Raw genomic sequence first — 72,089 nt, 5'->3', positions numbered from 1 at the left:
CTGTTTTTGAGGGGTTAGGAGTCCATGAGTGCTGGTCAGTCTTTAAGAATCACCTTTTAGAAGGACAGGAGCAGGCAATTCCACTGTGTCGTAAGTCAAGCAAGCGGGGCAGAAGACCAGCTTGGCTGAACAGGGAACACCTTGTGGAGCTCAAGAGGAAAAAGAAACTGTATGATCTCTGGAAGTGAGGTGAGGCATTGCAGGAAGAGTACAGAGCTGTGGTTCCTTTATGCAGGGAGAAGACACAAAAGGCCAAAGCTCAATTAGAGTTGAAAAAGGCCAGTGTTGCTTCAGATAACAAGGGCTTTTTTAAGTATGTATGTTGATAGCAAGAGGTGGTCTAAAGAAAACATTGGACCTATACTTGTTGAAGATGATCATCTGACTAATAGAGATGAAGGAAAAGCGAAGGCATTCAATGTGTTTTTTGCCTCAGTCTTTAACAATACTGATAGACCTTGGGCTGCCCGGTCCCCTGAGTCAGAGGACCACGAGTGTGGGAACAGTGACTTTCCATTTGTGGACACTGAAATTGTAAGGGACCAGCTGTATCAGCTGAATGTTCACAAGTCCATGGGCCCTGATGGGATTCATCCCGGAGTTCTGAAGAAGCTAGCGGATGTTATGGCAGGACCCCTTTTGATCATCTCCCAAAGGTCTTGGGAGTCTGGGGAGGTCCCTGCTGACTGGAAGCTAGCCAATGTTATTCCAATCTACAAAAAGGATGTGAGGGAAGACCCAGGGAACTGCAGACCTGTTAGTCTAACCTCATTTCTTGGAAAAATTATGAAGATTATATTGGATACTACTGGAAGTCATTTAAAGAATAATGCAAGCATCAGGCACATTCCATATGGGTTCACAAAAGGAAAGTCCTGTTTAACTAATTTGATATCCTTCTGTGGCAAGGTCACTCACTTAGTGGATGAAGGGAAGGCAGTGGATGCAGTTTTTCTGGATTTTAGTAAGGGTTTTGATACTGTCCCTCATAGCATCCTTCTGGGCAAGTTGTCCAACTGTGGGATGAGTGGGTTCACAGTGCGCAGGGTGAAGAACTGGCTGAACGGCAGGGCTCAAAGGGTTGTAGTGAATGGGGCTACATCTGGCTGGCAACTGGTCACCAGTGGTGTTCCTCAGGGTTCAGTTCTAGGGCCAGTTCTGTTCAATACATTTATCAACTATTTGGATGCAGGAGTTGAATGCACCATTAGCAAGTTTGCTGATGATACTAAACTGGGAGGTGCTGTTGACTCTCTTGAGGGACAAGAGGCCTTGCAGAAGGGTCTAGATAGATTGGAGGATTGGGCTATGATTAATGGGATGAAATTTAACAAGTCCAAATGCTGGACTCTGTACCTAGGACACAGTAATGCCAGACACAAGTATAAATTGGGAGAGGAGTGGCTGGAGAGCAGCCCTGCAGAAAGGGATCTGGGGCTGCTGGTCAACAGCAGGCTCAATAGGAGTCAGCAGTGTGCCCTGGCAACCAAGAGGGCAAACCACATCCTGGGGTGCATCAAACACACCATAATCAACCAGTCAAAAGAGGTGATTATCCTGCCGTATTCAGCGTTGGTACAGCCTCACCTTGAGTATATTGTGTGCAGTTCTGGGCCCCACCATTTAAGAAGGATGTGAAGGTCCTTGAATGCATCCAGAGGAGGGCAGTGAAGCTGGTGACAGGGCTGGAAGGCATGTCCTGTGAGGAGCAGCTAAGGACTTTGGGCTTGTCTGGCTTGAGAAAAGGAGGTTGAGGGGCGACCTCATTGCTCTCTACAGCTTCCTGAGGAGGGGAAGTGGAGAGGGAGGTGCTGATCTCTACTCCCTGGGATCCAGTGACAGGATGCATGTGAAAGGTTCAAAGCTGTGCCAGGGGAAGTTTAGACTGGACATTAGGAAGCCTTTGTTTACCAAGAGAGTGGTCAAACACTGGAACAGGCTTCCTAGAGAGGTGGTCGATGCCCCAAGGCTGTCAGTGTTTAAGAGGCATTTGGACAATGCCCTTAATAACATGCTTTAACTTTTGGTCAGCCCTGAATTGGTCAGGCAGTTGGACTAGATGACTGTTGTAGGTCCCTTCCAACTGAAATAGTCTATTCTATTCTATTTTATTCTATATTTTTGTCCCCAGTCCAAATACGAACCAGGGAGCTTTTGTGCAGAGCTGATAAAACTTGTTAAAGATGCAATTTGCTCCTGATTCCCAAGCAGAATGCACATCCTGTCCATCTCTCTTGCATTGCATCAAATAAGAATGACTTATAGGTGAGCCAGACAAGTCAGGAGTTGGACTCAATGATCCTCATGGGTCCCTTCCAACTCTGGATATTCTTTGATTCTAAGTTCATTAATCCAACAGAAAACTGGTTTTAATTTATTACTTTCTAAACAGGTCAAACTAACTCTTTAGACAGCGTGCCCTTCAGATAGTTGCAAGGGTGGCAATAAAAGTTAGCAAACAACATCAGGTGAAAGGCAGTAAATTGCCCCTTTCAGTAGCAGATCACAGCTAGAATAAATTGCCTATAACATTAAACTGCTCTCAAAATATGCTTTCCAACCTAAAATTGAATTCTTCTGTCACTGTGGGATTCTAACATCATACTTGCAGGTATGTTTTACACCTGAGTAAAGTTATCAGTCCCACCAACCACCAGGATACATTCAGAAAATGTCTGAACATATTGCTGTCCTTATCTGATCTTTGTGGTGAGCTTCCTCATTTCTTTTGTCAAACTCAAAATGCAGTATTATTATCTCAGTCTTCGCAGTATGAGGATATAAGCAAGACTGACATAGATAGGGAAGAACACACAAGTTTGGGTGTTGAGTATTTCTTCGGATGTGAAACAGAGTAACAAAGCAGACTCTTTAGCATAGCTTTTCAACAAAGTAGATAATCAATTTTGATAGTAATATGTATTAATGCAAGAAGTCAGTGAAAATTTGATATGATTTCCCACTAAAATATTTTGTCTTTCAAAATCAACAAAACTATAAATTTAACAAAAAAATAAATCTTCAAGGTTGTTATCCGTAAATCCCTTATCAATGTTATTTACAGTCTTTCAATGAATCAAACATGAGCGCTGTCTACAGCAAAAACAGGCAGGAAATCCAAAAGCAAAGACTGCATATTGAACTTATTGCTACCCTTCATACATGTGTCTATCTCATTGCAAAATGACTGTTATGACATGGAAAAATCTATAATACAGAAGATGGGGAATGTAAAATGGAACTTCAAATTTAGAAAATGCTACCAAAAGTTCTTAGATTACAGGATGAAACTGTCTTTCACTAGCTTCCAAACTGATGGCTGTGTCCCACTAGTCAAAATAACCCTCTGGAGACACCTTTGCTGTTTCATCTCATGGAGCAGACATACATTCCAATATTGAGACTGGGATTCAATCTTACTATGCACTTGACAGAACAAGACCTCTTTTTAATTGGACAGATCCTAACTGGCAGATATGAGATTGATGAAGATAAAAACACAAAGGTGGTGAACAGGGTTATGAAAAATAAGTATACCTGGCGTGTGTGTTTCAGTTTTTATTCACCATATGTCTCTTCTCATTTCAATTCATCCTATATCACTCATGTGAGCCCAACAGAATGGAATCAGACATTGGTCTCCAGAGTCCTGCCTGACAGAGAAAACAGTCAACAAGGGGAACCAAATGCCTTTGAGCCCCTCTAACTCATGTCAGCCTACACAGACTGCCTGTATATTTCACTACTGCTTTAATCCTCAGTGTATTTTGGGAAGTAATTCCTTAACTCTGGCTTCTGGCTTATTCATTTCAGTTTTTTTTCTTACAGAATTCTAACTGGAAATGGATAAGGCACTGTGTTTTCTTCTTAGCACAAACATGGAAGTGCTTCTGGATCTTCTCATATGGAAACAGTCTACCTGCCACCTAGAAAAAAAGTTAATCACTCTCCTAGAATCTCTAGAGCACTGACCTTTTGTGTTAATGTCTTATTTGGACAACTACAAAAAATTAGAGATTTGTTTATTTATTTATTTACATTTGCTTCTTATTATATTTTGCCATTGAAAGGCAAAGAGGTTCTCCTTTTCTTTTCCTGAAAGGAAGCCTTGTGTTCTCCTATGATCCAAGCATGTTGCATATGAAATACATAACAGACCCTTCACATAGATATGAGGTCTATCTAAGCCTACATAACCATGCATTCACAAAAGGTTTATGATCTTTAAACTTCGGAGCTATGGATTTTGGCTTTCTCAGGTTAAGCTTTAAATGCTGACAGTACATGAATTTTGGAGCATGTGTTTTCACATGAGACATACAAAGCTTGTGCTTCAAATGGTCAGTGAGCCTACAAAGACCTGAAGACTGTATGCACTAATCACTGAGGATACCATTGTGTGATGCTGAGGAAAGCCCAGAAAACAAATTCTGAAGATGTACTGATCTCCCTGAAAAATTTGTTGATATGCAGTTGTCCAAATTTTAAAAATCACGAAGACAGGTAAAGCATACTAAGGTGCCTTCCTATAGTCAAAATATTCACTCTTGACTGGAGTAAAGAGCATAGAAGATAATATGCCCACAGGAGCTGTCACATACAGGCAAGCTACTCATTGGATAGTCACATTGTTCTGTCTCTGTCTCCCAGATTTCAGCAAAGTACTCAGTTTTCTTCTCATGGTTGCTGTATTGAGCACTAATTCTGGATACTGCCTAGCTGCCCACTAAATAATCATCTTCCATCTCCCAAAGGTACACTGCACTGTCATCCTACAGCTGCTTGTTTGTTCATTAGGCAGATCTATCTGTTAACCAGATACTACGTGCAAGGCTGCATGTCCTGGTTTTGGCTCGGACAGAGTTAATTTTCTTCTTAATAGCTGGTATAGTGCCATGTTTTGGTTTTAGTGTGAGAACACTGTTGATAACATCCTAATGTTTCAGTTGTTGCTAAGTAGTGCTTATCTTAAGTTAAGGATTTTTCAGTTTCCCATGCTCTGCCAGCAAGCAGGTGTGCAAGAAGCTGGGAGGGAGCTTAACCAGGGCAGCTGACCCGAACTAGCCAAAGGGATATTCCATACCATGGAACGTCATGCCCAGTATATAAACAGGGGGGAGCTGGCTGGGAGGGGCAGATCGCTGCTGGGGCATCAGTCAGTGGGTAGTGAGCAATTGCATTGTGCATCACTTGTCTTTTCTTAGGTGTTATTTTTTTTTTTGTTGTTGTTATATTTCTTTTCATTACAATTATTATTATATTAGTAGTAGTAGTAGTAGTAGTGTATTTTATTTTACTTTAGTTATTAAACTGTTCTTATCTCAACCCATGAGTTTTACCTTTTTTTTTTCCCCCTCCTCCCCACCCCACTGGGTGGGGGCAGGGGGAAGTGGCTGTGTGGTGCTTAATTGCTGGCTGGGGTTAAACCATGACACTGCAGCACACATGGTAGTAGAATCCCAAATAAAAAGAATAGAAATGCTTACACGTTTTTCTTCCATGTTGTTATAAAGAACACACTTCCTGAAAATTTTGTTGTGAATATTTCTTGGCTGGTAGGACTGAGTCCTGGAACTCTATAAAGAAGTCTTCTCATTTATGAGTTGTGAAGTCTGTAGCATGAACCAAGAGTAGGAATATGATTTCCATCTAAAACAGTAGTGTAATTGGAGAATTCTTCCTTTGCTGCAGCAGGAACAATCCCACAGTGGATAGCATAAGGCAGCAGTTCAAAAAACATAGTGAATGTACCTACCATGGTTGATCACATGCTTTAAGATAAATTTCCCTCAAGTAGAAATAATAATTTGAGAAGTAGCATGCTTTGACAGTTATCTCAGATGCAATTGCATCAGAGCAGTTACACTGCAGCTTTTGCTTCAATGCACCTCAGTTTTAGACAAACCAATTTGTGTAGACATGCCCCAAGAAGTAACCATACGGTAAGTTTGTGAGACTACATGAACTACATAGTGGAAGTCTCAAAAATTCAGGCCATTCTTCAAGTGACAGCTGTGTCTTCATTTTTAATAGCCATCATTACCTGCATCATCAAATACTCCAGGCTTCAGGTGCTTCTGCCTGGTTCTATGCTGTTCTTTGACTTTATTTGTACACATAGAGACAGCCAAGTGTAAAGGAAGCTGAGGGACAAACAGGTATTTAATTTAGATTAAGGAAGTTAAATAAATGTTAGTTTCTTGTTATTGATGTTAGTGGCTTTGAAATAATGATCTTTGTTACACACAGTGCTTTTTTTTTTTTTAATATCTATTACATGGACTTTAAACATTGGTGCCTAAAGGGCAATAGAGTTTCTCAGTGAGAAATTGTTAATTTAGAAGTGTTTGCTGACAGTAATTGCTCAACATCTGACCTTGTGCTTAAAGGAAAGCTGTACGAACATTATGCTCGACTTTCAGCAGCGAAGACATGCCTTCCTAGCACCCCCCTTTTATTGAAACAAAAAATAAAAAGTAATAAAAAAAATGCCTGATGTCTAAATCAACCACATCCAGTGTGCCCAGTAGTTCTGGAAGAGATTTTACACACATTATTTAAAATGCAACATTCAGTTCCCTGGCTGGCAACATCTCTTTTCAAATTCCTAGTGGGTTCGTATGACTCTGTGACATATAAAAGCACAAAGAATATGACAAGAAATCAAGGGCTTTTATACTTTGACCTTGAGAAGAGTTACAGTGTTATCCAAAGCTTTGGAAACTGTAGTTGTTACAGTTTACTCTATTTTTGGAGGAGTAAGTTGCAGAATTTAAAAGGAAATTTTTAGCTATTTTAGCTTACCAAACAGGAAAATGTGGTTAACCCCAAAAGTATGATAGGAGCACTCATGATAAGCTTATGGGAGGGATCCCTGAAGATATATTTCAATAAATGGGAGAACAAACAGCTTTTCCTTTGAATTTTCAGGTATCCAACATTTTTGGTATCTCTAAGGTTTGAAAAAAAGAGTATATCTTTTCAAAGGTAAAGTAATCCTAAATCTCAGAGTATCTACCGGTGTGATTGTCAGTATGAACCAAGAGAAAAAAAAGAGTTCTCCCACCTTAAGACTAATTACTTGATTTATGCTTTTTTTTTTCCTTGTGTGTTTTTATTTTCCTTTTTCCCCAAGCACTGGTGATTAGTCATGCTTAGAAACAATATATATGGATCTGACCTGATTGCTCTTTCCATCTTCATCAGATTGCTGTTTTGAGGTAAAAAAGGAAGTTGTTAATCCCCAGCTCAGATTGCCAGTTGGTTCTTTGCCCTCTTCTGTAGCACAGAATGTGTACATATCCTAAGATCACCTCGGAGTTTTTGTTAATAGGTTCCATTCTGAGAGTTTAGGGCACTTGTGATGCTCATAAAGTTTCTGCTCTCTTCCTGTAGCATAGTGTAGATTTGGCTTCTGGTGCTTTACTGTAGGTCTTTAAGTTGTCTCCAGGGTACAGGAAAGTTTCTTTGTGCACCAAGAAAAGTGGCATGGTCTATCCTGGATATTGTGGAGAACTTTCTTGAAAAAATTCTTGTTTCCTGGTTACTTGTAATGAAATAGATTGGATTTCATTATTCAGGAGACTCCCTTGGAGCCCTTTCTTCCCAAATTCCTAGTTCCTAAACGTAAAATAGAGCAGTCTACTACTGCTAATGCAGAACAAAACAGTGAGAACCAAAATGAACACAAAAATTGAGAACACACAGAGAAACAGAGACTAGATAGAGAAAAGTGATCTTAGGTTTGTGAATGTTAGATCTGTCAGCGATTTATAAATTCAGTAGTGTTATTTATGAAGGAGACCAAAGCAAATCAAAATAGCTGTCACCTAAAGAAAAATATCTCAGAAACTAGGAAAAGATCTTTAATTAGAGAGTTGCATTTTTTTCTATTTTATTTATTGTTGATATCATAAAATGTTTCATTTAAGATATGCAAATAAGCTTGTGGAATAGAACTGTTGATATGAAAAAGCTATCTTTGCTAGATACCAATAATCTCTTAGGTAGTTCATAGACAATTGCTTAGAAAACTGAATGATATATATGAATGTTCTCATATATATCATGCATGGTCAAAAATTCTTTATCAGTTGAGGCCAAAAAAATTATTGCTGTCTCTTGCTTTGAAGAGATGCTGTGAAATATCAGTAGCACCAGATTAATGGGGCTTGCAGACTATCTTATTACCACATCACATTTCTTTTTTAACTAAGACTCCTACCACTTCTTGTAAATTTCAGGTATAATTCTATATGCAACTTCCTGAACAATATTTTTAACAGCCTGCAGCAAAAATGCATCTAAATGTCTTCAGAAATTAGCATTTCAAAAAAGAGGAATAATGATTTTGTATAGAACATGGGATATTATTAATATTTTTTAAAATCTGATTTAGACACCAACATTCAAATTGTGCGCACATATGACTAGTACAAGTTCAATAATATAGGCTTATACAGACCTTTTTCCCAGGACAAATTGTGTTTGTAGTAGATAAAAGGCTGATGGAAAAATGAAATTTCATAGTTCTCTGAGGGTTGAACCATTGATTTTGACAACAAAACACTTCTTAGGCATCTTTTCATACGGACAATATCAAAAGATATATTTACATATGAATCTTAGTATTGTGTAAAACCCTATCCTTGGTCCTCTTTAAAAAAACAATGGAATATCTCATAGATAAAAACATATAATCATAAATAACAATAATGATGTTCCATGTTTTTAAACAGCGTCTGACAGAGATTATGGCTGGTGTTCTACAGGTCTTTGTATTTCTTCCACTTACCCAGTTCAGGATTCAGGTCTAGAAAAAGTGTAGAAAATTTCACTCTTTGTGTTGTCTGATGATTTCCTGTTATTAATGGATGAAAGCAAGAGTGAAGTGAAATGACAAACAAGTTCATTCACTTGGATGTCAGCCATCTTTAATGATGATGATGGTGGTGGTAGGATGCAATCTCAGAGGTGCCATCCCAGAGGCTGAAGATGCTGCTGCTTCCCCTCATTTGTGAGGCGGAAAAGACTGAAGCTGGGTACAGATTAGTTTGTAGAAATACTATAGTTGGCAATACTGCAGGGCAAAGCTAGGGTGCAAGGATGTTGTTCCAGTTGTAAGGGGTAACTGACTTCTTAAGAGGTCACAAGATAAAATGCAGCATTCTCTGGCAATAACTGGTTAGTGGTTTTTGAAGACCAAGTTAAAGCATTCTGGAAAATTAGTTTATGAAGAAGGGATATAAAAAATCCCTTTCTTGTCCTCTTAAACTCTTTTTCCTATTTGAAAGTTTATCTTTCGTACTAAAGGCTCAATATACTTCTTGGCTCTGATTTGGGTATGTTCAGAATCAGTACTCAAGAACATTACTTCAGTGACTTTCCTGAGTACCAAGAAAGTCAAAGGAAAGAATATGGAAATAACAATAAGAAATGCCCTGCTCACAGCAAATGAACACTGTTAAGGCATGAAAAGGAGAATGCTGTTTAAACTGGAAGAGTTTCTACTGTTTTAGCCTGATATGTTCATGGTTCATTAGTTCATATCAGAACAGATACTAAATTCATGAAATCATACATTGTTTACTTACACCTCATCTTCACTGTGTGAATATTTAGCTACCTAGTTCACTCTTGAGTCTTGGTCCTTCACTTGGCTATCTTGTACAATGCTATGTCTCATCCTCTTTTGGTACAAGCCAATGAGTTTCCTTCAAAACAAGTCTTCAGGATGCTTCTGGAGATGGTTCAGACCTGAGGGTTCTTCTAGTAAACAGTGTCCACCAGACTGTATAAGGTCTTTCCCCTGCACAGGTCTTTAGTTCTAACCCAGCAGCTGAAGTACCACTCTCTCTTTTTACCTCATGCCATAGGCAGGCAGAATATTACCCTGTCCTATGAGTCACTCTGGTGGGCTGTAACACAGCCTTCTGCTTATTTCAGATACTGTACACGTACACATGCATTCACAGATTATTTCTTAAGGCAACAGGAGGACGATATCAGACCCAGGAGAAACCTATAATCAAGTGCTGTGTACTGTGACCAATCTGCCATAGAAAAGACTCTCTGATGAGTTTGAACATCATTACTTTTTAACACAGGAAACACTTTCTATAGAAAATGTTGTGTATATAACTCATATGGCATATTGTCTTCTATTATCCCTCAGTAAATTTTCATATCCAACTTTCATAGAGGTCTTAAACATAATTCAATTCCTACAAATCTTTTTAAAATAAATGATCAAGTAGAGTTGTAGTAAAAACTCAACTAGTGGGAAAATTTTCATTTGAGGTCATTGCCTCTTAGACTCCTGAAAATGTGCAGAACAAGCAAGGAGACATTAAGATTCTCTTAAATTAGCGTATTTCCTGATCACAAATTGTTAGATAGACAGTTGTTGTATTGGGATGGACTATGTGAAAACCTTATTTTTCTGGATCTCATTTTAATCAGGAACAGGTTTAGGTGACCATTTGGTCTTTCTTTATTTGCATATAATACTTGTTGAACGCAGTGGTTGATTACAACTGCACTTGATGATGAAATTGAGGAGTCAAAACATATTAAGTGGTGAGGTAAAAGGGAGAGCCAAAGTCTAACTATCCTTTGAAGTGAGAGGTATGATTCCTTTATCTGGGAATGATGGTGATGCAGGTAATAATGGCAAAGAAAGACAATCTAGTTGAGTGTGATTTTTTTTTTAATTTTCAAATACAAAATCTTTCCAAGCTGAAATTCAGTCTCTATCTGTATATTCAAAAAATGCATACTTCGATAACTACTGATGGCAAATTTTTTAACTATTCATTTTTTTGTGAAAGCTTGTGGACTTTCAAAACTAAAACTGCTTAGAAAAAAGACTGTTTGATGGACTTCCAGAAATTAATCCTTTTTTTGAGTTATAGAATGTTACATTATCAAAGTTAAACACTCATTTCTTTAACCCTGAATCCTGTCAATAACAGTTTTGAATAAGTTATTAAAAAGTATTAAAAATGATCAAAGTTTAAATGAATTGTTTCATCTAATACATTTTGGAATTAGTTTAATTCAAGGTACAATACCTCTTGAAGTTTAATTTTATCATTTCACTTCAGGACTGAAGCATTTTTAGAAATCTTAAAAATTTTCCCAGGTTAGGACAGCAATTGTTTTTTCAATCTAGACATACCCTAAATAACAGATAGCAAGAAGTTAAAGAAAGGTACAAACAAGGTGAGTAGATTTCAAAAAGCTTATAAAATCAAATACACCTCCACAATGTGTTAAAATAATTATTTTGAGAAAAGACCTTCAGAAAGCCAAATCTCTTTGTGGATACTATATGAACAGAAAAAGTGACATATGTTATATCAGTATGGCATACAAATGTACATAACCTGTATAGTTCAGTCAGCTCTTCTCTTCTAGAGAAGATAGGTAGGATTTGAGGGCACCTATAAAAAAGACTCAGCAATTTAGGGACTGGGAAATTCAAGATACGAAAGCAGGTTTTATAGCTTTACTATAGCCCTATCGATTTGAGTGGAGCTGTGGCTGCCTAAAGTGACTGTATTTGTCCTTAGAACTGCAAAAGGAAGTGAGGAAATGCTTAAGGACTTGAGAACTGGAACACAAACTGTGCCTTCATTTGGTGTCAGAGAGTTATGAATGAATTCTCTATGAAACACAGATTTGCTACAACTCTTTAGTGATAGCAAACCACTCTTTAGTGGTTAATTAGACATTTGCTACAAGATTTATGCAATAGACTCATTTCTCTTCCACATGCAATTTTTAACCTTTTTTTCTCCTTGAAAGACAATATCATTTTTGGACTGCTCATTTCATTGTCAATATTCATTGACAACCTATAAGTGAAATCTAAAAGAACGTTTTACAACTGCTGATATCAATTACTTTGCTATTAACCCATTTGTTAGAAGAAAGGTTTCATGCTATTATTTGAAGACAATGAATAGGACTTATCTGTTCAGTTGAGCTAGAGAGGCTTTTACTCCATTTATGATGACAAATGGTGAAAAAAAGACAGTTCTGGAAGAAATTAGTTTCATTCTGAAGCAGTATTCAATTGGTTATATGAATTCTTAGGTTAGAGTATAACATTATTAGTAATAGGGTTAATGTTAATGACATGCTTTTCCTGAGCCAGCATAAGTCAAATTCAATATTTACTGATAATCCTTGCCACTTTCTGAATTACTTAATTACACTGAAATACATATATTGTACTTTAGAAAAGCATTTGTTTACAATGCTGCTTTAACCAAAGCAAACATATAAATACAAGTATATTGCATAAAATAATTAAAATATAAATAACATATTAATTATAAAATTATTTTATATAGAATTGAATCTATTCACAACCAGAGCTCAATACGAGGATTTAATAAGCTCCCTTTAGTCCTTACTCTTAGAACATAGTACAATAATTTCTGTTAAAACCAGCCATCCCTGTTGTAGGACTGGAACACTGGTCAATTCAAGGACATTACTTTTTCTCCAAATTTTCCCAGTGCTGTTTTTTTCCCCCAGATAAAACAAGCTATGGCACAGACCGTCTTGAGAACTGACGTTAATAATAAGAAAGGAATAGCAGCCAGCTGTCACACTATATTACATCAGATTCTCGCCTCTACTCCCTCTGGGAAATGTTCTGAATCGTAATTAGTACATAATTAGTTTGTGTTTTTAATTAAATAACAGCCAGGTAGCCAAGTATCACAAAGAAAAGTGTTTTTGTACTTGACCTTTAAAAAACAAAAAATGGAGAACAGTGATCAAATTGGCCTTGTGTCTGTTAAATGAAAGTCACCAATTGCTTTGGAAACATACACCACCTTTTTCAGGCTCATTCAATGTGGAATCCATCCACATCTTTCAGAAAGTTGCAATTTTAAAAACTGATCACTTCCTCTCAAGAACTGTCAGTAACTTCATCAAAAAAATAGAAGCAGATGGTAAGTATTTAAGAATGTTATTTTTTCCAAGCATAAAAGGAAAATACAAGATTTTACTACTATTGTGAAAAGTTAAAACAATAACTGGAGACAACGGAGAATTGCATTAGGTGTCCAAAAGAGTCTAGGGACATTATAATGAGTTTATTCCACACTGTAGTCAATATATAAGTGGTCTCCTGCCATTTTAATTATATATGAAAAAATAAAAGGATTATATGCTCTTAATGTAAAGTCTAACTTCATTAAGAACTCTTAAATTGAATATATAATGTTCAAGAAATAGGAATTTGAGGAAGACATTGCATATCTGGAACATTCTGAATTTAAAGTGAACAGTGAATTATCACCTTTTTTTCTAGATTCATGACCTTTTTTAATCTCAAAACCTATAATAGGAAATAAAATAGTTTAATATACAGCTAAATATTTTAGTGTTTTCCCAAGAGACTTATTAATTTTCAATGTTACAAAAATACCAGTAGGTGTCTCTATTGCTCTATTATTTCCAGAGGTTAAAAACCAAAAGCCTAAACCCAAACCAAAACCAACAAAAAATCCAACAACAACAAAAAAACCCCAAAACAAAACCAAAAAAACCGCCCCACAGCAACCACCACCACTGCCCTTCATCACCACGACATAACCCACAGCATTTCATGTCTGGAAAGGAAACGCGAAGCTGACAGTGAAAAGCAGTTGATACTATGGCTCTTCTCTTCTATCCTACTTGTTTTCCTACAGGAAGTAACGAGATTACTTAATGTTATGTCACTTTCATTACACTATTATTACCACTGCTATCTGGATTATAAAATATGAGGTATTTCAGTTGGGCTCGTTTTCCTGGAATTTGGCATTCCTTATCTTGTTGTCTAAGCAGAAGTTTGGATCTCATTAAGGCTTGTGTACCGAAGCCACATCTGGCGACAGCTCTTCTCGTGGTCACACTCATCTCCCAGCCCTCCTTCTATTTTGGCTTCCACATAGTGAGTGGCCAGCAATTAAAATTTTCACATTTAAAGATTAAGGTTTGGTAAAGTTCTCCGAACATCTAGAGGGCTTATGACTTAGGAGTACTTATAACTACAGAATCTTTACATTACCTCTATGGAAAGACTTACTTTGTGTTAGTGCCAGAAAATAAGGAGTTGCTGGAATGATGAGGGCACAGCTGTTGTGAAGAACTTCCATTTGAGAAATGGACAAGAAATGATTCTCAGTGCCACCATACTGTCAAGAAATGGATTCCCACTTTCAAGGCTACTTAACGTCTGTTTTTTACCACTGATGATTAAAAACATTGAACACTGATTAAAAAAAATGAAAAAAGAACCTAATAAATAAATATAAGGTGAATAAAATGGAACTCAGTTACTTTGTTAAACTCTAACACCTACATTAGACGTTATAATCCGTTCTTTTTTTCTGGATTTGTTCGAAGATTTTGGAGGGACTGACAAAATCTCCATCAAAGTGAACTAGTCTACAATATATTGATCTATAAATTTTAAAAATGACATTAATTACACTAGAAAGAATTTAAATTTGCTAATTTGTACTGTAGTACTCAGAATTTTTGTTTTCCTTCCAGCTCTGAAAGAATGAGAACTAAAAAAGGATTGAAGTTATTAACCTTATCAAAATCCTCCAAGTCTTAACAATATTCAATATATAAAATATAAATATAATATGTATTAATATGAAATAATACTAATTGAAAAACAATGCATGAAGGCATTTCTGAAAAGCTATGTATAGCCTTCCAAAGAGAGTATACGATGCAAATAAAAACTCTAGTTGCAACTCTGTCTTCCCAATTCCATAGTGCTTCTTATATTGAAATAAAAATATTTGCTGACTTATTATCTGATCCAAGCTAGTATCGTCAAAAGGGCAATGGATAACTGGAGAACCTTTTCCTCAGAAACAGAAACAGCAAAAAAAAGAAATTCCTGTGTTTACATCTGTATTTGAACTTAAAGTATCTCAAGTGGTATAGTAATGTCAAAAAGACTTGAATCAAGATTAATTAAACTGGCAGCAAGATAATGGTGGCAACAAAATTTTCTTCGCTTTCAAACAAACATAACAGTGCTTACAAAGTGTCTTTTCATTTTGAAAGCTAGAATAGACAGTCTATGTTTGCAAGGAATGGGCAATACTGCAGCAGGCGAGCTGAGCTGAAAACAGCAGCAAAATCCACACTTGAGCTATTCTTTGGTCTTGGAGTTATTTGGAGAAGTGGTGTACAATGTTCAATGTGTTTGCATGTGTTTCTGTGTCATATTTTTGCACTTCACCAACCACTTTTTATGACCTGCTGCTCAGAAAATATATAACCGACTTGCTGCTTCTATTTCTGAAAATTTCTCTCCTCACAAGATGGAGTGGAATGGTGAGGGAAGAATTATCACTCATTTTCTCAGATGTCTACCACAAAAATATTTTTTCCCCCTCTCAAGTAATTATCTAATTTTGTTTCATTTCTCTATTACTCAGGCATATAAGCATACTTGAAAGTTCTAATGTAGCTGGCCAGGGCAAAATAATGCAGTTTTTCTACATCCTTTCTCACCTTCTTTTAGACCAGCTACCTTCCCCGAAAGCCTAAAATACTATTAGGAACTACAGGGGAAGGAAAAAAAAAAAAAGAAAATAGAAAAAAAGAAGATATGTGAAAGAACTTATATTGGGTAAAAAAGGTTAAGTATCCCTTGATGCAGCATGAAACTTCAAGAGGCAGTTTAAAAATAATCCCCCAAACCTATTGAGACTCAGGGCTCAGGGCAGCACTATACCTTTACCTTCCCTTTATTTTGTACATCTGCTATTGTCTACCTAGAAATACTCTGCTTGGATAAAAAGCAGAAGGACCCCAGAAGGTATTTGTGGTGTAATATTACATTCCTACTTTTCTGTGAGAAAACAGGGATATTATATTTATTAGTTAAATATATGGGTGTTTTTAAATAATTGTATTGGTGTTTGGGAATACCTTTGAACTCAAAGGGCACTTTGAGGTGGGAAGTATTTCAGAATAAGGTCTGTACATAGTTACTGTCTCCAACACTACATCACTGATATGGCACAGTGAAAGAAAAAAGTCAATCAATCAGAGGTGATAAAAGACAAAGAGTATAAAGAATAAAATATACCTTAATCTCCCTCTCACAAGAAATCACATTCTGAATTAATTTAAATACTTATTTTAGTGAAAAAATGTCTTATTCTTGTCTTCTCTTATTTGTGAATCCATTTAGATACTCCCTTTTTTTGTTCCTTTTTTTTTTTTTGTAACTAGAGAGAAAAGGAATAGAAAGATTTTCAGAAAGAAACACACACATACGAAAGCCTTAAAGACAACTATGTTAGTCCGTATGCCAAATATCTAAGTTTTAGCAAATGACTTACATGATGTGCAGATGACTTAAATGATGTGTGGATAGAGCACACCATAAAGAAGCAAACAAAGCACAAAACACGAAAGGAAGAAAGAAGATCCAGGGCCAGGTAATCACACAGCTCTAGGAGCAAGGGCAGTGGGGCATTAAAGTTCACTCAGCCTTTTTAATTCATAACACAGTTATCAAAGAATGTGATAGTCAGTGACATTTCTCCACAGTGTCAAGTACTTTGTGCTGCCACCAGAAAGGCAGCTCCTGCAATTTGAGCTCTCAGGTTCTCGTTTGGTGAACTTGTGATTTTCAGTTGCAGCTAGCATAGGTGGTATTTGATTCTGACCGACTCTGTAACAATACAATAATATTTTCATACTTTTGGCATATTCATAGATCCTGTTAAGAATAAATAGTACACATAAGAACGTTTGTCATAATAAAAAGGGATACTCTTTGGATTTAAAACCCGCAATAGTTTCTTAGATACTCAGAATCACATACAAGCTTCTAATGAACCTATATTATAATTAACTGGGATTATCTCTGGCTCTTGAATTATACGGTAACACGTCTCATCTTAAAGATTGAGTTAGGTTCTGAGACAGCATGGAAATAAAAAGGCCCAGAAATCATCATCTTAAATTACCACTAATTTAAGGATATAGACTTATTGTTTCTTTTGTTGCTTAGTCCAAGAAATAAAAATCTAATTTTTTCAAATAAAATTTATCTTAATTATCACTTTCTGTGAAAATATTTTTACTAGAATTATACACAAGAATCTTATTTCCATAATGAGTGGGAATATAATATGTTGTGAAGCAGCTGAACATAAATCTTTCCTAACATTTTGAAGAGTTTCAGGCAGGATGTCTTTTTGCTTCTCACATTTTATTAAAAACGGTAGTTAAAACATGCAACCACTCAAATAAACATTCAAACCTACGGAGCCCTGTGAAACTATAGAGTGCACAGTCACAAGTCCATAAATTTCTATGCTTAGTTATTTATAAAAGTCCCATGGCTGTATTAAATATACAGGAGTTCCAGCATTTAACTGCTTTATAGCCATTTAAGTATTCTAGCATGGGAAATATGTATCCTGTCCTTCAAATACGCATATGTGAGTGTAAGAACGTATACAACTACACTTGGAAATTATTTCCACAGCTGAATAGGCACTGTATTTACTTTTCCTTAAAAGGACATTGTTTATGTATATATACACATCTACACACACACACACAGAGGAAAAAGTGACTTTAGTAGTTAACTTTGCAGTTAATATTCAATATTAAATGGAATATCTTTTTATATAGCACATTCACCAGCTGGAATGTACAAGCTTCTCTCTCCATGTCTTGCATTTTTTTCCTACATTGGTTAAAAAAAAAAGATTGCTTAAAATGCAATTACTAAACTTGAAGTACTGGTTTTGTTCCTTCTGAACACTCACCTTTGCTAAAATAAAGAAAACAAACCAAAACATCTGATTTCTGTCTCTCTTCAACTGCTAATGGAATTTATTTCCCAACTTTATGAAGTATTTTAGTATTAATTTTCCCAAGTTTCACAGATTTTGTGTTATGAATGCTGAACTAATAGGGTGGGGGGAGGAAAAGATTTGCATTTGTGATGAATGGCATAATTACACCTCTCTTTTTGTTCACAATTTGCTGCATAAGTATTATACATTCCTGCAAAGGACAGGGACTGGTCAGCAGAGACAAGATGTCTGTGTGCTTTGCCTTCACTGCTGCTGGCTATGATTTCACAGGAACCTTTGCAGAGCTCATTCCTCCCCCTGGAAAGGCCCTGTAGCCTGCAGGGTTGTAGTGTCAGAACAGGTCTAGGCAGCAAGGAGGGGGTCAGCTCCGTGGGTGCAGATTGGTATATCTCTAAGGAAAAAACAAGGGAATTAATTGCAGAAGGAAGTAAATACCAAAAAAAGTAAAGTCAAAATACAGAGGATATGGGAACAAGATGACCTTTTGAAGACTCTTAAGATGATTGTGTGGACTAAATTCAATAAAGAGAGGCACTAAAACCTGCTAAACTAAAAAGCAAGATAGAAAGTAAGGGTTTTCCCTGCAGTTACTTTGGGTGACTAAATGTATCATTGCTATATCTAAAAAGAATTTCTACTGTGACCTTTACCCAGATGGAAACATTTCTACTAGATCTCAGTAATACATATAATATTTAGATTTAGAAAAGGTAGATCATGAGAGATCAAATTTAGCCTAACAATAGCCTGGAAATATTCTAGAGGAATTCATGGAGGCAGAGAGCTGACTGAAACCACTGTTATGTGTGTTTCAGTGTGTGACCACTCCACTGCAAGACTGTTTAACTCTTGCTATTCTGAGGTAAAGAGGCAGGATTAGACTAGTAGATCTTCCTGCAAACCAGTAGATATTTTAATCTTCTAAATACTATATAGCTCTAGTAACAATTACTGCTCAGCAGCCCTTCTTCTAAAACATCAGCTTTCCCTCTGAAGCTCAAAATATTGTTTTGAAAAGACATGATGTGCTGGGATTAAACACATGACAAGAATAATTGATTTTTAAGAGGCTGAATGCATGAAGGGAGCTAGCTTCCATGAAGCTGCGCTTTTGGAGCATCCTCAGCTTTTCACGGCCCCAGAAGTGCTGCTCTTTCAGAGGTGCCTCTACAGAACTACTTACTGCTAGTCTGAAGTGCTGGCCTCCAGACTGATGACAAAAATTGCAGGTTGTTGCACAATTAGAGAGCTGATCCTATCCTTAACTTAATCACTGACTTGTGTTTTCTTTCCAAAACCAACAATCAGCTGTTTCTCAGAAGGAGAAGGTGAAAGGGATGCACAGGGACATACAGAAGTCTTCCATAATGTTAAATGGGATGGACAACTTAAGCAACAGAGATAACTGATTCTGTTAGAAATCCTAGACAAAAATGTTTCTTGCCATGTGTGGGTATGTAAGATTGGGTGTGAATGAGCTGTCTGCCTTTAACGTGGCTAGCCGTTTCACATGAAATTGCATTATGTGATATGGTATTAGGAAGCACTAGGTCTCGTATCCCAACCCTGAGTGTTAATATTTCATGGTTGTATATTTAGATCTACAAAACAGTTACAAAACCCCTACATCCACATTAGCCATAACAGTTTAAATGATACGCACTGTGAAATATGACTTTGATTTTCACTATTTTAAAAAAAAAAGTTGGGCAAGTTTAATATATAAAAGTTATCATGAGATAAAGATGTTTGCAAAATACACAGTATCAGAAACATTTAAAATTTATTTAATTCCAGTACAACCTACTCTTTGTACTTCATGTGATTCAAGATGCTTAATTCTCCTCCCTATGTAATTCTTTTAAACATGAGGCTCTCAAGGTTTTTTTATTTTCCATAACAATTTTGGAAAGATGAATTGCATTGAGGGGCTTGTATTGGGCCCAGACTCTTGTGTCTGCTGGTGGTGTAGATTAGCAATGGTTAAGTAGTCTTCATGAAGGAGTTGACAGGTTACATTAAAATGTTGTTGTCCTGCAATTTGATTACACTTCTAATTTGTAGAGAGCAGATGAGCAAATCAAAGAAACATTTTGTACAGCTGGAAACTCTGATAGCGACTAAAATTGAGAAGCCAAAGGACAAATAAACAGACTCTAAAACAGATTCATCCAAAGCCTGCATTTTTGTTGGACTAGTGGTATAAAGAAGTCTTCATTGATTTATGTGCAGCCTGTTTTGTGACTCTTGCCTGCCAAGACCACTGTACAGCAAAGATTAAATCCAGTGTCCTGAAATGCGGGTGCTGGCAATATTGCTCTGCTATGGCTCTTTGGCTTTCAGATCTAGAATATAGCTTGACTCAAGCAAGAACTTTACAAATTCCTACTCTTCAGCACATCCTCAACTCCATGTTCCATCAGCAGCATATGCTTATACATGTTTCTGATTCACGGTCGGGAGGAACCTACAACCACTTTAAGTTCCTTAAGTCTGGTCTAAAATAAGAAAAAGAGAGAGAAAGAGAGGAAGTAGTCTCATTCATTGTTCTGATGTTGAAAAGTTTGGCACGCTCATTTATACTGAGAAAAACAAGATATTTTATTGTCATTATACAAGAAGAAAATAGCAAATGCATGTTTTGGGGTTTCTTGTATAGTAAAAATCACTGCTGGTAAAGTTCTTATTTAAAAATTGGATCACAGTTTGAAAAAAATCAGATTCCTTTGCTTTTAAAAACATCATTGAACTTACTAGAAAACGTGAAGGACAGCTGGCTTTACTTAACTGTATTGACCTATTAATCTTATTTGTTCATCTAATGACTAATTACAAGAATGGAAATACAAGAATGGGAAGGATCTTCTTGGTTTTGGAGTCCAAATCCAGCTCATAGAGGACAATTTCAATTCTGCTGCAGATCTGCTGCAGATCAGGATATTATTTCTTTAGGAATTTAAATCTTGCAATTTCTAGGCTGAATATCTTCACACCAATGTATATAAATTTAAAATTTCTCCAACTTATTTCTTCAGGCTAAATATATGTTATTCCTCTCTTACTGCTTATCTTGATAAATTTAGAGAAGGAAATCACATCTATTCTCAGTGCCTGTTTTGCCAGACCAGACAGTCCAGGCTCTTTTAGTGTCCACTGCTAAAGTAAGGAATGTGTTCCACTTCTCAACCTACTAGTCCATCTCTGTATCTGCTCCTCTTCGAATACTCTTTCTGCAGTGCACATGATCATAACTACACACTGTATGAATGCTTTCTAGTTTCTAGTAGCAGTGCCACAAAAGATACACCTCAGTATTTAATTTTCCTTTTTCTTTTCACCTTTCGAATCACAGTGACGAGTGGGCTTTTTCTCTTATCTATTTTTTAGATTTGTTTCATCTTCCTCTGCTTTGTAATAGCTCTTGTTATTAAGTCCTATGGCATAGCCTTGCCCTTGGTACTACTAAGTTTTTGTACAGTTCAGCACTTCTTTTTGCTGTAACCCTTATATTTTTTTTTTTTAATCTTCCTGTCAAATATTTTGATCAACCTCTATATTTATAATACCTCCTTTCATTTGGAAGCTTTCTTAGCCAAAAATTCTATTTTTTTGTGGCAAAGTGAACAATGAAAATATTGCGTAAGTACTTACCCATTGCATTAGCAATTTCCTTCCAGCACAGTATCATTGACATTTCTGATATCATACCTACTTTGTCTTCTTTTTTTCAGTTTCTCATCCAGTTTGTAGTAATCATCTTGTGCTATCATTGCTTAAAAAATAATGTAGTGTGAAAGTAAAATATTTCTGAAAAACAGACAAGCCAAATAGCTGATCTATCTAGAATAAGAAAGGTGTATCAATTCTATCTGTAAGCAAGTCTTTGCTCTTCAGTAAAATTAATAGGTTCATTAGTATGTCTCAATGACTTATAACATCCTGACTTAACAATAATATAAAATCTTATCAAATCTTTTATCTGGCCATTAGATTACTTGAATAACTCTATGAAGACAGGAACTTCTAATTGCTTTTTTACTTGATCAATCACTTTCAAAATGTCGTGGTCTAACCCCAGCCAGCCACTAAGCACCACGCAGCTGCTCGCTCACTCCCCCCTCCCAGTGGGATGGGGAGGAGAATCAAAAAAAAGAAGTAAAACTCATGGTTTGAGATAAGAATGGTTTAATAACTAAAGTAAAATAAAATATAATAATAATAATAAAAAAATATAATAATAATAATAGTAATGAAAATGAATATAACAAAAAAAAGAGAGAGAAATAACACTCAAGAAAAGACAAGTGATGCACAATGCAATTGCTCACCACCCACTGACCGATGCCCAAGCAGCGATCCGCACCTCCCAGCCAGCTCCCCCCTGTTTATATACTGGGCATGACGTTCCATGGTATGGAATACCCCTTTGGCTAGTTCAGCTCAGCTGCCCCGGCTCTGCTCCCTCCCAGCTTCTTGCACACCTGCTTGCTGGCAGAGCATGGGAAACTGAAAAACTCTTAACTTAAGAGAAGCGCTACTTAGCAACAACTAAAACATCAGCGTGTTATCAACATTATTCTCACACTAAATCCAAAACACGGCACTGTACCAGCTACTAAGAAGAAAATTAACTCTATCCCAGCCAAAACCATGACACAAAGTTAAAAGTCTCTTTGCATTTCATATTTTCCTGAGGGTTTTTCCCCCCTCTTCTAGTTTTTTTAAAGATCACAACCATAACTGTGTGTCTCTTGACTGTTCTGGGTTACTTTTTCTCAAGAGAGGAATCATGGCATTTTTACAATATAAATTGCTACCTTCCTGTACATGAGGCATTTCTAGCAACTTTCACTTTTTGATAACCAGGACTTTGGTTTTTTTAATGAAATAGCTAGCCATTTTTCAGACAGAAGCTTGAATCTTCAGACACTCATGAGCAATAAAGGAACATTCCTTTTGTAGCACAATATACACACATTTTTCAAAAAATTCAAAATACTCAACTTTACTGTACTAACAGATACTGTGAATTATGCTCCTCAAAGGACAGTGTACCACAAAATCCCTTCAGGATGCCAACAGATGAATTAAAAAAATTTAAAAAATCTGTATGTTATGTAGTTTAGTTTATAATAATTAGATGTTTTGTTTCTCAGATATTCTTTTATAGTATTTTGGGGTGGAATTTACCAGCAGATATCAACATCCCAAGCAGTATCTTTACGTTGTCTTTCTACATATGACAAAGAAATAAGCACTTCTGAGTTACAATTCTTGTATTTTAGGTTTATAAAACACTTTTCCCCATTAATTATTAAGAGAATCTTGGGTTGTTTAATTTGATTTTTGAGATATAAGTTTTGGGGTAAATCACCTTTTTTCCCATTTGCTATTTTTTCTTGGAGAGGAAAAACTAGTGTGTTAGTTGTTCCTTTATGTGTTTATTCTGATTTTTTGTTGTTGTTTTTAAAATAAGTCTGAAATGACATAGCTTAAATATTAAAAATGTTTATGAATTCCAGAGGAAATGTGAGGGGTTTCAGCATTTTCTTGGAGGAATATTATGGACTGATCAACCTGATAGCATGAATATCATTAGAAATAATAAATTATAATAATGTTTTATCTCATATTTCATCTATCCATAATAGGCTAGAAAAGTTTAAAACATACACACAGAACTCTATGAAAACATTTTTGGTTTTTTTTTTTTTTTTTAATTTCCATTTACAGAGAATGATACAATGAAATCCAGTCTTAAATTTAATCATTAGTCTCATCTTGATTCACTGGTGTCTGCTGATCACTTAAAGCCTAGGAGATAATTTTAGAAGTTATGTTTCCCATTTGCTTTTTCATTCCTTTTCCCTCCAGAACATTTCTTTCTAACTTTCTTCAACACAAATTTTATCAGTAGTAAGAAACAAGGTGGGAGGAAAGGGAAGAAATAATATTTCCATTCTCCCAAACTTCATGGAAAAATATACCTGGAAAATTGCCTATGTGTTTACTTCCAAAAATTTGGAATGGAAGTGGATTAATTAATTTACATGGAAGTGATTAATTAATTTTATCATTATAAGAAGAAGGCAGGAAAACAACAATAAAGTTCATCCAGAAAAATGTAATGTTTAAGAAAAAGAAAGAAAATGGAAAAAAAGATAAGCAAGACAACAGAGACAGAAGGGGACATCCTGCTAATATGCAAGATTATTCTACAAATAACAAAGCTATTTTCTTTTCTATTCACAAGCCGTTTTGGCAGTTTCCTGTCAGACAACATCACATTAACCGTTTTTATCATAGCAAAGGAAAATGACAAAGTTGTTATAGCACTCAGAAGAGGTGGTATCTTGCAAGGACAATATCCTGCTTGTATTTGTCTGTGCAGGAGAGAAATATATTAAAAGTCCTTCTAGTACATGGAAAACAATCAAATCTGAAGCTCCACTGAAAGATGAAAGAACTTCTGGGCAGAACTCTTCCCCCTCTCCCATGAAAAAAATCCACAAATCACTGAAAAGAGAAAACAAATGAACCCTGGACTTCCTGGGTCAGTGTATAAATAAGACATAATCAATGGTCTTAAGATATTAAAACTCCCAACAAAGTGCTGTCATGTCATATTTTTCAGTGCTTAAGCTAGACTAGAGTTGTCAGTTAGGACTTTGGACTGGAAAGGATGATGTATCTTGAGCCTATGGTTACTCATTACTGTAAACTTCCTAGTGTTAAAACTTGCAGTTTGAATCCAGTTCATATCTCTTTTTAGAAGCTTATATATGTGTTGCTTTTGATCCCTCAGTCAATTATTTAAGAAACTATGCTTTTTTTTTTAATTATTTTTTTAGAGGAAGTTTCCAACTGGTACCTATGCATTTCACATTGTCACAGAAGTAGGATAAGATAATAACAGGAACTAGTCTCTGAGGTCTTCCTCACAGTCTTCTGAACACTGAATTAGTCTCTTGTGCTCAGTTCTGAAGCGATATCTGAACACCTGCAAGCTCCATCAAAGCAATATACTTCTGCAGATCTCAGTTTTCTTTCCCCCTAGCTCTATTGATCATCAAAATAATGTTATTTCTGTTAATTACCTAGACTTGTCAATAAAATCTATGTGACATTGGAGCAGCAAGAGCATAAAAGTTTAGCAGGTGGTTTGGAATTTACTAGAGAAGTACTTGGAATAATTCTATAAATTATTAGGAAAGGATTCTCTGCAAGACTTTAAGAAACAGTAGAGTCAAAGCGGGCTTAAAACAGAAACGATCAAAACAAGAAATATCACAAGAGGCTGTAAGGATGACATTTAAATGATTATCTTGCTAGGAGAAGCTAAAAAGTCATAGATCATTGTCTCGGTGTTCAGACTTCGCTTACAAAAATATCAGCAGAAGGTGAAATTCAAGAGGAGGTACATACTGCAGTAAAGTTTTATTTCTTCCAGAAAGTGCATTGGAAGTCTGTGCCATGCATTGAATCCTTTGCTGACAGAAGTGTTTTGTCACATAAAACTTTAGAACAGAATTCTGCTAGAATTTTATTATTTTCTGACAAGAAAATAATATAAATACTTATATATTATGTTGGTTAAAAATTTTAATTGTTGGTTATATTTCTGATAGCATAATTCATAGTAGACATTTTTCATAATAAAGAGTTCATTTTTTAAAATGAGCTCTTTAAATCCCAGTACAGTATTTCTTTCTGGAAAAGTTTTAAGAATTCTTAAAGTCATTTGTGTGTCTCTTGTTTGCTCCAAGTCAACTGAAAGATTTTGTTAACAGCAGAACAAATCAAATGCAACTAGAAGAATTATCTAGTATAATTAGAGAGAAATTTAATTAAGAACTCTTGTGATCAAGTTGATAATTAATATTATGACAGGTGCAATTTTAAGTACCTTCCTTTGGTGACTAACTTCGGAAAATATTTATAGTATATCGGTGTTTCAGACGTTGATAACAGTAATGAATCCTATGTGTATGCTTTTCTTGTCTATTAATTTCTTAATAAGTTGCTTTTATTAGATGTATGCTACTGTCTTTTTTTGGAAACGTCTATTTAGAGCTGATGGAATTCAATGAAATACTCAAGGTATTTCATATTTTCCCCTAATATTTTGGAGAATGCTCTGTGATAGTTAGATTATGTCAAGAGAAATTATTTGACAATACCCTAATTAACAAAATGCAAGTGACATATATTAAATAAAGCTCTGAAGAAATACTACTGAATATTTTAACACTATTCTATAAGGCTTGTGTTTTCCTAAATATCTTCTTTCTGTGGGCTGCATTAGTATTCTCTTTTCTTTGTCTTTTCTGTAATTTAGCTTCTTTTCCTCAAAACTGGAATTTAACTTTTTTTTTTTGTAATATTTATTTCATGGTTTAAAAAAATAATATTTAGAATATTGTGTATCAATCAGCTCATAAGACATCCATTAAGTGCATGTGAAGCATGCATGTGAAGTTAATCCTGCAAATGCTTACCTGCAGCACTACTTTTTTACCTTTTGTAATGCAAGTTAGCTGACCAGAGTAAGCGAAGATGTCACTGACTGTATTTTACAGACAGTGCTGTTTCAAGGTCAAGGCAGTCAGCTGAAGCTAGTTATACGTTGCTCAAGGACAATGACAACTGCTGAGAACCTTTATGTGCAGGCTGAGATGAAGTCTCTCTGATATGGTCTGTGAAGTACATAAAGGCACAAGTTTGCCTTTAAATTTGACTGAAAGCAAATGCTCATGTATCAAAGGCATGTACCAATAAGTAACTACTACTTGTCCGTTTCAGCAACACCTTACAGTGTAATCAGTATTTGCTGTGTGTTTGCCTGTGTGCTCAGTGACTGGGCATGCTGTTTTCTGGAACCTCTTTGGATGGGAGTGCATTTACTGCTGTTACACTTGTGTAGATGTATGCAAGGTAGCCTATGTAGTGCGTGCGCTGCTAGAGCTTTGCAGGTAAGATTTGTGCTGCTGTAGCTGTGCCAGCTGTTGAGTCTGAGGTATAAACTTGTGAGCTGCCACCATAGGATTAACCATTATAGTTGGGCAACTGATGAAGAAATCTGCAAGTAGTTGAAGAAATTGAGGGTTTTAAAAAAACAACCAACCAAACAAAAAAACCTCACATTAAAAATAAACCCTCTAATTTTTCAAATAACAATAGAGTTATTTTTTGGAACAAATTGGAAAGGTAGACTGAAAATCTAAAGGTCCAAAAGAGGCTGCAGTTTATGAAACTCTTATCCTACATATATTAGTAACTCTATTCTAATGGGAGAGACCTCAAAAATTGTATACAGTGGGTTTTTTTTTGGGGGGGGGGAATTCTTTACAAGAATTAGTTGTGATATCAATTATGTATTACAAAAGATTTTAGGAAGCAAACGTAACCATTTCATGTCCGGCGACTGGAATTTTAGTTAAGAATAAGTTGTATGAAGGAAAAAAAAAAGAGCCTTCACAGCTTAAAACACCATGACCTGTGCTCAGAAAAATGCTAAACAAAGCACTTTTTCATGTGTCCAAAATGAAAAAACTGAGCAGTTGACTAGCTATCTCAGTTTCCAGAAACTACGTATTTGTCACATTTACCAGTCAGAACACTGTGGTTTGCGAGGTGTAATGTTCAGCCTGAGTTTGCTCTTTGCAAGTTTCCTTCAGATCATCAGGAATGAACTAATATCGACCATGGACAAATAAAACTTTTATTGTAGCAGAACCTTCCTATGTTCCCCTCAAATTAATGCTCAAACTGAAAGGCATGTGAAAATTACAGGATGTATCTTGAAAAAATTTTGCTGTCAAAACAGGGAATGTTTTTATTTCTATGTTATCTATGATGTGTCTACCAGGCTTTGGGTGCTATCTCATAAGTATAATAATCCATTTACAATTTCATGCTGTGACTACCTGATAGCAGTGTTAGTTGGCAGATGACTATCAGGGTTTGTACTTGCAACACACTCCCTTGTACTTTGCAAACACTAACATTTCAAGAGCTGCAACATTACTTAATTATGTTTATGATAAGCAGAGCAGGTAGAAATTGCTGACACCTTCCATCCTAAGACATTTCTTCAGCTGATTGGAACTCTGCCGCATTTCAGACCAGAGTTTCTATGAGATATGCATTTTCCTGGACACAAATTTAATTTTATTTTCATAATTTCAGCAAAAGCTGTTCAATCAGATTGAGTTTGGGGTATATGTTCCCATATAAAAGAAACATTAAAAGATTTTTGAAGGATTCTTTGGGTACACACTTGAAATAGGTGTGTGCATATAAGGGTGTGTTTCAGAGAAACTGTTTAGTAGAGGAAAAGTGGTTTTGCCAATGCAAAATCCAATGATATTTGACCAGGTTATGGTCATCTAAATAATTCAGTTATGCAGTTCTTTTATCTGAATATTTATAGGTAGCTCATTTATCCTTGGTGTGCTCCATTCTTGGTGCAGCAGATCAGCAGATCAGCTGTCTTCTGAACAACTGCTTCTGCCTGGTGTGGAACATTACACATAAGCTGGGAGCATGGAGAGCGCATCTGTGTTCACAGCACCCTGCCTTGCTCAGGCCATGCAGCTGGAGGTAGAGGGAGTGCTCAAGTGGAGCACAGAGGGATAAAGACTATGATTATGTATACTCAGTTTTGAGCTGAGGTGAAGGCCTTTTCACATTTCTGAGTGCAGGACTGTGTAACCTTCATGTTCTTTAAATGTGGTTTTGTCACTTTTCATGATCTCAGCCAATATTGATGAGTGACGGATTTCTAAATATGCAGATTTTCAAAGTCACAGCAAAGCTTTTTGGATGTCAAGTTAAAAGTTAATGAAAACATAATTTTGCCTTTCCACCAAACTCTGCATTTAAAAGCAAGAAATTAGGAAGCTTATGTTAACATCACAAGAACATAATTTTCAAAATGTTAAATGAATATATATATAGATACTTCTGCCTTGCTTATTAAAGAGTTGAGCATTCTTATAGACTCCACTGATTTCAGAAACACTGCACCTTTTAAACAAACCAACGTTTTTGTTGCCTTGATGAGAGAAAGTAGGAGTCAGATCATTTACTAAGGCAGGTACCTGCAACTTATGGGTTATAAAGTAGAGTTTCAGAAGCAAATAGATGTGTGGCTTCCTTGACCGGGGTGATACTGAGCATGCATTTCAGCCCATGCTGGAGTATTGTCTACACTGCTGTGGTAAGATACTCTTGAGGGCTGTTCACCCTGAAGACCATTAGGATGATCTAAGGTTTCCCAATTGTTACCAAAGTGCCGTGGAGATTTATCACCCAAACCCTTTTCTTCATGCCTCCCAGAACTCTCCTAGCATTTTGCTATGCCCAGCTTGCTTGTTTTAATTTCTTCCTGATTCCACATTTTCTGCCATACTGAAAGTTAGATCTGGTACATGTGTGTTTACAGACACATAAAATATTAATATTCCCTGTGCATTTATGCCTATCACATAAGCTTTATATCATATAGCTAAAAGGAAAAGGTGTAGCATTGGTCTCAGCTGACATGTGTTTATAATGCCTGCAAGAAGCATTCTAATCCTTACCTACAGCCGTGATATTCACATCAAGTAGGATCTCCTCTTGGGCCTTGCCATACATGACTCAGATTTACACTTGCAACAGTGCATGAGAATTTAGGCCATCCCCTTACATACCTGCTGTTCCTAAATTGCCTGCATGTGCCAGTGACACTACCTGCTCCTCAGTGTGTGATGACAACTATGATTGACAAAGGATGGAGGAAATGACCTAGAAATCTATACAGTACAGATCTAAGCTCTCAGCCTCTTCCAGTTCTCCCTGAGACCCTAATTTGTTCTGTTCCAGATTACTGACACAGTGCAGAACAAGCAACACATAGTGTACAGGCTTCATCTGCTTGAGTGCCTTCACTTGAAGTGCAGAGAGTGCATCCTGCACTCCAAGGACTAAGGGCATTGTCACTTTCTGACTCTGTTCTTTGTTATCTTTTTCTTATCTGTTATTAATTGGGGTCTTTATTCTGTCCCCCCTGCAGGAGCTTACCAAGCTCCTTGGGCTGAGGATAGGTAGGAAACACTATCAAGGACAAATGAAAGAACTGCAAGAAATTATACATGCATGCATGAGTACTTTACTCAAAGAGGCTATAGAAGAGTTTAACTTTGGTACAAAGATGAAAGGAACAGCAGTCTTAAGCTATATTCCACCATCTTATTCATATATTCATATTCATATATAAAAGCCAGTCAATATTAATAACTATGTACACATGAAACAATCTTGCACACTCCAGTTTCTAAACTACACAATAAAAACAATCAATTAAAGCAAAATGGACTTTAAGTCTATCTGGAGATAAAACAGAAGAGATCTGGGACGTTTCACTGTCAAAAACAGTGTCTCGTTTTTATATCCTCCACAATCTTGTTAGTCATTGCAATGTTCTCTTCACTTACCAGGATTCTGGCAGAAACGATTAATTACTCATATGCTTTCTCTGGTCAAGGTCATCTTTAAGAGCCTTTTTGATCTTCTGTTCAAGTGGGACACAGATATTAATCTGTGGAATATCAGAAACTGGTCTGTATGCACAGATTTTTGACTTGTGCTTGGTAGCCTCAGTTGGCATTTTGAGCCCCAGTGCAAAGCTGAAGGATGTAACTAGAAAATAAGAAATTATTCAATCTCATTTTCAGATAAAGAAAGATTTCAGCAGTAGATAGAACACAAAATAATATTCAGAATCCTGAGAAAGGAAAGGGCTTTTATAATCATCTATTGCTGAGAAAGGGGAAAAAATAACCCAAATCCAAATATTTTCCACAGTGGGAAAATCCTTCCTTGACTTTTGTCAGCTCCTTATTGGGTCCTTATTTCTGTAAAAGAGCTTGTAACAAATACCAGAATTTATACTTTGCAGAAATAAAGATATGTCTTCCTAGGTAGTGTCTCCTGCTACTAAAGCAACATCATTAGATAAAATGTTGCTTGATAATAAAAATGAAGACTGATTTTCCTTTTCTCTCCACAAATACCTGCAAGTAATATCTGCTCTATAATGAAATTTTTTCTGATTTCTCTTTTACCAACAACTCCTGAAGCATCAAATCAGGGTAATACTCTGCCGTAGGTTTAGGGGCTCTAGGATTGTAGTTCTATGTCAGGTCTTATTCTAATCACTAGCTACATGAAAATGCTGATCAGTCATCATCTCTTGTAATATCAAACAGAATTCTTATGTGAGTCAATAGGATCCTCTTTTCCTCATTTACTGAGAGAATAATATTCACTATAAAGAATGAGCCTTTCCTAATCAGACCACTCACTTTTCTCACTCATCACAGGTGATGCTATTAGCATTTACCACTTGAAGGTAAGTGATAAAGACACTGTTTCAACCAGGAAAATGTTGAGGCAAAGTAAACCTTGAAAGCAGAATGACTTTGAACTAACTTTTTTATAATCATCAGTGAGTTCTTAGTCTCTGAAATATGCATACGGATTACTAGTTTTAAATATGCTACAGCCTGGTTTGTTGACTCTATCAAATGTAGACCCTCATCTGTCATTTAACAACCATCTGGTGTCTGTTGGCAAAGGGACACTTCATCATCTGTAGAATATTGCTCATGTGAGGTCTCTAGTCCTAAAGCAAATCTTGAGATACTCATATATTCAACATGATCAGATCTTTTTTTTTTGCTCTTGCAGATCTCAGTTTTGTGGATTATTATTCATATACAAAGTGTCATTTTCAAGCAGAAACATATTTAACTGTCCTTCAGACCCTGAGGCTTAAAATTAGATACTTATGTCCACATTTACATACCCAACAAGAAGCCTGTTCAGGATTTTAAGAACCAATCAGTATATGCCACTCCCACTGACTCCAGCCCAAGTTTTCAGGTGCTCAGCTGTCCTCACTGTGCTCATTAAGTCAGGTTGGTGTTCAATGAGGTCATATATAATGTTAAGTGCAAATTGAAGATTGTAATTTTAAACAGCTGTTTTTGAAGCTATTGGCTATACTAATTTTCCCTAGACTAACAGACTTTGACAAGTGCCTTCCTAATTTTCCAACTGTTGCTTTGGTTTTATACTGCTGTCTAATAGAATATCCCTAAGCCATCAGATTTAGTGGAAAAGAAATGATAGCCTCCCAAAATTTGATTTGGCACCAAAAGTTGAAATTATATGCAAGTACAATAGGAAAATTATGCAGAGTTTCTGCCAAGTGTAGACTACTGTACAAACATTTTGAAATAATACCAGTGTTAGAATAAAGAATAGATTCTTATAGCAGATTCTTTTTAAATGTTTGGATACAATCATTGAATATTTGCGGTTGTTTTTTTTTTTTTATTTCCATTCTAGGGCCTTTGGTTGAGAGTTGCTAGGATATTAAAACACAACCACAGTCTATTTTCTCCAGTGTAATTTCCTTGGTGAACCTTGGGCAACTTGGCTGATTTTTCAGTGGTTCTTACTGTGCTCAAAGATGACAACGTAAGTGCTTGCAGGCAGACTAAAGAACTTATTAACCACAAATTTTGTCATGCAGAATTTCCTGGCTTTGGGAATATGCAAAAATATGTCTTAGGCACATTTGATACCTATTATTCGTCACATTCAATGTTCTTCTGAAAAATGAATTATTCTGTTAGCTATTCAATGCCTGCAGTTTTTTTGTCTTTAGTTTAGATATATAGCATAATCAGAACTCAGTTGTCACTAATAAGCTGATGAGTGTTTGTATGTGGGTTGTAACTAATAATGTGCCTACCCTGCAGTCAAAAGGACTTGTGTATGGGTGGTGCTGTCATTATTGTATCTATAGCAGTAGAAGGCACAGTATGTACTAGCTGCCCAAATTGATTTAGCAGCTTCTGCTGAGTTTAGCTACAGTGCTGTGAGTAGTTAAATGAAATAGTTCAATTGTAGCTTATGTATTTCTGCCACTTCAATGTACTTCTGTACTAAAAGTTACAGAAGTAACTGCTTACTGCACCGAAAATTACTAATTTTCAATGCTTAAACTCTCTTCGTGTGGAATAGAGAGAAGACATGTAATTTTAAACAGCTGGCAAACCTTTCAGTTCTCCTCAGCTCTTTTGCTTTATTTTCCTGTTTAAAATTCTCAGACTGCCTCATCCTGGATAACTGGGAATATTTCTTAGAAATTACTTTTTCTGTCCTTATCTATTTGAAGATATATATTTAGTAATGTGTTTAGTGCTAAGGTAGAATATGCCAAAGAAATCATTGTGTTTTTCCAAAGTTATTACATGAATATTCATGAAGAAGGAAACTATTTCAGCATTTTATCCTAACCTCTGGCCTTGTGTATGGCCTGCTTGCTTTTGGATTAACCAAATACTGAATAAGAAATGAACAAGGAAGTTCTTGTTAAATAATATCATCTGGTATTAAGTGTTCAGAGGTTGGAACATTATTTGCTAAAATGAAGTTTTGGGTGAACCTAATTAGGAACACAGTGCAGGAGTGGACTTGAGGTCAAGCTCAAAGCCAGACTCGCCAGCTTTCCTCATTGCTTATTTAAGGCTGGTGCAACCTACGTTTAGCTCTGGTACAAGCTAGCTGAACTGCTTTGGATGTGAAGGGAAACCTCAGACAATGAGGCAAACTCAGACACTGTGACGGATGCACTCAACCCCCCTTAACCAAACCAGCAGCAGTTTGGTACAGGCTCCAAAGGAGGTAAAGGCCTGAGCCGTAGCCGGACCAAGAACTCCTCTAGGAAACCCACGAAGGAGCAGACTGACACAGTGAAAGCTGTGGGTACAAAGAGTCTTGTGCATACCTCTCCCATTGTATGCAATTTGACTACAACCACTTTATCCCATAAATATGACAGCCTAAGTGAGCCTTCTTTGAGCTCTCTCTGCGAGGCAGCGTGGCTGCATGGCAGTGATCTCCAGCAACGAGATCTTTTACCAATGACAGATCGTTGGATGAGCCCAATTTGAGTTCTCCCTGGATGGCAACTGGACTGCACGCCAGGCAACTCTCCCCTTGAGCAGGGACGCCTCTCAATGTTAAGAGATATTAGTCATTTAGGTTAAATAAGTAAGTTTTAAATAGAATGAATCACTTAGAGTTATAACGTTGTGTGATTTAGCACACTGTTTGCTTAGCTTCACTTACTTAGCATGACTAGCTGGATTTGCTGAAGTCTTAGGCCACAAGCTGTAAACTTTCACTTAGTTTTACTGAACATGTACCTACTTAGTCAAAACAGGGGCCTCCGGAGCCAGTGTAAATCAGAAGGAGGCTTCAAGGCTACAACCATCAACAGCACCTGCAACTCGACAAGATAACGAATGGCCTGTCTGGAGCCAGTGAAGGAAACCAATAAGGAGGCAGAAGATCTCAGACCAGACTCACTATTGGACCAAAGGGCTCATGGAAGGCATGTGAAGAGAGTGTGAAGAGTGCGTGAAGGGTGGGTGAATAGTCTGTAAGGGTATAATTGCCCAGGGATTTCTTTGTTCAGGGTCCCCCTTCGTCCATTGGTGCCTCTCTGGGGGCACCCAGCTGGAGCTGATCCTGCTGCTGTAGCACTCAAATTATTTGTTTTTATAAGACTCAATGCATGAGAGTCTGTTTCAGGAAACTGAGGGCTTGAACTTCAGAGCGAACTAACATCGGATGCCTGGACGGATCAGTAAGTGAGTAACAACATGCTAAACTTTGAAATCCTAACTGAGTGATATAAAGGATTGATTGTGCATATATAATCTTTTAGACATAAACCGTTGACCAAGTCTGAGACTAACTCTGGATCCAGCCGCACCTAGATTCCTCTCTGAGATGGAGTTTAGAAAGCAAGGGGGTCTATTCTGAACCTTGTGACTCAACGGGAGGGTCTCCCTTACCTTTTTTGTGTCTCTCTTCTCTGTGTGAATCATTCTAAATTGATTCTAACTCAATTTTCCTTTGTATGTTTCTCCCATGTAGTAAGTAATAGAGTGAACATTACCACTGAACCCTGTTAAGTTGTACTTTTACACATTCTTTAAGGATCCTAAATCACTCATCCATGACAGATATGGATAAAGGCAAACTCAAATTTTTTAAGAGTGCAGGTATCCACTCTTGTGAAATGTAGATGTCTCCTGGCATTGTACACCAGGCTGTCCCATCTATTTTTTTTGTTTGTTTGTTTCTTTGTTTATAACAATACTAGGTGACCATCTCTGGGCTGAGAAGATGATTTAGTGTTGTTCCTGAAAGGACCCTTGGGGCAATTTCTAAGGGTGACAATTCCAGACATAAAGTCAAATAGGATTATAGACAACCTGAATCCATTTTGTATGGACAATTGTGGCTTGGTCTCAGGATTTAAATCCCTTATGATCTGAGTGATTTTCCTGAACAATAGCAATGTGAAGGCATAATTTTACCTGGAATTTTGGAGAGACTAAATTAATCCTTCTCCTATTGTCATTGGTAGGTCATTCTTCTCATAGGCTTTATGAGTTTATAGTATTCTGTACAATATACTATAATACACCCAAGTAACGTGCAGACAGTAGGAATTGTACTGATCTGTCTGAATTATCATGCTCTGCATTACAGAACAAAGGAAATCTCATTTAGGCATCAAGTCTGAGAATATTCAGTCATATTATTCAAATAAATCTTGTGGCAGAATGAACTACTTTCTAATAATCTATTCACTTCCTTTACATCTGGATGTTGCAAATGGCCAGTGAGCTAGCATTCCCACCGAAAATCATTCCAGCCTACTACAGTCTCCACTCCTTGCTCAGATGTATAATGTCTGTTCTTTATATATTTAAGGACAAAGGTCTGTGTAGCTTCAGTTCTGGTTCTGATGAAATTGATTTCTGGGTCATTACATTTCTGACTTCCTCCATAGTCCTGGCTAGTCTGAATAGTAAATAAAGGATAACTTTAGTAACATCAGCTGTCTAATCCTGTCAGCTGTACTAAGGAGTCAACTTTTCCTTCAAGGTACATGGATACTGCTCTAGCATGCCTGAAGAACATCACAATGACTGATAAATGACTTGATGACTTTGTAATTACTCTGTAAACTTGGGAAAAGGAGCTTGTTTTCTTCTTTATTATGAAATAAGAAAGCAAACTTAGCTTCCAAAGTCTAAGTATAGCACCGTTAGGATGACTGATAAGAATGGCTGCCATACTTGTGTGTATATGTGAACTTGTACGTATGTATACAAAACTGAAACAAACCTGTATTTAGAATTTGGATGAGGATGGGATAAAACAAGTGAGACAGTCTGTTGGAGATGGGACGGTAAAGTGTGGATGCAAGACTCAGTGCTCAGTTTATGGGCAGCTAAGCATTCCCTGTGCCATGCCAGTCAGTACAGCTGATATAATTCCAAAAACTTTTTACTTTTCTTCATGCTGTCCCCTCCAACCCTACCGGCTGGGATTCATTGTCAGTGCTGTATCTTTGAAGAGATGCCACAAGAAAATCTATGAAGATGTTGCATAGAGGCCTATATTGTTCAGTCATCATAAATACATGACAGGTGACTATGATTTAGTTAGTCTGAATAACTTTTTTTCCTGATTTCTAATGAACAGAGGTTGTAAGAAATAGTAAAGCATAACTTCACCATGTTTTTAAAAGAATATGAAACAAAACCACAGATACTCAAGAAGACCTGAACTGGGAAACAGGATTCTTTTGAGATACGAAACAAGCGGAAAGCCTCTCAGAGTGACTGGGATTCAGGCCCTGTTGAGGTTTGACCATCATGAGCAGTTAAGGTCCAGAGAGATGGGGTTCAGTTTTTCTCTGTTCCCTCCTCCTTTCTGTTTGTGCTGCTCCTGTGCCACTTGCACTTTTCAAGTGTGAATTTAGCACTCCACCATACTGTGCATTATGAGGTTTCTCAAACCACGCTTTACATCTTTTTTATTGTTTGACCTGACCTAGTCTTTGTAGCTCATTTGCTTCTGGCTCACCAGGGATCTATGAGATAAAATACTTCAAGTCCTTGAGGTACTTTGCTGTGGTGAAGAGGTGGTGTCTCCACATCCATTCTGTTTCCCGTGCTCTCTGACCTCCCCATCTCTGCATCTTCCAGCCTACTGCCTGTGCCTGGTATTTGGGGATACTTTAAGTTACTACTTAAATGGCACCATTTTCCTTTTATTCTCTCTTTTTCATTTGAATCTCATTTGATCGCTTGTAAAATTTAACATTTTCCTCCTATTGTAATTGTTGTTATGCTATTGTACCTTGTTATATTTGTTACACTTTTTTCCCTGATTTCATTTACGTTCTTGGCAAGTCTGTTGTAGGATAATGCTTACCCGCTTTTTTTTTTTCTCCAGAGATTATTGAACAGAAATTTAGGCCTGTCAGTTTTTGACTGGTGACAATGTTTGTGTTCTTAGTCTCCATGTTAGACTGCTTTTAAACCCCACTGCTAGGTCTGATGCTGTATTACCAGATGAGAACAAGACCCAGTTCCTTTCATTTTCATCAGCAATGCCTGGTCAGCCTTTATGGTGCATTTTTCTGTTTCCACTGCTTGACAAGTGTTCTAAGAAAAGAAAGTTTTGCGATTCGGGACACGTATGTTGCTAAAGATCTTAACTATTTGAAATTACACTGTTCTGAGTTTAATAAAAGAAGGTAGTGTCACAAATTACACTCATGTTGACCATAAAAGGGCTAAAATCTGATCTTGAAAAAAATCGGGAACTGTATCTTATATATACATGCATTATCAGAATATGCTATAACTAGAATATTCAATATCTCATAAAAATACTAAAATTCTATACGTCTTTGATTGAGTTGTCACCAATTAACCAGTGTGCCCATACTTGTATCTCTGCTTTTAAGTTGTCATGCAATGGAAACTCCTCCACTGCTCTGCGACTCTGTTTTACAGAGAAGCAGTGGTCATCATCTTCAACATGGATACTAACCAGGTCCTGTTGGTTAAATGAAGATTCTGAGGGCATATGCTAGATTAGAGGATCTAAGCAGAATCATGCTGAACCTCTAGATCCCCATACAATTAGCAGTTTAGTGCTCAGCTGTTACCTCCAATCTGTCAGAGATGAGAGATTTCTTGGGAATACCCAGAGAAACAGTTCTCAGGAAAACCTTTTGTTCAGAAACATCTATAAACAATAATGTTGTATATGCCTGTGACTAGCTGCTGAGTGAGCATAACCAAAACTAACCCTCCTGTAAAAGCCCTTCCCGGCCAGCCCAGGGCAGAGTCTGACCCTCATCCCCCTCACAGGGCCTGATCCTGACCCTACACATGGGCTGACATCCCTGCCTGGCTTCAGCTCGTCCCCCAGCATGTGCCTGATACCCAGGACTGGGGCTGCCCCGGTGGCCCCCACCTGCCCTGCTCCTGGCTGGGGTGGTGGGATGTGTCTTGTCAGCCAGGCCCTGAGCTGCTGCCCCGGGCAGCCCCCGCTGCCCCCAGACTCCAGGGAGCAGCTGGCACACGCAGCACCCTGACACTGGGAAAGTAAAAGTCAAATGTGTTAAAGCCAGTTCAGCCTCGCTCTAGAAATACAGTCTTAATGAAAGTGACAGATGTTCAAATCTGGGTTGCTTGACAATTTTTTTTGGAGGCCAGAGTGTGTTGGGTAGAAAAGGCTGTGTGTCACAGCTTTGAAAGGAGAAGGGAACTGAAGAGGCCTTCAAGAGGAAAGGTGACATTATGCTGATGGGCAAAATGCAGTAGGGCATTTCATGCTTAATTTCGGATTTTGGGGGACACTAACTGTATAGGAGGAAAAGGTCTGAACATGTGCTGGACAATTCTTGTATTGTGGTGGGGTTTGACAAAACATTGCAGGAGATCCCAGCTGTGTCAGATGCAGTCTCATGTGCGTGGTGATGAGCCAGTTTCACATTCTCCACTTAAAATAATGCTTTCAGAAATTTAAACCATAAGCAAAGTTGGGGAAACATGACACTATACTGCTTTTTTGTCCTGACAAACCTTGTAAAACCTTTTACTCAGTTCTGTAAAGGCCTAGTGCTAATTCTTTCTCATTCGTTAACTAAGAAATCACAGCTCATAAGTGCTTTTAGACATTCTTTCTGCATTAATGTAGCTCCTTGACTGTTCTCCAAAGTGTCACTTTCTAAGACTAACCTTTCCTTTGGGTTATAATATTTCTTTAATGGAAAATTTAAAATTAACCTCTTTACTTCTTCAAAAGCTTTTTCTTGTATTTCTGTCCATTCCCATATGATAGCTTTAATTTAGTTGGCTCAGAGGCTCACATTTTTTTGACAAGTGATTAAGAAAGTCCGGCATTATCCTTAAGGTTCTTCGACTAGCACATATTTATGGGACCGAGCATCTTTATGATTTTTTTCGGATCATAGTTTAGTCCTTCTTTTGTCAGCAAAAGTATGACACATGGCACTTTCTCTTATTAAGCCAAATTTAATGTAATTTCAGGTTAACCAGATCCCATCTGATATTTTTCTCCCTAGGTTACTTTCAGTTTCCACTCATGACCTCTTCACATTGCCTTGTTCTCAAGTAATGAGAATGTCAGCAATTATTTGTGTAATATTCAGGCAGTCTTTCTTGACCTCAATTTAGTTTTGATCAAGTGAGTTCTTACATGTATAGTGTTTTTAACTACACGTAACTATGCGGTACCTAGTATAAAAATAATTAACTTGGTGAAATGTCCTCTGTAACTTCGAGTTCTTGTTCAGTGATCTTGGATACAAATAAGTTATTTACACTCTTATGGTAACTTTACCCCTAAGAATACATGGTTCTGACTAGTTTTTCCTCAAATTTTGTATTACCTTTTATCTCTTCTTTGTAAAGCCTTACATATAAGCTGATTTCTTATTATTCAGTAAGCCTCACATATGTACACACTTCCACTTAGTATTATGTATAGAAATAGTCTGCACCTTGAAAAACAATTTTCACCTTACTTTAGGCCATATCACTGATTTATTTTTTCATATTTCAGATACTGAAATGCACATGGAGCTTAACTTTTGCCTGCACTTTCTTTTCTTAAACATGCTTCTGTGCTGGAAACATTCACAAATACCTTGGATTTGTGATATGGTAATGATGCAATCAATATGATTTTTATTTCCTTTATACTGCTTTTACATATGTATCCCCGGTCCCTTATATTTTTACTGTATATAGGTTTATTTTTATCTTTCTTCATTCACTAAAACTGTAAAGATTACACTATAGTCATATTTGCAATCTGTCTGAAATTTAAGTGATTTCACAGTTACAAAGATAGGCACATAGATTATTATATGCCTAATGCACATAGATTATTGTCCTCTGTACATATTTGTATTTTAACACAGATTACATCCCCTCAATTTTCTTAGTCGAACATTTTCTATTACTTTCAAATTATTTTTTTAATTTTTCTAACCTTATTTTAAAACTAGGTGACAAGGTGATTTCCTTATCCACTCATATTTCAGGGCAATTTTCTCTTCCGTGTTGTTCTGATCTGTTAAAGAATTATTTCTATGGAGAGAAGACCCGAGATGAAAATTTAATCTCAGTCAAAAACATGTAGATGTATTCTTCCAATAAGTACTGCTCATGCTTAAGAAAGCTTTCAACAGTGATACACAAATTGAAAAACTCATAGTAAATCTTCCAGCTTTAAGTATCCTGATGATGTTGCTGAGCACTCATCATGCACTTACGCATAGTAAATGGAATAGATCTTCTAATTCATACTGTGTAAAAATCATTGCAAGTCAGACAAATTATTTAGGCAATTGTGATAGTGATAAGGGTATTAGCTTAAGCACCCTTTTTATAAGCTTTGACAAAAATCAGCTCTCATTTTCCTATTTCTTTAAAAAATGTTTGAGGTGAGATGATCCATGGCTGTTTTTCACTGTTCCTTCAGTGCAGCCCAGAGTCCTAAACAAATTATTCTGACTCCTTCCCCTGAGCAACTTCCCCTAAGTGCAGTTAAACAGTATCAGACCTAGTATCAACCCCTGAAGAACAGCACTACTAGCTGAGGGTAAGCCATGGATTTAAATAGTGGCATAATGATATCTTCTGTTTTCTCCCCTAGTTTCTTAATGATTCCTAACAATTGATTTGTTATTTTTGACTTGTACTGCAGGTTGTGCTTATATTTTCATGGATTTACCTATCAGCTGAGAATCTCGTTCCTAAGTGGTAGTAGTCAGGTCACGTTGTTTTTACCTGTGTGCAAACAATGTTTATTTTTCCCCATGTACCTTGAATTTCATCTGCTATATCATTGACCAGTGACTCAGTGCCATAGGTCCTGTTGAAGTTCTTCATAATTTGTTTTTGTCCTCACTCAACCTAATGCATATACACTGTTTAAATGATTCATAATTATGCTGAACTACATAAACCCCTGTGAAACACTTCTGGTTACTTCCAATGCTGGTTGGAAAACTGAACGCTTATTCCTAACTTCTTTTTCCTGTCTGTTATCCAACTGCTTATTCAAATTTCCTCCTACTTTTGACTTTCTTTACAAGCTTTCTTTTGTCCTTCATTCCTCTGTACAGCAGTTGAATCTAAGTACATCAACACAATTACAAAATGATATTCTTTTTGTAAGATTTTGAACAAGATCCTGTACATTGTTTTGCACCAAATGAATGGTAACTTTTTTTTTTGGGGGGGGGGGGACGGGGGACTCCCTGGTTAGCTGATCCTGACACAAACATGGTTAGTCTCTTACAATGTCATCTGTTTCATTGCCCAGAGTGACATTTGCCTAATCTATAGGAGGATGCTGATGCTACCCAGAAAAATTGCATTGCCTATTCTCACTGTCTGTTTTTCTTCTCTGAGCATTTGGTAACCAATGCCATTATCCTGGTCAGGCACTCTCTAATAGTTGCCCAAATCTATATTCTTATTTAAGCTTGGGATTTTGGTCCATTCAGATTCTGTGCTGAATCTGTTAATCTGTTTTGAACCGAAGTTCTCTTTTACTTGCCATACTAGGTTGCCACATGCATTTTTGCATTTACTGTCCCAGTGACTGCCAACAAATTTCCGATATATCTATTTTATCAATGTCTTTGTCTGGGACAAGATATTCCAGTTTCTTTATCTTGTTTCTTATTTCCTTAGACATTTAGTATTGGTATAGAAAGATATTTGCCACTGTTTTGGCTTCCTTCTTGACATCCTATTTAAGTAGCAAGCATTATATTTCACATTTCTTTTTCAACCATTCCTAATCTTTTTTTTTTTTTTTTTGTATCCTATTTCAGAATGCAAAAATCTTTATGTATACATTTTTGGATATATCTTCCCCAGCTGAGTGCTTTCCTACACCTTTTAGCCTGTTAGCTTTCCTGAGCTCATCAGTTTTTAAGCTTGGTCACAACTTTCTCAGTTTTAAGTGTCAACAGCTTTGCTCTCAAAATAGTGATGTCAAATGTAGGGCTACAGTAAGAACAGGACAAGAACTGTAACCTAGGAAGCCTTCTGATGGAAGTGCATTCATACAAATAGTGCTATCCCTGTGAACACTAAGTGTTTTTAAGTAATCTGCGGTGTTAACATCAGGAAAAATGTACTTTCTAATATATTGTATAGTGCTTTATTTTATTTTGTTGATTACATTTTATCCCAGTGTGCATGGTGGAGAGGTGGGAAATGGCTGGCACAGCAGGCCCTTGTGGGTATCAAAATATCATATTTTGCTTTGGTGAAAATGATTTTAATAACAGTGGTTAATTTCTCCAGTGTAGAAATGTTTTTTGGAGGTTGGATGACAATGCTGATGTTAATATTCACAAGAATTTCTGTGGATAATGCTAAGAAATTGCAAGAAGAAATAAAGTATACTGGAGCAAGCTTTAGTTTTGCTGGCCTTTTTCTCCAACTGCATTTCATGGGCATTTGGATTTGAATTGAACCTCATGCACTTGAGAGATGCACAAGATAAAATTTTTGCTGCACGTTGTTTATTTCATGCCAAATTGTGCTCTACAGAGTTCTACCTGGAGATCATTTAAAATCCCTGTGATGCATACTGCAGCAATCCAACTTACAGTTCTCCCATTGCATAGGAAGAACTTCACACATATTTGCAACAAACCCAACAAAAGTATAACTTTGAGGCATAAAATCTGAGACTGTAATGTGCCTGCCAGAGAAAAATGTGTGTCATGACTTAACTAGGTAAAGGCTGATGATACTAAGAAATGATTTAATGACTTATACCTATAGTTCAGAGTACCTACACTTCCAGGAAAAAGAGAGTTTACTCTTCTGTATTTCCAGTATAATAATTTAACTGCAATTTAGTGCAGAAAATTATTCTAAATTGATTCACAGGCAATTAAATGAATCCTTATTTGTCTGTCCAAAATCTCTGTGATTGGCTCTCTGCATACACGTTAAATATTTGGTGAGAAACTCAAAAGAGGATAAATTTTGTGGCTGCAGCCACTTTATAACTTTTTTCTTCTTAATTGGGAAGGAATAAAGCTGTTTTACAGACAATTTACTGTTTGTTTGGGTTTTTTTAAAGTAGCCTTTAAAATCACGATTCTTTGAACATTCTTGGGGTGTGTAAATTGTCATAGGTCTGAGTTTACATCAACTAAAAATCTGGAGTATTTCATGCATCAGCTGCTGGCAAAATAGTAGGTTCTATTAACATCTTATTTTTAAATGTGTTTCTTTTATGCTATGAAAATCAGTGGAAGATATAAGTCTTCATAATTTCTCAAAATGTGTCTCAGGGAAAGCCTTTTCCTTCAGTGTCTTCATCGTTGAATTTGTTTTGCTATTCTTTCCATCATCCAGGAGTAGATGGACTTTTTAGCAATATTGCTGGTGAATTTTCCAATCAGGAGAATCAGTATAGTTATCTTATGTACGTCTTTTAGGCAGTCATACTAGTTTGGTAATCAGAGGTCTCAAAAGAATTCTGTAACTTTTTTTAATTATTATTTTCTACCCTATTTTGCTTTTTAATTTAATAATGTTGAATTAGAATAAAATAAATATTTGGATACAGAGAACTGAGAAATCTGAGGACCAAAGAGCATGTGTGGTACAGACTATGGACGTATACCTCACTGAACATGCTGCACTGTATACCATTTATGTATGCAAAAAAAAAAGTCCTTGAAAACATGTAGTCAAGAGTTAAAGCTGGAAATTGCTATTATAAACATGGCACTCTTTAATTTTACAAGATTATTTAGTAGATTTGATGTGAGAGCTAGGTATATACTATGACTTGGTGATTTAAATGGCTTTGACTTCTGTTTTAAAGAAAGTGTACAACAAGTGATATCTGTAGTTTTTTATTTTTTATTTTAGGAGTTGCTTATTTGCATTTCTCTTCTTCATTGTTTTGTTATACTTCTCTGATCTGAGTTCAGATACACCTACAGTAGGGACTACGCAATATTTTGATCTGTGTCCACAACTGAAATTCAAAAAATCTGTACTTAGCTACTGCCTGCTCCAGGGAGTCTTTCTTCCCTTGAGGAGAACCTACAGTCCGTAGCCTTCCTTTCTACTGTGAAGATGTTTGACAACTGACACTGCATCTTGACAGAGCTGGATGGCTCAGAATATAGCTTACATTAAGTCCAGTCAGGATTTAGGAACTATTTGTTCCTCTGCTTAACTCCCCTGATGATAGATTTCAGTCTACAGGGTTTTCTAGGATCATGTCAAAGCACACCATCAGGCCCAGACCCTCTGCAAAATACAGCGATGATCCTGCTTTCTTTTAAAAGCAGAAAGAAAAGGCTTTCTTTTTTGATGTAACTCCTGACTTATTATACTACTCAGTCTTATAGCCTGCAGCCCAATACACACAGCATTGCCATTGGGAGTAACAGGCCACAGATTTTTGTACTAACATTTTTTTTCTTTACCTGCAACAGCATTTTTTGACCTGATTTTCTTTTTTTTTTAATTTTTGCCTATCTTTGTATGGTATAACCATAATTTTTATATAGTAAGTAATAAGGAGTAATTACTCTGTGTAGAATGAAGTATTTCTGACTGTAATGTAATGACACAGTGCAGAAAAATGCAGGCCTGGTATGATAGCAGAGGCCTTGAAAGTGAAGCAGAGGTCTCCACAGTGTGGAGAAGTATAGGAATGAGATGATTAAAAATGGCACTTGAGACTGGAGCTATGAAGAATTCAACAAAGGTCAGTTAAAGTAGTGCAGATTTGGGAGCTGGTCAAAACTGGGTTTACAGTAGCTAAAAGAAAAAAGAGCAAGTATCTAAAATATAGAAATATTTTATTTATTTTTAAATACATTAAATATATAAATATATAAAGGATAGAAAAACAGTCTGAAGCGGACCCCACAATGAGGAAGAAATCATCATCAGAATCAATAGCATGTTCCTCCTGGCAAAGCAAAAGAAATGCCATTGTTGACATCACTGTCCTCCAGGAAATGAATTTGGGATAAGGACAACTTGCAGCACTAGCACAACTTCCTGCTAGAGGCAGTTGGGTGCATCGGCAGCGGGTCCCAGGGGAACAGAGTAAGGATGAGCACAACAGCAGACAAAAGGGAACACTAGAAATTTTTGGTATAACAAATTTTAAGTATATTATTAATGAGATTTGTTCCAAGTTATTTAGATAATTTGGACTGTAAATGTTAGTATCACTGTAACTGGACTAATCATACAAACTGTTGTAAATTAGTTATACATTTAAAACTTTAATCAGAGTAATAGTACATTTTTGGCATCTCATAAAAGACATGTTCCCCTATTTGCACATAAAAAGATTTTGAGGGTTACGTTCTCGAAGTAGGATACATACATGAGTTTTCTCCTCTGCCTGTAAGATTTATATCGCTTCCTATAAATCATTGTAAAGCTGTTCAGGTTGAAGCTGTTTCAGTTTAAAGGAATTAAACTAGGAATGGATGATGTATCGATTTCCACTAATTGGGACAAGAGTACTGTAACATTAGGCAGTGCTCGACTTCTGTTTCTCTTCCCTCCATCTCACTCTTAGTACTCAAACATCCCCTGTCACTCAGTTCTTGATTTCTGATCACAGAAGCAGAAGAATTTGTACTGGTTTTGCAATAGCACTTTGGAAAGTACCATTTTGTCTACTTTACAAGGCAGTCTTTCCTGAATGACCTAAAATAGGCAAAGGATGATGGCTGGAACTGGAGCACAGGGAAGTGCCTTGTTCTTTCAAGCAGGAAGGTTACAGGTGGCTTTGTAAAGCTAGGATTACACTTCATACATTCTGAATTCCAGTTCAATCCTTTAACATTGGAGAGACATGGATTTGATGGATGGACCACTCGGTGGATAAGGACTTGGCTGGTTGGTCACACTCAAAGAATTGCGGTCAACAGCTCAATGTCCAAGTCGAGACCAGTGATGAGTGGTGTTCCTCAGGGGTCAGTATTGGGACTGGTGCTGTTTAACATCTTTGTCAGCGACATGGACAGTGGGATTGAACGCACCCTCAGCAAGTTTGCCAACAACACCAAGCTGTGGGGTGCAGTCAACATGCTGGAGGGAAGAGATACCATCCAGAGGGACCTTGAGAGGCGAGAGAGGTGGGCCTGTGCAAACCTCCTGAAGTTCAACAAGGCCAAGTGCAAAGTCCTGCACATGGGTCAGGGCAATCCCAAGCACAAATACAGGCTGTGTGGAGAATGGATTGAGAGCAGCCCTGAGCAGAAGGACTTGGGGGTGTTGGTTGACAAGAAGCTCAACATGACCTGGCAATGTGCGTTTGCAGCCCAGAAAACCAATCACATCCTGGGCTGCATCAAAAGAAGTGTGACCAGCAGGCTGAGGGAGGTGATTCTGCCCCTCTATTCCACTCTCATGAGACCCCACTTGGAGTATTGTGTTCAGCTCTGGAGCCTCCAACATAAAGACATGGACCTGTTGGAGTGAGTCCAGAAGAGGGCCACGAAGATGATCAGAGGGCTGGAACACCTCTCCTATGAAGACAGGCTGAGAGAGTTGGCGTTGTTCAGCCTGGAGAAGAGAAGGCTCCAGGGAGACCTTGTAGCAGCCTTCCAGTACCTAAAGGGGGCCTACAAGAAACCTGGAGAGGGACTTTTTTCAAGGGCATGTAGTGATAGGACAAGGGTTAATGTCTTTAAACTGAAAGAGGGTAGATTTAGCTTAGATGTAAGGAAGAAGTTCTTCACTGTGAGGGTGGTGAGGCACTGGAACAGGTTGCCCAGAGAAGTTGTGGATGCCCCATCCCTGGAAGTGTTCAAGGCCAGGTTGGATGGGGCTTTGAGCAACCTGGTCTAGTGGAAGGTGTCCCTGCCCACAGCAGGTGGGCTGGAACTAGATGATCTTTAAGGTCCTTTCCAACCCAAACCATTCTACTATCCAACATAAACCCATTACATTTATTCATCTTATCTCCCAAAATAACTGTGAACTGATTCTTTGGTTTTTGATATTTCTATTTTCTCCAAGGATTGGGGGGGGCGGGGGGAAGGGTTAGAGGCACAATACTTTATTAGGCTTAGGAATTTGTATAATGTCTTAAGACTGTTTAGATATTTTCTCCTTTGCTGACTGGAGCACTAACCATTTTACTGTCATGACTGAATCTCAGCCATATAAGACGTGTAAATAATAATCAAAATGTGATCTAAAAAGGCCACCTCTGAGAGTTTATGGAAAAAGTAGGAGTTAGTGGAAAAAGTATTATAGTTACATCAAAATAAGTAAATCAATAGCATACAGATGTCTTTAAACCAGGACTTTTGAAATTCTTTGGGGAAAAATAACTTTGTTTCCTTGAGGAAAGTAAATGCATTTGAAAGAAATTATTACTTTGGTGAGGTGCTGGTGAAATGAGGAAGCACAGGGAAAAAATTAAAGGTAACCTTAACTTGTGCAGCTAAGAATGGTACCTCAGCAGTCCTGATTAGTCTTTCAGCTTTATTATGTAATATCTTTCATAAGTAGCTTATGGTCAAGCAATAATATAGACTCTCTTATCTTTCTGTTTCACCCTCTTTGCTTTTGATGAGCTGTCTTTCTGCATCTATGTTTCATGACATCTGCCTAAGTAAAGGTCTCCCATTTGAAGTCTAATTTATCCTCTGGCAGATGCCCATTCTCAATGTTTACTTACTATGATATTAATTATTTTCTTGATTTCAGGTTATTACCCAGTGTGGCAGGTACACCCGCCCTGATTGAGAGCGAAACTTCTCAGCCTGTGAAAAGAGAAAAAAACCTAGAAGCTGTGGTTTGGGCGTTGAGCCGCACCACCTGCATGATGGAGTCAGGGTACGACCACCAGGTACACACTTCGGTCAAAGAATAAGGAAGAGTTGGCCCTCAGCCAGTAAGGACTAACATCACCTTATTTGACCACAGATCAGATTTGACTAGGGTATAAATGGAGCCCCGCGGGGGTGAACAAATTGAGCCGGTCCTCCTCGGAGCAGCAGGTCTGCAGTCAAAGACTCTCCCCTTGGGTCAGGATGCCACCGAAGGTAGCTCCTGCAGGTTGAAAGCCCTCATCTTTTAGGTGAGTGATATGTGCATTTTGGGTTATCTTTTCTAAAGCTTAAGAATTCTTACTTCGGTTGTGTAGTATTAACTTCCCCTTACATCATTGAACCCATGGTTTACTAATGTTGTCGGAGTTCTAAACGATTTTGATTGAAGGATAAATTTCGTTGAGTTTAACACCTGTTTAATTTGATTGTGTGAGCCTCTATGACACCCAGAAATAAAACCATGTTATTTTAAAATACCTTTCAGCTCAAGCTCTGCTGTTACATACAAATACTGTGAATTTACCAGTTTCAGACTAGATTATTAAATATCAGTATTTTCTAAATCTATGTATTTTGAGGCAGAAAAACTACAGAACACGTTTTTCTTTAATCCATCACTGAATTAACTTGTGTGCTGAATAGTAGAAATTGTCTGTGCAATGATTTGGACACAGGTGTTGCAGTTGATTAAAAGTATATTTCACTATACTATGTTGTATTCCAATTTTGTAAAGTATAAGGCAAAATGAGATTGCATAGCACGATTAGGTAATTTCTATAAGAATTAAGGAGGGATCTAAAATATATTATGGTGTTTGTACAGTACTGTTTTTACTGCTAACATAAGATTCTTTAGAACAGACCCAGAAAACTAATTAAAAAAAAAAAAAGGAATGTATTCTGTTTACTCAATACCCACCTTGCTATTTCATGTTGGAGCATCGTAGAGATGCTTTTCCTCTTTTTAGAATTCATATGCAGTCCTTTATGCTAGCAAATACTATATAGAAATTGCTTATAGTTTTCCATGTTTCCAGTGTGCTTCTCTGTAACGACCTTTGGCTTCTGAAGTGATAAGCAATAGGCAAAATATGCCACTTGGGCAGAAAAATTTCAGTTTGGCCTTCATATCTGCTAAATCACTATTTCTTTTATATTGCCTGTTTTCTGAAGGAGGGGGAAGAATTACACATAAATGCTGAAGAGAAGGTAGTAGTAGTACTGTTTAGTATTACTTGACTCATATCATTGCTTACTCTTTTCAGTCCTAACTGACCTACATGGAATGTCATGAAGATGGTGATATTTCACTGTATTAGCACTATAGGTAGTCCATTTATTAAATTATGTAGTTCGTCTTAATTAAAGACCATCTCTTAATGTTTTTTGTGTTTGGGGTTTGGGGTGGTTTTTTGGTTGTTGTTATTGTTGATTGTTTTTTTTTTCCATCCAGTCCTCATTTTCAAGGAAGATTTGATAAATACATTATAAAGATTAGAGAATGGCAGAAAAGTCTGAATGTCTATTTAAGAACTGATTAGCAGCACTAATTCAATTACCTTACTATGTAGATTTTAAGACCTCAATATTTCAAAATGTTAAGTTTCAGTGAAGAATGGTAGTGGGGAAGATTTTCAAGTCATAAATGAAAATGATGCAACAGCTCTCTGAGAATCCTATATACTCCTCTATCACTGGGATAAAAGTAGTCAGTGTACTTTCATTACTAACAAACCAATTCTAGAATATGCCATCATCCTGATAAAACAAATGGATTGAAAGTTACAGGTTTTAGTTCTGCACATTAAAAAGCAGTTCTTTGAACCAGGAAAAATATCTAAGTAGATTACTTTTTGAAAGTTTGATAATTTTTCAATGTCTAATATCCATCAAGTACCAACTTTGTTCTCTCCTCTAGACATGCAATGCTGTCATCTTTGGTAATCTCAAGTTGCAAGATAATATCTGTAATTGTACACTCTTTACAGAATAATGGAAAATTGTTCAGAACATTGTCCAGCTATACAGTACTTGTACTTGAATACAAGATCACTCTAAATCAGAACTGGTTGCTTTACCATGTACAGATTTCCCTAAACTAGGAATTTAAAACTTACTCCCCCATATCTAAGTCTTTCTTTTTTTTCCTGAAGATTAAGTCACTTGATAAATATTTGGCAAAATATTAAGAATTCATATTCCTAATTTTTTAGGAAAGACAATTTTGTGTCATCAAGGAAAAGTATTTTGGGAGTGAGGAACTGAAGAGGATTTATCCAACTTAGTATGCACAGTCCTGAGGAAGATGAATAGCTCTCTGTTTTTCAGAACAAGGCAAAATTCAAGTAAAGCTATTAATTTTCAACAACTGACAGAGACAGTGAAACTTCAAATGTTTATAAATGGCATGGATGGTTAAAGAAAAGAAACTACAAGAGTCAAACCTAAATACTTTATTTAGCAGACATTTTGCAGAGCCTTTTTCTGTGTCATAGATTCTCTCCGACTTGTGTTACATTCTTCTGGTAACTTTTTTAACCACTCTGGTTTTTGAACACCTACAAGAGTACCCTGCAGGTTCCATCTTTCTCTTCTAAAAATTATTTTCCTTTTACTTTTTTTTGGAGAATCTCTTGCCATGCTTTTTTCACCTCTTTGGTGGATCTGATGCCATCTTTCACAGTCCTTAAAGTCAATGACTCAGCAATAGACTAATTTTCTCTTTCCCTCCTTTCTTTACCCTAACATTTTTTCCTTTACGCTGGACCCCATATATGCATTACAGCATGATTTTGATGCACTGAATCTTGTATTTTAAAATGACATTGTATATCCTTGTTAACTTTGTGAAAGTTTCTGATTGAGATTCCTGAGATAAAATTATTAATGACTCTAGGTTGAGGCCAAACATGACTGTTACCAACTGCTCTGGCTTGATGATGGATATGAACGAAACCATAACACACATACACCTGTGTATTACCTGCTGTTATTCAAAGCATTTCCAGATAAGCTGGAAAAGACTATTATTGAAGTGTATCATGTGGCTGAAACCCACAGTTGGCTTGATAGTTCAAAACCAGAGTGAATCTGTTTTTTATAAGTGTGGCAGGTGCACCTGCCCCGATAAAGGCCGAAACTTCTTGAGCGCTGGAAGGACAGAGTTAAACTAGAAGCCACGGTTTGGGGGTCGAGCCGGCCAGCAGAGTGCCCCAAGTCATGCGCTCCAGCTACCTGAGCCCACCAAAAAACACCTCAACCAGTGAAACCCCTCAGTTAAGAGAAGTTTCCAGACCACTGACCATATATGACCATGAGCCCCGATCCGACCTAGGGTATAAATGGAGCCCTGCTGGAAGACCCCTTTAAGCCAGTCTTCCTCAGAGCAGCAGGTCTGCAGTTGGGGACTCTCCCTGTGGGTCGGGACACCATCCATGGAAACTCCTGCAGGTTGAGAGCCTCGCCTTATCGGTGAGTGATTGCACATTTTGAGTCATCATTCTAAGCTTAGATTTGGGCTTAGTTTGTGTAGTGATGGTTCCCAGCTGACATCCTGAACCTGTAAATAAATTGCGTTGTTTGCAGTGTTTACAACCTAATATTCCTTTTTAATCTGGCTATTATATCTCAATACAACATAACATTCCTGTTCACTTTGACCGTTACATTTGGATATCATTAAAGAAAATTGATTTTTAAAATATATTGCTATCTGTCTAGTGTTTCTGCAACAATAAGGCCAAACATTTTTGTCTTTATGAGATATAGGAGAGACAGGCACAGAATGCCTGAAGAACTGCATAGGAATTCAGTACTATTCAGTGCTGTCAGTGCATCTCCCAGAGAAAACATTGGTTTTGTTTTCCTCTGCAATGAAAAAGTAGAGAAGGTGAATTGATCAAAACATCATCAAAGAGAAAAGTGCAACTGAGACCTGAGAACCATTTGTGGTGAAAACACTGCTACAGCTAACTTTCTTCAAAATAGTGTTAGGATTAGGGTAGCTGTAAACATGATAGGGTGTGGGGTTTCAGAATATCAGTGAAGCAAAAAAAAGAGTTAATTGTTTAATTTTTTCCAATTTTAGGTTCTAATACAAATAGTTACAATTCTGAGACCTTTGGACGTTGGTACAGCATTCTTTTTATCTGAAACATTACTCAGTAAAGCAAGAGAGCTACATGAACAGGCTTTGGATTCCATGTCATTTCATATCAGCTGTAGCTGTATGTAGAGTGCATACTGGATGTCAGTTTGCTTAGACACTCACTTATTCATTCTCAACAATACTGTAGGGAATGCAAGACCCGCATGTTAAATGTCCCCTTCACAGGTAGACAGTATCAAAGGCAAAGAGGTATACTGCGTACGTCTTCTAAATGATCAATAGCGTGGTGATACTGGTCTTTAAATACTGCTTTTTAAAGTACAAGATTTCCTTCCTAAGCCTGTTCCATTTTGCATGCACCACTGTTTATATCAATAGCCATACAATGTCTTAAAGGCAATTTCAGAATTGACAGGATTATTGCTTTTCCCCCCCTCTTTTTAGCCTTTCTGCCTGACACCATTCAGTGCACAAGAGTAGTAGTTTGTTTCAGAATCCTGTTACTGATAATACTGTGGGAGCAGGTGTTCTCAGAGAATTTTCTCTAAAGCATGAAGATGAAGGGGAGTCAGGAGGACACATTGTGGATTCATAAGAGATTATCTCAGCATGTGGGAGAAAAACAAAATAGTTAAAATAGCCAAACAACAGTCTTTCACAGAGTTAATGTCAATGGTCTTTGAGAAATCTTAGTGTTGAGGTGAAAAGGAGTGGTCATGACTCAAAACTAAATATATATGTATATATTTGTACTTAAAAATTTATCTGTGTATTTATAAGATTATATATCTAGAGTCATAAGCAAAAGAATAAGCAGATTTATGATTTTATAATTATTATTAGTGTAAATGATCTTGATTGTTTATTGTAATGCAAATTACTTTCATATTTAGAAAATGTTGAAATACCTTTCTTTCTATGAGAGCACCTCACTTGGCTTTGGCTATCCTTAGGTGTTTTAGAATTAGTTGTATATTAGGAAAGCAAGGAATCGTATCTTAGAAACTTTGACCAAGATTAAGACTCACTCCACAATCCAGTTTTATTTTCCCACTGGGAAGTAGTAAGATAAAGCATTATCAAAGGGATAATGGGGCATTAAAAATCATATTCAAATTCTGTTGAAGCAACTTCATTACCTGCCAGTTGTATTTTTAGGTGTTGTAGCAGGATCAGATGTATATCTATACTCCTGATCCTGTTACAATGGTAGTCAATTCTTTCACTGACTTTACAAGAATAGAACTGAACTTCCTTGCAACAGCTAATTACCGAGCAAACTAAATAATGTGTGTCTGACTCCCACAGCTGTCTCACTAGTGTCTCTAACTGAACAGAGGAGCATGCAGTACTGCCTGCAGTATGGACTTCTTTCTTAACTCAGAACACAATAATGTCAGTTCTAAACCGTCTTATTTCTCTGCTACTTTAGAGAGCATGTTTGGGGAGTGTCTTTGTTTTTCCAGTTTAGGTATAGCTAAAAGTATGTCTCCTCTGCCGAATAATTTAGCTTCTTGGCTGCTAGGCTTCTGACAGCATGCTTTGGATAGATTTTCATTTACTCTTGGGCTCTCTTTTCAGGTAAATTTTTCCTTCCAAAAGAAAATCTTTCTTTTTTCCTGGAGATACTTCATTCAAGGGAACCCTTCCATTAGATGGCAGACTCAGTAGCATTGTGTTTATTTTGTTGTGCCCTATATAGTCATCTACCACTGTCTCAGAAGGCTTTTTGTCCTAAAGCTTTCTCATAAGCTGGCAGGAGTTGCACAGTATGTAATTCATGCCCTTATTTTCATTTCATAAGAAACGTCACTCCGGTTAACGACAGCACAACCTCACATTATTATTATTTTGAAATAAAAAGTACAGAAGATAACATTGATGTCTTAGGACTGCAGAGTCACCACGCGGTGATGACTTGTTCAGTGAAGTGTGAATGCATCAATTTTGTAAAAAGGGTGGTAGTCCCAGGCAACGTGGACATGACTGCTCAGCCCCTCCTAGCCTGGGGGCAGACCCTGCTTCCTGGATTGGTTGCATTTAAGGATATGAATGTAACCTTGGAGACCATTAATGGCAAGGTCTTTAACTTCTGTAACAGAGAATCTGCTCAGTGAGTAGGAGATGGACCCTGTACTGATGAGTCCTTTATCTCTGTTTTCTTCACTCTCACAGCTGACTTGCCACTATAACTATTCATTCTGTGAACCATGCCTCAGACAAAGTGTGAAGGCTGGTTTTGCTTTTTTAACATTATCCAGCGACCCAATTTCTGTTTTACAGGAACTTTTAAAGATGACGTATATGATACATCATCTTACAGATTATGTGTGAATGTATTCTGGAATCAGGTTCCTCTGTTTTTGCCACTCATTTGAATCCATCTTCACAGACTTCCTCAGGACTCTTTCTTTTTCTCAGTTTATTTTAGGCTGGGAATTCTCAACCACTTAAATGGCATTAAACTTACCAGGAAAGAATGATAGCATCTTACATTTTATGCCCCAGATCACAAAATGCTTCATAAACAAATAGAATACTAACAGTTTAATACCATACAGGAATCACTTAACTCAGCATCAACATACAGCACTCTGAGGTAAAACAGACCATTTAGAATAAGAGATGTAAAATACCATCTAGTAATTACTTCAGGATGATTTACCATAAGTATACACACTTTCACTGACATGATATAATTTATTATAGCATTTGTGCCCATATAAGTAGGCATAATATCATTACCCAGCTTGACGCTTTGTCCTAAACATGGATCAGATAATCGTGTCATCTGGATGTTTGCATGGTTCATTTGAAATAAGATACTGCTGGCAGCCCTCTACCTCCTCATGCCATGCATGCAATGTTTTTGGGGGTGTGGTATTTTTTTTGCACATCTCCCATATCAGTTTGGTTCCAAACTGATAACTGTTGCCTGTCCAATAGACTATATAAAAGATTAATCCAAGGGAAATGTGTCTACAAATCATCTCACTCCCAAAGATGCTTCCCCCCCCCATTTAGTATAGTTTGTCTGAAAGCCATGAAATTATGCGCTTGAAATTTTCATTACCACTGGTAGAAAGAAAAAGAGAAAAGTATAATTAAACCCCTTATGTTGCTTAAAGCAAGAGAGGATGAAGAAAGGAGGCACCTACATTATGGAATAATGCTTTAATATGTACTGGACCTGTTTCTCTTAGAAGTGATTTCATGAGTGCAGGTTAGGAGTAGACAGAATTATTCCCCACCTGGTCTGCATATCCAGCCTAATTTTCAAAGGAAATTAACTGCATGCTCAGAGTAGGAGCCATGGTGCACTCAAATGCACACATCAGTAGGGATGATCAAGATACCAGGACATGAGCATATATAGAGAGTATACTTTCTCTGCAGTTGGGCTGTAGTCCAAGTGCCCTTTCTGGAAGCAAAGCTGTAGGGTATTCCTCTGTCTTGTAATTTAGCAATGATTAATTACACAGTCAGGTAAATGATGTTCCTGTCAGATAGTTAAAATTTCCTATCTGGCATGAAAACTATAAGAAGAAAAAAGTTCTTGCCTTTGAAGTTATATATGCATTTTTAATAACCTTACACTCCTAACAATTAATTTAACTGTTTTTAATTATTGAAAAATCTGTGTCTTTTTGTAGAACATAGAACAATTTTTTTCCCATGATCTTGGCTACAGCTTTCTACCCCTTTTTTGGGTACTGTACCAAATTCAGACAGATATAGTTTTTATTAGAGCACCTGTCAGAGCAACTGAAAGGAGAAAAAGTGCAGAGACATTGTGTTCAAAATTAGTGAACAGTAGCCAGAGAAGAGAACTTTAGGAAGCAATTTACACCATTGGAACTGCGTGGCTGCAGAAAACAAGGCTGACTGTAGGCTATTTGGTTTGTTTTCCACTCTGAAACCAAGCATTTGGGAATAGATGAGGAGTGGATTTATGTGACTTTTCTCCAGTTTGAGCAGTAGGTTATTATTTAAAAGCTAAAAGCTAAATTCTATTAGATTGAAGCAATATTCTGTGTATACTGAATTTGCGAACTTAATTACATTGTAGTGCTTTAAAGAAAAATTGTTTTCCTTTTTGAGTCATTTGCTATTGAAAAAATTCACCAAAATGACATGTAAAGAGGTTTTTTCTTATTTGCTCCCAAATAGCTTATCTGTCTGGATTATTTTTTTGGGCCCTCTGGAAAAGTCAAGTGTTTTTGCAGCTGGTGCACTTGAAGTAATTAAATGATGGGAATTCATCTTACCAAATGAAAAATGAAGCCAATTAAAAGAATAAAAAGTTAATTTTAAATGTCATCCTTCACACAGTCAAATACTAATGTTTTGTAGTGCAGAACCACTACAATTTCAAAGAAGTGTATGGGAATATAATTACATCAGTTTAAATTATTTTAACTGGGCTTATAGAGCTATTTCTTCTTTAAATCTCTTTAAAAAATAGATGTTTTGTCATGCAATAGCAGAATATTATATTTTTTGTGAACACACCACATATGTCTTGCTCTGTGCACAAACAAGTAACAAAGCCATCAAATGCATTCCTATGATCTATAATAAAGGAAATATTCTTATGTTGCGGTGTATATGACAAAAGATTTAATCATGAGATATTTTTACCAGGAAGTTCAGTAATTGGACATGAAGTCAAAAACACTTCTTGAGCAATCAGAAGCGGAATCCATCATGAAAAGATTAAAATATAATTAAGCTTTCCACCAAGGAGGTACATTAACATGATATGAACAGTTAAGAAATGTTTCTTTAAAGATCTCCAGTAATGAAATTTGTATGTTTGCAAAGTACCCAATAAATCTGTCTAATTCTTTTAATAATAGTTAATAGTAATGTGATTTGGGGGAAAAATTATAGGTTCTAGGTTGGATTAATGGCATGAACTTTTTGCTCTAACTGTTGATGTCGTTAAGAGAGTGGAGACCAGGGAAGTGCAGTCTACTTATCACAGGGATGTATACAAAACTAGTATTTTCAAACATTGCTCTTACATATGCCTTGAGAGTCTGTAAGTATGAGCTACTCAGTAGATACTTTAAACTCATTCTGTTATGCAGGATGTTGGCTCTAGTGAGCAGTACTGCTCATTCTTCTCTTTAGAACAAGTAGAAATAAGACTTAGAATATATATATATTTAATGTCATTCTATACATTTCTGCTTAATTAGACCCTGTGCATGTAAATTAGGAAGATTTCTAAGGGTTCCTGATATTTTTCTTTTGTTCATCTGCTGACTATGCAAAAAATGAGAGTATACTGAACATGGAAATGTTCTCATTTTGACAAACGAAAGGGCCTCACAGCCTTAGGCAGCAAATCTGTGTGTCACAGAAACACTAGACAGCGATATATTTTAAAAGTCAATTTTCTTTAATGATATCCAAATGTAACGGTCAAAGTGAACAGGAATGTTATGTTGTATTGAGATATAATAGCCAAATTAAAAAGGAATATTAGGTTGTAAACACTGCGACAAACGCAATTTATTTACAGGTTCAGGATGTCAGCTGGGAACCATCACTACACAAACTAAGCCCAAATCTAAGCTTAGAATGATGACTCAAAATGTGCAATCACTCACCGATAAGGCGAGGCTCTCAACCTGCAGGAGTTTCCATGGATGGTGTCCCGACCCACAGGGAGAGTCCCCAACTGCAGACCTGCTGCTCTGAGGAAGACTGGCTTAAAGGGGTCTTCCAGCAGGGCTCCATTTATACCCTAGGTTGGATCGGGGCTCGTGGTCATATATGGTCAGTGGTCTGGAAACTTCTCTTAACTGAGGGGTTTCACTGGTTGAGGTGTTTTTTAGTGGGCTCAGGTAGCTGGGGTATGTGACTTGGGGCACTCTGTGTGTGTGACTCCAGTCACCGCGCGGCTGGCCGGCTCGACCCCCAAACCGTGGCTTCTAGTTTAACTCTGTCCTTCCAGCGCTCAAGAAGTTTCGGCCTTTATCAGGCTGGGTACACCTGCCACAGTGTCCCACTTTTGTACAGAGTTTCTTGGTGTCTTTGGACAAATATCTATCTAGAATATTCATTATCTCTTAATGCGCATATTGTTGATCTTAAAGAAAGGTACAAAGTTCTATTTCATAACAACAGTTAGCAATAAAGTTCCTTTTTTTATTTTTATTTTTTTTTTTTTTCCAAAAATCATTTGCTGCCTGGTGGCTTTGTGAACTCCCTGTCAGGGTCCTGAGGGTACTGCCCGGCCTGCCTGTCCATGCCCAGCCCAGGACTCCCCTCACACTGCCCAAGGCCCAGGACCCCATGCCAGTTCCCCAGGACCGTCAGCCCCCGCGCCAGAGATTCCGCAGCATGGCCTATCTCCAGCTCCCTGCAGCCCTGCCCTGCTCGCCCATGGGCCCCGCTGAGCCCCCATCCTGGCCTGGCCTCAACACATCCCCATCTCCAGGGAGGTGCCTGAAGCCGGGGGCTGCGGCTGCCCCGGTGCCCCCGGGTTGCCTGCTCCCAGCTGGGGCGATGGGGCGGGCCTGTCTGCCAGGCCCCTGAGGTCCCAGTGCCTGGTCCCCAGGGAGCCACCCGTCCTCACTGAGCCCCGGCACTCCACTGCTCGGTTGTACAGAGGGCATGAAAATAAAATTCCAAACATACTACTGAGCTGCTTGGAAACTTTAAACTATAATAATGGATTCTAAGGATGCTATTTTTTTAGTGAAATTAACAGAACAGTTTAAAAAAAAAATAATTAATTTTGGAATGCATTTTTAAAAATATAAATTCCTGAAATTTCATGTCTGGATGTTCTTTTTTATACAGAATTTTAATTGTTGCTTATTTGACATTAAAGAGATACCAGTACTATCTGACATAGGTATGCTCAAGAATGTGTACCACACACTAAACAGAATGATGTATTTTTCACTGAGAAAAACATTTGTGAATTGTTGTTGATTAAGGTATTCACTCTCTTCTCAAGCCTGAAGTGTCAAACTGTTTCTTTCCCAGATAAGCTGATTCAAATAGTTCTAAGTAGCAGCAAGTATCAGAGTTTGAGAAATAACATTGTTTAAACTATGTAATTACACAGTATACTGTTAATCATATTCAAGTGATTCTTGACCACTATCTATGACATTAAATAATGGAATAAAATAAAAAAGATGTAAAATAATAACTACTTGACATTAATTTTCATATTTTCTTTCCAAAAGGTTTTTTGGGGGTTTTTGTGGGTTTTTTTCACCACAGCTTTTGAGCAGGGAAGATTTTCAAAGTGTTGTATAAGTAGATACGAAAAATATATAGCCATAACTGTTATGCATAGAAAAAATGCCATTTTTCACTGGTCTAAATATTCAAATGCATAGAGTTGCACTACTTTTTCCAGACATCATTGTATTCTAATGATAGGACATGCCATAGGTAGTCAAGTTTCAAGTACATGTATGGGAGCAACTCCATTTAGGGCATGGTGGAGATAATTTTTCTTTGGTGTTTTTTTTTGTTGGTTTTTTTTTTTTTTTTTATTCTGGCTTTGATTTTACATTTTCCCCTTTATATAATCTGTTCTAGCCAATTCTGTCTATTTGCTGTCAAATACATTATTTCAAGACACTTTCACTGTGTAGTTACAGTACTACTGCTGCAATTCTTCATTTTTATTAGCCATATTATTAATAAGTCTGCCAGGATATATAGGTTTCAAAGAGCTTTTCTGTTAAGTGGGGGAAAGGAGGAAAAAAAAAAAAAAAAGCCCTGTCTCAATCATCTGAGCCTAGGCAAGTGGCCTCCAATTAAATACATAAATGTTTCCTTAAATGCCCAGTACCTTCAACTTCTTTTAAAGTGAGTCAGTATTGATAGCAATAAGGCTCTTTTAAACAGTGCCTTACAAGACTGGACCATAGCTTGGACAAATATGTATGCTATTAGGGCCATTAGTCATGTTTCCATGCACATTTCCTTCTAAAAGTGCCAGATAAATCAATAGATCATTGTAAAGTGGAATTTGCCTTTATTTTAATTCAGTTCATTTTTTCTCAGAATTATATCCTTGAAAGCCTCCTCTGCCTTCCCCCCTTCACTATTTCTACATTTATAAGTTTTTTATATGGTTTAATAGGTGTCATGGTCTCATCACAGAAATTATTTTCAAAGAGAGAGAAGGGGAGAGACCAATTAATCTTTATCACAATTAATTAACCTCAGTTTAAACAGCAGTATTAATCACCACTTTCCCTCAGGTACTTAGACTTTGAAAGCTCTGTTTACAGTGATATTTCTTCATGCTCAGTGGTATGACAGAAAAGTCATACATTGAGAAAACATGTTAAAAGCCACTTCATTTCAGCCATTTTTTGGGCATTAGCCCATTCTTTGGGCATTATTGTGACAGTGATAGTAATAGGAGTACTTGCACCTTATAAGTATTTTGTTTCTCTTTATGCAATTGGAAGTTGGGTGCTTAGATATTCCAATTTACAAACTTTAAGGTTAAAGCTTTAAGATCAGAAGAACTGGACATTGTGGAGGCAACCAACAGTCTAAATCTGATTTTACAAATGGCTTTCCCATCTGCTATTAGGACACACTGAACTGGACAAAAATGACCCTGCACTTGCTTTGTCAACTTGTGTATTCCAGTGCTGGAGCAATGCTGGAGCAATCTAAAGCATCTTTACACCTCCTTTACACCTCACAGATACAGCTTAGAGTAGATGGACTATTTATCTTCACTATATAACCAAATCATAGCCACATCAATGTGTGCTTCCTTTTTCCCTTTCCAGCGCTGCAAGTGTCAAGCATTACATTTGGCATGTGTGATTAGCAATTCCTCTCATCCTCAGAAATGAAACAAGTGTGTGTGCAGTATAGTTTTTTATTATGGCGAGCTATTTGGGAGAATACATATAGACGTATGCTTATTTTATAGGATGGTTGAAGGAAGTGCACTTTGTCATTCTGAAGTGAAACAACATGAGGCACATGATCTATGGTTAGGTAAGTTCTCTATCCTCATTTACACTATCTATGAATGTGAGAGGGATTAGGATGAAGATCTGCCCTGCACTGCATTCTCCTTTTCTCCAACCCCATTAGGAAAACCCAGTGCTTCTCAAAACAGTGGGGGCTGTAGGAGAGGGGTGGTGCTGTGGTGCTTCCTGCACACCTTCCTGCTCACCCGCTGCCCAGATGTAATTCATTTCCATGTCATGCTGGACCTTCCCCTAGTCTGGCAGATCTCCTTTCAGAAGTCGTTCAGCATTATGCTGTGTAGAAAGTGTCTTAAATGAATACTTCTCTCATACTACCATTTATTCACCACAATTGAAGTGCAAGGTAATGGGGCCTCTGATGGTCTTTAAATCCTTCAGGAACCCTTTTTCCATATTCTGAGGCTATCCCCAATACACAATTTTTGTTTTTTTCCCCTACATAAGCAAATTTTACTCTGAAATTCTGTGATGGCTACAAAGAGGTATTATGAAATACACTCTTAAATTATCAAGTACTTCTATGCAGTATCAAATATGTTGTCAAATACTTCTGATCTTGAGACACTCTTCTCATGTGCTGAACCCAGGTTCAATGGGCCATAAAAAGAAGTAACGAGACCTTGAACACAACCTGTTCTACTGTTTGGTACTGATTAATCAGCGTTAAAAAAAAAAAAAAAAAAATTCTTGACCAAAAAGTTAGTATAAAATAAAATCTCCTTGGTCATCCAGCTTGCCTCTAAAGGCACCTTATTTTAACAGTGCCCTTCATGTGCTGACAAATATTAGGGACTCTATGCAATATAACTATTTTAAGTTAAGGCAGATAGATAGTACCTGATGTGATTGTACGTTTATATATCATTTAGCACAGATTTGAGCTATCTGTTGTGAAAAGGAGGCATGAAAAAAGCTAAAGATATTGTGTTCATTTCTTAATGACTTTTTCAGATCTTTGTTATGTCAGACTTAACTTCAGATAAAAGGTAAAATACTAGAGGAAATCTTTGCATTTCATTGGAACTAGGAAAAAAGAAATAAAATTACCCCCCCCCCCAACAGAATCCAAACACTTCCTTTTCAATGAAGATTCCAGTTCAGAAAGAGATATAACTACCACCACTAGGTAAATATGGATTCCACCTGGCACACACTCATGTATCCTCCTGCACATAGCTATTATTTTGAAATGTAACTGTCTTGTACCTAAAACTCTGTTAGGCACTTCTGTTCCTCTGATTTCATCACAGAAAGGGAAGGAAAGATAAAAACTGGGTATGGGTCAAGAATTTTGTTCTGACTACAAGATAGAACAAACCTATCTACCCAAATAGATTTGCAATGTCTGGAATTTTACTCTATTGCAGTTTCAGCTATGCAATTCCCTTGAAGAAATGCTCTGCCAGCTTTACAAGTAATTATCATTGAACCTACACTGTTTTCTTGAAAATGGAATTTTTTATCACATTTTCTTTCCAAGAACCATTGAAATAAGCAAACTTTGTGTTTGACTGCATTATACATTGTGGAAAAGGGGATAAACTCATGTTCAGTAGAAAACATGCAATTACCATTACTGTTAAGATGCTAACTTGACTTTTCTAAGCTTGAAAGACATAATTAATTTTAATTTTGGATACTGACTCACATTTATTCTTACATTATCAATGAAGATTTGTGTTATTATTGTGTTCTAACAGAATAGAATAACAGAATTGTATTAACATGAATATGAGGATTTTTCCAGATGGATGCATTTGAAAAACGGTATCCATTGAATTTCAGAGCCACTAGGATTTCTTTCTAAGCAAGCTAGGTGATATTAATGAGGAGTGCTTCTTTTTGCCTGGATGGTTTCTTTAGATGGCAGATTGAGTTTGAAGAGACACTATGTAAAGAATTCTTATATATTTTTTAATCTTACATTTCCTCCTCAGTGGGATTCATACAGCCGGCACACAGAATAATCTATAATTGCTAAAATATATATCAGCAAATAAATTGACCAAACAACATCATTAGTGAAGACTTTACACGCTGGGATTTTAAGTAAGTGAAGTTTATAGGTAGATATTCTATGTGTACTCTCTTCTGAAGAATGAGTTTTACTGTTATTTTAAGCCACGAGACATATGTTTGCCTCAGCATCTTCTCTTAACTTGAATCAATTTTCCAAAATATTTCCTGGAAGATCTCAGTGCAAAGTTTTTTTTGTTTACATTAAGAGTGTCCCAGCTGCTATTGCTGCGCATGGAGATAACTGGATTCCATGGCTGTCAGCAATAGCTTAACATCTTTATGCAGAATCATATTCAGGATGGTTAACAACTTTTTCACAAAAATCTTTTTGTTTGCTCTTTGGAGGAAAGAGCTGATTTGTGAAACATGGAAACATCTTGATTTTGACAAGGAGGCTTTTCAGCCTGAGTTTTGCTAGGGTGGTTCAGGGATCACATCAGACACACTGATGAACCTTCTAATCAGTCTTTTCCAGAAGGTCTTAGCAGGCAGCCTTTTTTTTTTTTTTTTAAACTTGAGTGGAGGCTGAAATGCAGATAGACCTCACGCCTATCTAATGAATAGTGAAGGTTTCAGAAGTAAGTATCCTGACTTAATCCTGAGTGGACTCTATGTCCCTCAGCACAGCATTGGGCTGTGCAGGGAAAGTAGCAAAAGCCAAAAAAACGATGCTTAAGCTAGTAAGATCCATTATTCTATGTGGAGTCAACACAGGAAAACCACTTTCAGTCCTGTACATGGATAGGGTAGGACTCCACGGCTCTCTGCATTGAATTTGTCAGGCACTTTGCCATTTGTTAATGCAAAAGGAACATAAATCCTATCTATAGGTTTGCACGTTCCCTTTTGAGAATCAAACATGTCAGTATCAGCACTATACTTTCCACATGCTCTTCTTGCTGTTAAGCCCACATTTGATTTTTACGGTATTTTCAAAGCAACCTTCTTGTGAAAACAACAGTTAACAGATCCTGAGTCAAGAAAGCTAATGTAGAACACCAGCATTTATCCTATATGAGATATGAACTTTATATTGAAATCTCAAATCTTAGTGCTAGTTTGGGCTTCAATCATGGTCACAAGTATTAATAAAAATATTTCTTTGAACTTAGAATAAAGTGATAGCTATTCCTTTTAAACATTATCTGCTTGCTTACATCTGGCATTCTTTTACAATCACTTGCTCTCTGGCTATTTTTTGCCCATTTTGGGGGTAAGTGATCAGATATTGAACAAATGGAAGGGGTGATAAGTAAGCTGACAGATTGGAACAACAAAGAGTGGAAAAATGACAATCTTATTTTTAGCACTTCAGACTAAAATCTAAGTTTGGCACTTGTTCTGTTAGCATATGCCTTCATAAACGTTCCCTATGAATATATGAAAAGTTTTACTAGAACTTGCAAAGAATTTTTCATGAAACTGTTGGTTTTCATCATAAAATGCTGATCGACTGAAACTTTAATTTTCTGTTATAAAGCATCCAATGAAATATTAGGAAAATGTTTTCTGCTTTAGGGTGAAATTTCTTACTTTAAAATTTCACAAGAAGCCCATATAAAAGAAAATATCGCTTAGATTTAGGGCACCAAGGAAGTGATTGTCGATATTCTAACTAACTCTTACACTGTCACTCATTCTCATGACCCCGTAACCTGTTTGAAAGGAAACTTCTAAAGGGATTCGTTTCCATTTTGCTGAGAATATTCATGCATTTTAAATATTAAAGATAATTTGGGATAAGGAACATTTTTCTCCAACTTCTAGCAGAAAAGCACAACAAAATTAGAGAAAGACTATCATCTTCACCAAAGCACACCATTTTGCTAAAGAAAAATTTAAATCAATGGGAGGAGCTGATCAGTTTCTTCCTTTCTATGGTGGCTCCACTAAAATGATATCTGCTATTATTACTAAAAAGCCACAGCATTGCATTGGGGTGCCAGGGCAGGGCTCAACACTTGCCTGGGGTTGCCTGGGTCTGAGCTGGTGCCAGCTTGTGCCAACAATGACCTGGTGGTCACGGGACCGTTGCCTGGCCTGAGCTGAACACCTGTAATGGCCATGAATGGGAAAGGCTGGAGAAGTCACTGCCAGACGTGTCCCCTGGGCTGGGGAAGGCTGTGGTGCACCTTCTAGGCAGGGGACAGAAACCAGTGTGAAGGAAGCAGGCCAGGGTAAGAAAATACATAAAACCAGGCTCAAAAATATCCAAGTGTGAACAGGAAGGGATCTCCACCACCACAAACATTGTACTTCTCTAAGGGGAAGACCTCAGGATGCTTATGATACATCACAACCTCCCACAGTTCTGCTCTTCTTGAGACAGACTGGTGCTGTTGACCTGAGGCCACAGGGGGACATTGGAAGGGTGAATATAACACCACAGAAAAAGGATAGATATTCTGAAGTTTTCCTGTATAATAATTTTAAGGGTGTTACTGAGACATTTCTGTATTAATATAAACAATGAGCATTAGTAGTATAACTGAACTAAAAATGTTTGTTATATCTTTATTAGGATACGAAAGCAGTAGTTGAACTAACAGCAGATACTTTTCTCCATATGTACAGCATGTTTCTCTATCTCCTCTTAACAAGGTGGCGAGTGTGTAACAGGCTGGAAGTCTGATGTGGTCTGTTTGGCTAGTCTAAGTTATCTGGACTTGGCAGAGTCTATTGTTTTCTCAGTGTTGCTTAGTTCAGATAGTTTAAACTAAACCAAGAGTAAGTGGTTTATTGATTTACTAATGACACGTAATTAATCAGCAATCAGTGAACTATAGATTCAAGATCAATATCCGCAATTCAACAGAAAAATCACTTACTAGGCTCTTCTGAAATGTTAATATTTATCCATAAATTTCTCAACACCCTCGTATTACTAATCTTGAAATGTTTTTTTTCATACACACACACACACACACACATACAGACAGAGTTACAAGTGCACCCACTCTCCTGGGTGCACTCTCCCTTGCTTGCACACCCCTTCTGTGGGTGCTCCAGCTTTGGGCAAACCTGTGCATCTCCCAACACCTCGTTGATCCCCACGGCAGTGAGAAAGCACCCCACGAGTTTAAGTTCACACACCCCGGGTGTGGGTCTCTGTGTGCTGCACTCCATCTTGGTACTCTGGCACCTGAGGGCAGGCACTTCACCCCAACTGACAGGTTGCGATGCCGATGGGGAGCAGCAAGTGCTGCTGCTTCCACTCCAAGGTTTCTCCCCACTGTTAAAAAATATTCATGCTTCTTTATATATCTTTTCAAGCTGAATCCTTTGTTTCAAATGTCTCTTTGTGATTCCCTGGCTACTGTTTAATCTGATTGATGGTCATCGTCTTCTTTAACATGGTGAGTTTTGGGCGAACACCCTCCCAAACAGCACCCTCCCAAAGAGCTTTGGGAGTCCCATTGGCACACACTGCGTATATTCACATTTCTGTCTTAACATCTGTTGTTATTCAGGCCACAGGTGAGCCCTGTGGGCACTCCATACCAGTCTAAATGAATAAGCAAGTTAGAGAGTAATAAAATGTGACATTTTAAGAGCAGAATACTATAAAATGATGGATCAAAAAATGCAGCCATTTAGAAATAGTTCTAGGAGATTTTCATGACAGCTGCTGTGGTACAACTTCTCATGCTATACTGGGATATGGCTTCCTCCCACTTTCCACGTCTCATTTTTGCCTATGTCACCCTCTTCCATTGCTAACTGAATTGTATGTTAGGTTGCACATCAGATGTCATATTTTTCATTGTGATCTGCTTTATTTATTTACATCAGAACAAAGAGGATGTAAAACCTCATTAAATCAGAAAAGTAGTCATTTTCACCACTTTGCAGTCACTGCACACAGATGTAATTAGCTACATAAGGTGAAAATCAGTAAGATATCCAGCCCAAGCTATCTGCAACATTATACTGCTTAACACAGTTGATTCCTCAAAAGATGTATATACGCATTCAATGTGTTCATATTTAAATAACTGTACATATTTGAATATATTAAAAAAAAGTGAAGTGGAAGAACAAACACTTGAATTTTTCAGTGTAACTGATAACTTCCCAGATTTTTATACTTTAGGACAGGGAAATGAGGGAGGAAAGAAACAGATGCAAAAGCCATAATCAGATATATTTTGGATGTGAGAATTACATGTGCTACAGTACTTATGAGTCCAGTTCCATCTGGGTGAGAAACAAATGGGAGAGTGTCCAGAGGGTCTGGAGAAAGCCTAGATGTTGCTAGAAAGGGAAAGTTCACAAGAGTGGTATTTAACAAAATGGTTATGGAGAGAAAGAACAAAGGAAGAGACAGATCTCCTGGGATGTTGTTATGAATGAGATCTGGCATTAAAAGATGCTCAATGTGATGTTGTAAATACATTCATTTCCACAAAAGAGAACAAAAATCCACACACAATTGGAAACAAGAAACCTATGACATTATGTTCCCTTCACAGAAAATAAGGCATATGGTTATCCTGAGCATTGTGCAGCTCTGCTTTTAATGACTGGCTGCCAGAATTAACAAAGCTTTTCCTGAAATGCTGAGATTTACATGCTAAGCATGTTGGTGATGCTGTCTTTTGACCTGAAGCTTTTTCCTTGTAATCAAGGTTTGTTTTTCCTCCCAGAAGAGCTGCAGATATAAAACTGTAATAAGGAAAAGCACTCAAGTAAAGAGTAAATTGCTTATATGGAAAAGCATAGGTCTACAGAATAAAATAAAAGTGGTAGCAGAAATGCACTGGCTTTTTCTACTACTGTCAAACACCTTTTTAAAGCAGATTAAAAGGTACAGTTTTAGAATGACTGTTTAATAAAACACTGTTACATATGAAATAATATTCTAATCACGTTAGAGCAATAGAAATATTTGGTTTATATATATATATGTATTTGATATATTGCAGTAGCAACATACCTGGTTTATTAAGATCTAAAGATAGCTAAACTCTGTTAATTTTATATTTTCATTGAATAAACTGATTTCTTGTTAGTAAACCTCTGAATCATCTTTCTGCACTGCTTGTTTCTGAGTTTAGGACTAACAACTTGCTTTTTAGCTTAATTTAGCATGTTAAACTTTATGTTTGACAACAGGACTAAAAGGAACTGAAGAGGCAAAATTAGCTATCCAGCAGATGAGACTGTAGAATTTATGATGGATTGACTAGAATTTTACTCTGAGTTTTTTAGAAGAGGCTCTATAACTTCAGTAGGAATTATCAATTTACTTTTGAGATTAGAATATGAATAAACAATATGTATTTGTTTGTGCACATCTACTGCTCACTTAAATTGAAAATGTTGGCCATAAAGGCTGCAAACCCTGAGCTTTCTAAGGAATTTCAAAAGATATTCTCAGTCATCTCTTGTTGCTGTTCTTTTGAAGTGGATGTTTTATGTAATGGAATAAGTTTCCATGGAGCAGGTGGATACAAAAGTTCTTGAACAATTTCTAATCAGTTATTGGTTTTAAAACTGTCTTCCACCAGCTTTAATGCGGTTTTACAGACTCAGAATTTCTGAAAATTAAGTCTATCAAACAAAAATATGTAAATACTGATCCTGGAGCCTAAATGATAAAGGAAGGTTTAGAAAATTAGCTTTAGCAAGGTAGATTAATGATTCCACTATCTGTATTCTCAATATTAAAAGTTCAAGTGTTCAGTGTATCAATTCAATCTTTTAATAGCATCCCTGTGCCTCCCTTCCCCGGTTTCCAAAGGGAGCTGGCAGACAGAAATGTGTTTAAGGGAAATGCATACTGCTTTCTGTTGAAAAGGGTAAGTTAGTTAACCCAAGATCAAATCAAAACTAGATTTCTGTGGAACCTGTGTTGCCTCATTTAAAACTACATCAGGCTAATTTCATGGCAGTCTGCTATGTGGGTGTACACCAAGTGAAGCAAAATGTACAGGAGTTAAATGTAATATATATTTTTTCTTTATGTTCCTCTTTTCCTTAAGTTTCATTTGCTTAGTTTCACAGCTAATACCACTGTGAGTAGCATGACCTGATACATGCTTTCACTGTCTTCCATAAATGGAACTAAACAAGATTATAATGTGTGAAATACCCTGGTGGGTGCCCTTGATTAATCACCACTCAGATTCACTTCCTATGGATTATGTTATCATTCGTGCTCTTTGTACTGTACTCACAGCCTCCCTCTTTTAAACCAGATCTTTTTTTCTGTGATAACATTCTTACATGGTTTATTCTGTGTAAATCACCACTCTCATTGATTTCTCTGGAAGTGTATTCTCTGGTCAAATAGCTGACAACTGTTACTTTACAGTAGTCTCCCTAATCACATTTTGAGAGATTCACAAATTTTAAGGCCAAAAAGGAAAATGATGCATGTCTATTGCATAACACAAGCCAGTCATAGGTATGCGCCAATTAATTGCAGCATCATACCCTTACCTTTCGTACAATATCTGATCTGTGTTTTAAATGTTTACCAGTGTAAGTTCTGCAGCGTGTCCAGGGTAAGATGTTCCAGTGGTTAATAACCCTCACAGTAGAAAAAAAAAAATTTAAGCTTTGTATTTTTTTTGTAGTCTAGTTATGTTTGACCTCCTTTTGGGGTTAAAAGATACATTTGTTAAAAAAAAAAAGTTCTCAGCTATTAGGAATGCACAAACCATAGTTTTATCAAACTTATTGACCACATTCCAGGTATCTCCTTAGCTTCCTACTGAGTGCCAGGCTGAAGATTTGCATGTAAAATTGATTATAATGATATAAACCTTTTTATTACCAATTTAGCCTTCTCATTTTTGTTGATCATACTGATTAATGGTAAAAAAGCCACAGTAAGCAGTATGATAAAAGAAAAGATGTGTAATTTGTGATGTGCATCTCAAATACCCCAGGTGGAATTTAAAACTTCTTGCCAAAAGCAGTTCAGTCTAATGACAAAATTGTGCTGGAGTGCTGAATTAACAAGAAAGTAATCTATTTAGGGCTGTCACTACAGATTAGTAGAACATTAGGCTCCAATTCAGCCTCCTTAGACTTTTATCATGAGGCAGATTGTAGAGGTAGTGCATTATTCTTAGCATACTTCTCAATTGTTTCACCACTGTTTTAGAAACCGGTGCCACAAATGGGTATGTTGTCTCAGTTGTACTGCCCTACTTGAGTTTACAGTTTCATGGACTGATGTTCTTTTCAGCTACAGCATCATGCTATAAACTCATTTTTGGCTGGTAAGTCACTGTCTCTTTTAAGGCTTTGAATAATTCATGTGTTTTAAAATATAGTTTTCCATTTTATATCCATTTGGCTTTCTTCTGATTAACAGCTGTTATATGCAGCCGCTCTAGGGTGCTTGCATCTTTTGGATAGAATCTCCAAGAATCTAGGTGTTCAGTATAAAGTAATCACTATCACTAATGGAGTTATCACTAATACAAAATTATCACTGGTCTATAAGTAATGGGTCATGTTTATAGTTTCCTGAGTGGTGTCAGAAGAGTCTATAAATGAGTGACAGTGGAATCACTTTGCTTACATTTTTTAAAAAACCTTTGGAATAAAAAATAGTCCAATTATAAATCACGTCTGTTTGTTTTATTGGTAAGTCCAACAACCATTTCAGCCTGCTTCTGATTAAGACATATCAAGAAAAATGAAGGAGTGATTATTGGATCTTCTACCATATTGATGGTAGCTTACTCTAGTCTAGTGTGGATAATATTAGCATTGAAACAGAAAGACAGCCCATAAAATGCACTAGCAAATACAGTATTTTACCCAGGGTTTGTGAACCTGTATAGACTGCTAGTATATTCTGCCTTCAAAACTTCAATGAACTGTGCTGACAGAGAGAAAAATCATCTATACACTCTTATTCCTGCACATGTGCAACTGCTTTTTTTTTCATGTCAGAAGTTCCACTAAATTCACTGAGACTTATTAAAATAGACCGAATTAATTAGGTATTTCAGTAGGAGATCAAAGTATGAAATGTGCATTTCAGTTACTAGAGATAGAAGAGCCATACACTGCAATCTCTCACTTACAGATTAGGGCTTCTCATGGTGTATATCATATTCAGTGGCAGGCACATGTGTATCACGATGCAGATTAGCATACATGTGTATATGTGATAATCCCTATACAGTGCCAGATTTCTTTTCTAAAACTGTACTTTTGGAAGGATATCCATTCAAATGACATAAACATTTTCTCTTCCCCAGCTGAGAAACATGAGCATTTCTTTGAGAAATGGAAGGTTGCTTAATTTGTCTCTGTCTATATCTTGCCAAATCTATCTACAATCTAGATGCACGTATTGTCAGAGATTCAGATTATAACTCAAATTCAAGAGCAAAATACAAGTGTCAGTTTGTACGTAGAAAAGACATGCTGTGGTGGGAAAGTACTAACAGCAAAATTTACTAAAAAAATCATTGTCTTATCGCCAGTGGTTTGTTTGCATAGTAAGTAAACACATCCATAGGTATATGGCAGCATGAACTAAATAATATTCTACCTTCTCTTGTTCTTTTCCAGTGTGCTATCAAGTTAAAGATATGTGGTAGAAAAAAAGATGATGATAAAAGTTTAACAGCAGAAAAAAAACATGACAATAAAAGTTTAGTGGCCACAAATAAGTTAGACCTATTTTAGAAAGAGGTTTTTTTGCTCTATCCAGAATTTTAAATTATGACATGACAGTATCCAAGTAATGGATCATTAGCAAGTGGGTTATATTTGTACGTGCT

General features: G+C 37.0%; 1 long non-coding RNA gene across 1 annotated transcript; it reads left to right on the top strand.

Annotated features, from left to right (window-relative positions):
* The first annotated feature begins 34,414 nt into the window (after window positions 1-34,414).
* LOC127013589 (uncharacterized) lies at window positions 34,415-51,864 on the top strand. The gene is made up of 4 exons (XR_007766094.1): window positions 34,415-34,591; window positions 48,086-48,227; window positions 48,305-48,458; window positions 50,424-51,864. It is a non-coding gene; the product is annotated as an uncharacterized LOC127013589 (long non-coding RNA).
* Window positions 51,865-72,089: the final 20,225 nt, after the last annotated feature.

The sequence above is a fragment of the Gymnogyps californianus genome, chromosome 2 (genome assembly GCF_018139145.2).
Source record: "Gymnogyps californianus isolate 813 chromosome 2, ASM1813914v2, whole genome shotgun sequence".
NCBI lineage: Eukaryota > Metazoa > Chordata > Aves > Accipitriformes > Cathartidae > Gymnogyps > Gymnogyps californianus.
Note: the sequence above shows the minus strand (reverse complement) of the source record. Positions and strands in the feature narration are given on the sequence as shown.